Source organism: Nyctereutes procyonoides, unplaced genomic scaffold (genome assembly GCF_905146905.1).
Source record: "Nyctereutes procyonoides isolate TBG_1078 unplaced genomic scaffold, NYPRO_anot_genome, whole genome shotgun sequence".
Lineage (NCBI taxonomy): Eukaryota > Metazoa > Chordata > Mammalia > Carnivora > Canidae > Nyctereutes > Nyctereutes procyonoides.
In genome coordinates this window covers 44,137,876-44,206,853 of record NW_026575131.1, presented here as the reverse complement: position 1 = coordinate 44,206,853, position 68,978 = coordinate 44,137,876, and the positions used below count along the sequence as shown (strand labels likewise).

The 68,978-nt window shown below is 52.5% G+C and overlaps 3 protein-coding genes across 15 annotated transcripts in view; 1 reads left to right on the top strand and 2 right to left on the bottom strand.

Annotated features, from left to right (window-relative positions):
* SLC25A42 (solute carrier family 25 member 42) overlaps positions 1-30,797 on the top strand; it is a 34,697-nt gene extending 3,900 nt beyond the window's left edge. The window contains exons 1-10 of one of the 11 annotated variants that reach the window (XM_055344434.1): positions 5,016-5,075; positions 8,091-8,198; positions 10,972-11,032; positions 15,134-15,248; positions 18,928-19,033; positions 20,838-20,863; positions 21,905-22,071; positions 22,451-22,567; positions 23,148-23,299; positions 28,995-30,797. In XM_055344434.1, the coding sequence (XP_055200409.1) occupies positions 8,099-8,198; positions 10,972-11,032; positions 15,134-15,248; positions 18,928-19,033; positions 20,838-20,863; positions 21,905-22,071; positions 22,451-22,567; positions 23,148-23,299; positions 28,995-29,080 (930 nt within the window). In that variant the 5' untranslated portion in view covers positions 5,016-5,075; positions 8,091-8,098 and the 3' untranslated portion in view covers positions 29,081-30,797. Of the gene's footprint in view, positions 1-5,015; positions 5,076-8,090; positions 8,199-10,971; positions 11,033-12,808; positions 12,885-13,322; positions 13,787-13,856; positions 15,051-15,133; positions 15,249-18,927; positions 19,034-20,837; positions 20,864-21,904; positions 22,072-22,450; positions 22,568-23,147; positions 23,300-24,707; positions 26,914-28,994 lie in introns of those variants that run through there. The other 10 variants (XM_055344424.1, XM_055344425.1, XM_055344430.1 and 7 more) reach the window with 10 other exon arrangements.
* Positions 30,798-32,448: 1,651 nt separating this feature from the next.
* Positions 32,449-47,807, bottom strand: TMEM161A (transmembrane protein 161A). 3 transcript variants are annotated; one of them, XM_055343892.1, is made up of 12 exons: positions 47,752-47,807; positions 44,774-44,877; positions 44,006-44,086; positions 43,540-43,637; positions 43,278-43,434; positions 41,200-41,351; positions 34,285-34,345; positions 34,043-34,186; positions 33,823-33,936; positions 33,502-33,676; positions 33,281-33,377; positions 32,449-33,029 (listed from the first exon to the last, which is right to left on the bottom strand). In XM_055343892.1, exons 1-12 carry the CDS (start codon positions 47,752-47,754, stop codon positions 32,776-32,778), a joined length of 1,440 nt encoding a protein of 479 aa, XP_055199867.1. In that variant the 5' UTR covers positions 47,755-47,807; the 3' UTR covers positions 32,449-32,775. The 3 variants fall into 3 exon arrangements, with proteins under 3 accessions (XP_055199867.1, XP_055199869.1, XP_055199868.1); XM_055343894.1 differs by lacking the exon at positions 34,043-34,186; XM_055343893.1 differs by lacking the exons at positions 44,774-44,877; positions 47,752-47,807 and adding an exon at positions 43,787-43,875.
* Positions 47,808-52,141: 4,334 nt separating this feature from the next.
* On the bottom strand, positions 52,142-68,777 carry MEF2B (myocyte enhancer factor 2B). Its single transcript, XM_055344008.1, has 9 exons — positions 68,749-68,777; positions 56,181-56,263; positions 55,464-55,667; positions 54,325-54,459; positions 53,501-53,648; positions 53,191-53,324; positions 53,006-53,099; positions 52,760-52,871; positions 52,142-52,448 (listed from the first exon to the last, which is right to left on the bottom strand). The coding sequence occupies exons 2-9, from the start codon at positions 56,232-56,234 to the stop codon at positions 52,223-52,225; spliced, it is 1,107 nt and encodes a 368-aa protein (XP_055199983.1). The 5' UTR covers positions 56,235-56,263; positions 68,749-68,777; the 3' UTR covers positions 52,142-52,222.
* Between the last annotated feature and the right edge of the window lie 201 nt (positions 68,778-68,978).

The following is a 68,978-nucleotide window of genomic DNA, read 5'->3' as shown; positions in this document are numbered from 1 at the left end:
CTTGTCAACGTTTGTTTTCTTCACTGAGTACCTTTTGTTGCAGCTGAGTGCTTGGATTCTAGGGTCTCAACAAAGGTCAGCAGAAGCCAGGTTTTTGTTTTTGTTTTAAGATTTTATTTATTTATTCATGAGAGACACAGAGAGGCAGAGACACAAGCAGGCTCCATGCCAGGAGCCCGACGTGGGTCTCAATCCCAGGTCTCCAGGATCAGGCCCTAGGCTGAAGGCGGCGCTCAACCGCTAGGCCACTGGGGCTGCCCAGAAGCCAGAGTTTCTGTCAGAGCTGTGTCAATAGGGTGGCCTGAGAGGTCTAGGGAGGGGGGCAGTGACCTCAGGGCCATGGCCAGGTCATCAGCCGGTACCTGGAGCTTTGGTCTTGGACTCCTGTCATGTTGGCGTCCTGGGGCTGCTGTAACAAATTACCACAAGCTGGGTGGCTTGAGACAAGAGAAAGCTATTCTGTCATAGTTGGTGGAGGTCAGAAGATCAAAATCAAGGTGTTGGCTACAGATGGAATGTTTCTGTCTCGGTAAAATTTATACGTTGAAAGCTAATCCCCAACATGATGGCATCAGGAGGTGGGGCCTTTAGGTCGTGAGGGCGGAGCCCTCCTGAATGGGATTAATGCCCTTATAAAAGAGGCCCTTGCCCCTTTTGCTTTGTGAAGCATGGCAAGAAGCCATCTGTGAACCAGGAAGAGTGCTCTCACCAGCACCCAGTCTGCTGGCACCTTGACCGTGGACTTTCCAGCCTCCAGAACTGTGAGACATACGTTTCTGTTGTCTATAGGCCACTCAGTCTATGGTCTTCTGCCACCAGCCCAAACAGAGTAAGACTGCAGGGTCAGTTCCTACTGGGGGACCTGAGGGAGAATCTTACCAGACCTCTCTCCTGGCTTGGTAGCTGTTGGCAGTCCTTGGGGGTTTTGGCTTGCAGCCATGTCATCCCAATCTCTGCCTCCATCTTCACAGTCTTCTTCCCTGTGTGTTTTTCTTCTTACAAGGACACCCATCATTGGATTTAGGGCCTGTCATAAATTCAGTGTGATCTCATCTCAATATCCTTAACTCATTTCACATGCAGAGGTCCTATTTTCAAATATGGTGACCTTCTGAGGTTCTGGATGGACATGAACTGTAGGGGAACACCATTTAACACCCACAGCTGTGAAGCCAGAATTTCTGTCAGGATATTATCCTAAAGTTCTTATCTAGCTGTCTCTGCTGTTTCAGGCAAAACGGGCTGGTAGGGTTGGAGCACACAGCTCCTCACTCACCTATCTTCCTGTTGGAAGGTAGAGGCATCTGCCAAAAGCTAGCAAGGACCTAGGCAAGTGAACATGTATGTATGTTTTGCTCTTTGCCAGCCCTTGATGTGTGCTTACTGCACTGTGAGCTTGGTCTTAGATCATCCCAGTTTACAGAAGGGTCACCAAGGGGAGAACATAAGGGTAGCAAGATGGACTTAAGTCAGCCCGAATCCAGACCCCTGTCCTTTAAGCAAGTCACAGGTGGCACTCATGCTTTCCGCTATGAGACATGAGCGTCTAAGCTGTACTGAAGGGCCTCCACGTAGCCTGGCCTCCAGGATTGAAACAAACTTGAAGCCTGACCAGACCATTGTTCTACAATCTGTAAATACCTGTGGGACAAGGACAGGTGCAGAGGAGGCAGAAACACTGGGGCTTCAAAGGGTAGGGGACACAAATGTGGATCTGTTCTCACCAAGTGATTAGGGCTCTGTAATTGATCCGTTCTAACAGAGGATTGGGGTGCTAACTCAGGGAGAGGAAAATTCTTGGAGGTCTGAAAGCCAGTAAGGAGTTAGCTAGATGGCAAAGCATTGTGAGCAAAGGGAACAAGCAAGCCTAGATACTATGGGACCCAAGGCACAGAACTTGAGAGAGGATTGAGGGACCTGGTCCATGGAGCCCGTGACAGGCACAAGTGGGACCTCACCTCGCGGCTGCTTCCAGCAAGGTACAGTCACCATGCCTGAGCTCAGAGCCCCTAGCAGCCTGTGCTTCCCCAGCACAGGAGACCAGGAGCTATCTTGTGACCAATTGCAAGCCTTCCCTGATGACGTGTGCCCGTGAAGTACTCCCAGCAGATGTCGTCACTGTTATTCCATCTCCAGATCACATGCCTTTACCTTGGGATGAGTGGAAAAAGAGAATGTATATGTTTCAATTAAGTATTGATTAATTAGCCATGCTGACTGAAGCCCCACCCAGTCTGCAGTATTTGTCCTCACCCTAAATGGCAGACTCCCAGGCCCCACTGTGATAGCCCCAACTTAAGCCTGAGGAGGAGCTCAGGAATCCCTGTGCAAGTGTCCTGACAATTCTAGAACAGGCATTCCTAGAAACCCCTGGTGTGGCAGCTCAGAGCTGGAGGAAGATGCTAGACCCTGCCCCTCCCCTGCTGTGGGCAGGCCCCTATACCCAGAAGAGGGGAGGTAGCAGGGTGGCAGGCCTGGCTTCCAGCATAGGGGGCAGACAGGACCCATTACTTGTCAGGGCTTAGCCAGTGACTAGTCTAGCCTTGAGCTGGCAAGGGGGTATGTAGGAACCAGGCCTTGAAGAAGGGCTAGGTTTGGGGGCTGTGAGCAGCCCCTTTGGCTTGGAGCACCTGGGTCCAAGCCAGGTGTTGGCTAGTCCTGAATGTCAGAGTCAGAGGCTGTACCACCCGTCATGCCAGGCAGTGACACGGAAGAGCACTTGGCAGGAGCATGTGCTCCCCAAACCATTGTCATGTGGTGGGCAGCAGGGCACTGCCATCCAGCACCACCCTGAGAAGATGGGGATGGATGGAAACTGAGGCCTGGGGAGTTTTAGTAACATGGCCAAGGTCACATGCTGGACCCTATCTTCCCATAACACCAGCATATGCTCTTGAGGAATGAAGCAGACAGGATAGAAGAGATACATTTCTGCTGCTACATGAAGGGTGCCCACAGGGCAGGAAGACAGATAGCAAAAGCACCTATTGGCAGGTGCATGCCTCTCTGACTGCTTGCTAAAGAAGGACCCTGAGCATAGCCCAGGCCACTGCCTTCCATGGACCCCCAGTCCAGCATAGCAAGCTAGGGGAAAGTGGCCCCCCTTGTGCTCAATGTAGGGCAGAGCAGGTAAGTATTGGGAAGTAATGCCAAGACATTTAGGAAGGGCTTTGAAGGCTGGGAGGCATTTGTGAGGCACAGGGTGGGGAGAGCAAAGCCAAAGCAAAACTTAGTATGTCCAAAAATTAATTACTTCATCCAGTAAATAATTGAGTAGATATAAGCATTGTGCTAGGCTCCACTTGGTGAAAACACAAGACTTTTGGGATGAAAGCTTTACACAAGTGCACCCTCTTATCAAAGGGATGTGAGTACCATTGAGTGCCTTGGTTTGTTGTGGGTCAATCAAGTGCAGATTGTAGCAGGGGTCAGCAGACCTGTGTTGCAAGTGATTGACAGTAGGATATTCTGTATCTTTCAGGATGTGGGTGCCTGAGTGACCCATAGAGACTGCAGCACAAGGTTGCAGAGACCAATTTGTGTAAAAGGCACAAGGAGAAGGGAATGCAGCCAGGAGAGATGCACAGCAGCTGGTCGGGTCTGGGTTAACAGGGAACAGCCATTATGTAAGATGCTACCGCTCTCTTAGGCAGAAGTTAATGCTCATTAACTGGAAAAGAAAACAGCCTTTATCAACAGGCAGATAGGTTGTTAATTGGGTCCCGTTTACCAAAAGATTACAGGATCTGTGCCATGGCTGCTTGTAAGCTCCATCCACTGAGAGACTGCCCCCCTATTTGTGTAAATATTTCCTTCATCCCGCGGGGTGGAGCACATAGGCACTCACCAACATGAATGGTGACCCTGGTCAGGGAGCTTCTGAGAGAGTCAGGCGTGCGTGCGTGCGTGCGTGCCTGTGTGTGTGTGTGTGTGTGTGTGTGTGTGTGTGTATTCATCACGTGGAGCTGCCACAGCATGGGGTCATAGACTGGGCCTTACCTAAGATCCCAGAACCCTAGGTTCACGTTTCCCACACAGTGCTGTTCAGCATGTTAGACTGCTGAATTGCCCACCATCCTGCTTTGCTTTTTTTTTTTTTTTTTAAGATTTATTTATTCATTCATGAGAGAGGCAGAGACACAGGCAGAGGGAGAAGCAGTCTCCTCGCAGGAAGCCCAATGTGGGACCTGATCCCGGATTCCGGGATCACACCCTGAGCCAAAGGCAGACGCTCAACTGCTGAGCCACCCAGGTGTCCCTGTTTTGTTCTTTGATGAGTGGAAAGATTGCCTGAATAGAAATATGGTATGAAAAAATGAATCTTTGTTAACTGAGGTTGGTCTGTGAATGCTGCCTGCCTGTAGCATGGTGGTGGGCAGAGGGGGGCACGGGGGTGTGTGGTGGCCCTGCTGCACCTGACCCCTCATTCTTAGTCTGCTGCTGGGGAAGACTGGCACCTGAATCCCAGTTCGTGGGTACTTGTTAAAGATAGCTCTAGAGAACACACTGGGGCTGGAAATGCAGCACAGGACTGGGAGAGTGTATGGGAAACACACAGGTCAGGGCTCTGGAAGGGGCAGAGGATAGAAACCCATTCCAAACTAGCTGAACTGGAAGGGGAGCTTTGTGGGCTCCAGGGTGGAAAAGTCTAAGTGCTTCCAGCACCCTCCAGGTTCTTTGGCAGCTCCCAGTTTTTTCTAGCACCACTGGGCCCCAGGACACCCCAAGTCAGCAAACATCAATCTGCCTCCCTCCCTGGCCTTGGCTCTGTGTCAACTGCCCGTTTGCCCTCCTGAGAGAAAGATAACTTCTTCTACTGGCTCAGTGGCTCCCTCAAAAATCCCACTCTTTGTGTGTGGTGCTCCAAACTCAGGATCACCCAGGTCACTCTGGGGTCAAGGGAAGGGTCAGCCCCCACCTTCTCCACAGTGACAGAGGCAAAGTGGGTGGCTGCCTAGTGTGTTCTCCAGAAGGGGCCAGATATCCACCGCACATGTGGCTTTCCTTCTAGGGGCTTAGACATCTCCTCTGGACATCTGGTCATTGCCAAAATCATCAGCAGGTATGCTTCACAGGTGAGGAGGAAGGTGAGCAATAATGAGCAGTGCATGTCATTCCTCTGGTGCCATTAGAGTCCCCTGGTAGTTAAGAACACAGTGCTCAGGTCAGTTGGCCTAGGAGAGGCTGGATACCTTTTTGTTGCAGTATGACTTTCTTATGGTAAAGTGAGTAACCTCTGTGTACAGCCCAAGGAATTTTTACATGTGTGTTCACATGTGAAACCTGATCGAGATACAGAGCATTTCAAGCCCCAGCTGGCCCCTCTGTGACCCTCCCCTGTCCTGTCTCCCAAAGCTAACCCCATTCTGATCTTTATCACCACTGATACTTTTTTGCCTGTGCTGGATTTTTTAAAAATTGTGATAAAAAATATATATATAATGCAAAATGTACTGTCTTCAGCTTTGCTTTGTGTATAACTCATTGACGTTAAGTGCATCCTCATTGGTGTGCAACCATCACCACCATCCCTCTCCAGAACTTTGCCATCTTCCCAAACTAAAACTCTGTCCCCATTAAACCCTAACTCCCCATTCCCCTCCCTCACCCCTGGCACCCGCCGTTCTAGTTTTTGTCTCTGTGAATTTGAGGACTCTAGAGATCTCATATAAATGAAATTAAATATTTGTCCTTTTGTGACTTGTGTATTTTGCCTAGCATGATGTCCTCGAGGTCCATCCACGGTGTAGCATGTGTCAGAATCTTTTTCCTCTTTAAAGCTCAGTAACATTCCACTGTAGACCACTTTGTGTTACTGTGCTTGGATTTTACCTGGATTTATTCAGCACAGTCTTCTACATTCACTTCTCTTTCTTCACCATTACGTCTGATATTTGTCCCTGTTGTAGCATGTGGCAGCAGTTTATCCTTCTCTGTTGTTGTGTGGTTCCCAATTGTATGACTGTACCACCCACGAGACCTTGTTCTCCTGTGGGTGGCTGTCTGGGTTGTGTCCACAGAGGGTGCTCAACATCACTGTGAGATGTAGCGTACCACCATGCAGGTGTGCAGAGTTCCCAAATGCAGCCTCAGGATCCCAAATACCGAGGACAGGCACTGGGGGAAGCATGTGGGGATCATCCTGGCTGGTGTCCAAAGGTGGAAGAACCAACAGGGGTGTTACGGGGTGGGGGTGTTTTGTGCTCTCCCACTAGCAGAGCCTTCAATGGCCCTCATGCACTCAGCCTGCTTTCATTTCCCTCATCAGCCTGAGCTGGCCCCAGCCTTGGGGGTCCCCTTTACTGCTCTGGCTACCCAGGGTGCTCCTTCCCACAACTCCCACCCTGTGCATTCCTCAGGAAGCCTTCCCAGACCCCAAGACAGACGCTGCCCTGTCCCGCATCTCCTAGCACAGAGTCCCACTTACCAGCATCCCTGTGGGTCATCTGCCCATGCCCCCCGCTCCATCTCCCCTGCCCTCCATGGTGCCCTCTCCCCAGAGTGTGTACTCAGCAGGGACATAGTTAAGCAGACACCCAGAGAGGTGTGAATATTGGACCAGAGCAGGAATGTCCTTAAGGCTCCCTTTCTAAGACCATCCATCTCTCCAAGTGGCAGGACAAGAGGATTCTAGAACCTTCAGCCCCCACTCACAGGCTCCCAACCTGGTCAAGCCCTGGCCCTGGCCAGCAGCACCATTCCAACTTGTCTATGCTCCTCCTACTGGGAGCAAAGGAATGAATTCCCTTCGATGCCCACTGCCCAGCCACCGGGTAACCCAGAGTGCCTGTTGGAGGGCTGGGCAGTGACACAAGCCAGAGCAGCACAGTGAGCAAGTGGGGTGGAGGGAAGACATGGAAGCAGCAAGGACCAGGGTGATGAACAGAAAAGCTGGACCTCAGACAGGAGTTAGCACCCTGCCCTGCACCACCTGCCTCAACTCTGCATCTACTGAGTCAGACTTGGAGCCCACGGGCACATATTAACATCTGTCCCTGAAGCACAGGTTATCCAGCTGCTGCAGCTGCTGGGATCTTTTGTTTTTGTTTTTTAATTAATTAATTAATTAATTAATTTATTTATTTATTTATTTATGATAGCTACAGAGAGAGAGAGAGAGAGAGAGAGAGAGAGGCAGAGACACAGGCAGAGGGAGAAGCAGGCTCCATGCACCGGGAGCCCGACGTGGGATTCAATCCTGGGTCTCCAGGATCACGCCCTGGGCCAAAGGCAGGCGCCAAACCGCTGCACCACCCAGGGATCCCCTGCTGGGATCTTTTGAACTACCCTTTGTCACCTGCATGGTGTCAGTCCTCCCACCACCCTTCCTGCCACTCCCCCATTAAGCCTGCCCTTCCACCTCCATTGGGTAGAAGACATCTCACTCAGCCTGCGGCCAGCATTGGAAGATTAGAACAGCAAATAAGTAACAGAGCATCTTGTTTTAACCCTGAGCATAAAGCGATTCATCCACAAGGTCATACTGATCTGAACAAATGACTGAAGAAGTAAATCAGCTGGGGGAGAAGAGAACAGAGTTCTTGTGTAAGAATTCCTAGTCTTGTACTTTGCTTCTCCCCCTCCAGGAGGGGAGCTTAACTCCCCTCACTCCCTCACAGTGTGCTGGTTCCAAAGAAGTCTGGAAAAGGGTCACTCAGCAGAGGGACAGACCTGCTTAAGGCCGACCTCACCTTAACCAAGAGGTCCAAGCCAGTCTCACCTGGATGAAGTCTGTGTGTTCAGCTCTCCTTACCAGTGAAGTCCTCCCCAGACCACAAAACCCCAGGATCGTGGTGAGAAAGCACAGCAGACAAATGGGCTGGGGGCACAAAGGACGGATTCTGGGGCAGAGAAAGGAGATTGGGGGAATAACTGGCCCAATGGAACAAAGCTTTGAGTTCTGTCAACAGTCGTATTAGAACAGGAGTAATAATAGTCTCGCCAACCAGGCCAGCCCAGGTCCCCTAGATGGCTGACACCTCCAGCCAGGCTCCTTCTTCACTGTCTCCCTTCTTGAATCTGCGGGGCCATGACACTTGAGGGTCTCAAGTGTCAAGAAGCCTCTGCTTCTTATTTTTCTGTTTTATCAGATACCACCATGTGTCACTGTCCACTGTCCCTAATCCACCTCTACTGCCAGGGAACCAGAGCCTCGGAGACACTGAGGAGCATTTCATGTGAGGCCCCACATCTGGAAGGTAGGGCAGCCAGAGTCCTTCCCAATCAGACCTTCTATCCATGTTTTCAAGTGTCCGTGTTTCAAAATGTGTTGCAAATCCACAGCCTGCCTATGTGCCTCATTATCTCTTAGGTTGTGTCCAAGATATTAGATTTTTCAAATCATGCAAGGCCCAGCGTATCCACTCCCAGACATGATTTCTGCTGGCTTTTTCCAGGCTTGTGGGAGCCAGCAGACCAGGGCTATCTTCCAAGTTTGACACTGGAAGTTCTCAGGCCTTTAGGCACCAGGCCTTGGTCCCTCAGAAGCCTCCTCCCATACCTTCCTTCTGCCCAGTGCCAGCCCACAGCAGGGAGTACTTACCCAAGGCCACACCTTGGTGATGCAGACTCTACTGCTGTCCCTGCAGAATGCCTCGCCGACCCTTGGTTGCCTCTTCCAGACTCGTCCTAGGGACAGAGACTTGAGCCCCTTGGATTGCAGCCCAGGAACCCATGCTGTCCCTTTAGTTCGGTGACTATTCTGTGAACAGCTTGTTGGTGTTCTGCCTTACAGGTTGGCTTCAGGGGGGTGTTTGAGTGCATCCAGACCGCTGGTTCTGCTGTTCCTTCAGGTTAAGCAAAGTCTTAAGGGGCACGTGGCATTCTTGAAGAATCATTCAGGATGAAATGGTGTTGAGGCTGGTCTGGGGGCCATGGCCATGACTTTGGAATCCTGAGTCAAGGTTGGAGTTCCCTCTGCCCTTGGTCTGACCAAGTTTTGCTGTGTCTCATCAGCAAAGCAGAGAGCTAAAACATCGACCGTGACACCCCTAATGGGTAGTGGCAGTGGTTATCCCCATAGTGGTCTCCAGTGGGGGACTTCCCATCGGTAAAGCAACACCCACGTCGGTAGTGAAGGCTGGCTGGATTAAAGAACGCAGGGGTAAAAGCATTTAATAAAACTGCCATAGTGTCATGGTGTTTAGTGTCTGCCTTCATTCCATTCCCAGCCCATGTGTGGAGCCATTGATGGGCCCTGGGTGAAGGCCTCGGCCTGAGACCCTACAGCTGCTGACCTCCAACACCCTGCTCCAAAGAGATACCAGGTTCAGGCTCTGTCTGCCAAGAGGGCGCTGGTCTCCCCACAAACCAGGAGGCCCAAGCCCTTGCACTGGCCCCCTGTAGCTGCCAGTGCCATTCCCCAGCCCAAAACACTAAGCCCCTGACTTGGAAGCCCCCATTGGACAAGGAGGAGCCAGATCAGCCTGCTGGCCCCTCCACAGCTGCAGACATCTGAAATGTGTTTCTCTAAAACCTCTGGCATATCCAGAAGCTTGTGGTTTTCATAGACATTCTTTTCTTTAGCTTTTTGTTTTGAAATAACTTGAGGCTTACAGAAAAGTGGCAGAAATACTAAGAGTTCCAGCAGATGCTCGGTGCAGCCGCCCCCCCGTGTTAGAACCATACTGGATACAGTCATGTGGGCCAGTAAATATGTACGGCTGCCACGTGGAGCTCACCTCCAGCCAGGCCTCAGGCCTCCCCAGCGCTTCCCCTACTGTTCTCGTTTTGGCTTCCATGTGGCGCTCAAGCATCCTATCTGCCTAGTCTCCCCAGATCAGTGACAGTTCCTCGGGCTTTTCCTCCTCATCCACAACCTTCACACTTGTGCTGAGAACCACTCGGGCAGTTGTTGCAGTGTCCCTCAGTGTCCTGTCTGTCCACTGCTTCCTCATGATTAGCTTGAGACTGTGCGTCTTTGGTAGGAATCCTGCTGAAATGACAACATGTCCTTCCTGGGATGTCATGTCTGGGAGGTGAGCTATCTATAGACCCTGTCATTGGTGGTGTTGACTTTGATCACTTAGTCAAGATGGGGTGTGCTCATTAGGGACAGGCCGAGTGGCTTTCTCCCGTGGGGCTGTGAGTCATGCGTGCCCTCTTGTCCCCCTCTCTCTAAGTAGCTTCCTTTCCGGGCCTTTGCTGGGACCAGCAGCTGGCAGTGGCCTTACTGGCCCACAAGTCCTCATGCCATCGGGGGAGCACACATTCCAAGGCGTTTGCCAGATCACCTGCAGACAGGTGCCACCCCCAAGCCTCCCTCTTTGCCCACCCCCCATCTCACTGTCATAGTACTTGCGCACAGCCCCCCTTCACTGAGCATTGGACCTGCCTTTCTCTGTTAGGAACACAGTCGAGCATCATTCTTTTTCTTTTTTTTTCATATTTAAAGTTATTTGTTTCCTGATGACCTGGCCGTTTCTTTGCCTTTATTTGTTTGTTTGTTTGTCTTGGGTTGTTTTTTTTTTTTTTTTTTTTTTATAATTTTTATTTACTTAGGATAGTCACAGAGAGAGAGAGAGAGGCAGAGACACAGGCAGAGGGAGAAGCAGGCTCCATGCACCGGGAGCCCGATGTGGGATTCGATCCCGGGTCTCCAGGATCGCGCCCTGGGCCAAAGGCAGGCGCCAAACCGCTGCGCCACCCAGGGATCCCGTCTTGGGTTGTTTTTTTGTTTTGTTTACTGATTTGATTTTTTTTAAGATTTTATTTATTCATGAGAGACACACAGAGAAAGAGGCACAGACAAAGGCAGAGGGAGAAGCAGGTTCCATGCAGGGAGCCTGATGTGGGACTTGATCCCCTGTCTCTAGGATCACACCCTGGGCCAAAGGCAGGCTCTAAACTGCTGAGCCACCCAGGCTACCCTTGCTTGCTAATTTGAAAGAGCAAAAGGCTCTTTATTTCTTAGAGAAATTAGCCTTTGGCCTGAGGGACAAATTTTTGAGATCTTTCCCCTTACTCCCCCAGGGCAAGGATCTCCTCTCCACCCTGTGATCTTTGGGAAGCTGCCAAGAGGCACTGAATCCTGGTAAGCCTCTGGCAGCCTGAGACTGCCCAGTCTCCTGGGTTGGGTGGACCCGGGGGTGCCCCCATTCTCTTCCTTTTAAAGGGACATCTGGGTGGCTCAGTGGTTTGGTGCATGCCTTCGGCCCAGGGCATAATCCTGGGGTCCCAGGATCGAGTCCCACATCAGGCTTCCTTCATGGAGCCTGCTTCTCCCTCTGCCTGTGTCTCTGCCTCTCTCTCACTCTCTCTCTCTCTCTCTTTCTCTCTCTCCCTTTCTCTCTGTGTCTCTCATGAATAAATAAATAAAATCTTTAAAAAATAAAAAAATAAAAAATAATAAAAGGGCTCACAGTCTTAGTGTCCTGTGGCTACCATAACAAGTCACCATAGACTGGTGGCTTGAGACAACACAATTCTCATAATTTGGAAGTTAAAAGTTCAAAACTAAGGTGTCTGTGGCTGTGCAATCTCTGAAGGCTCCAGGGCAGGATCTTGTCTCTACCAGCTTCTAGGGACTCCAGGTGCCCCCTGGCATATGGCCACATCACCCTAGTCTCTGCCTCTAGCCACATGGCCTTCCTGTCTGTGTCTCCTTTTCTTTCTTGCTTGCTTGCTTTCTTTTTTTTTTTAAGATTTTATTTATGTATTCATGAGAGATGCAGAGAGAGGGAGAGGCACAGGCAGAGGGAGAAGCAGGCTCCCTGCAGCGAGCCTGATCCGGGACTTAATCTCAGGACCCTGGGATCATGACCTGAGCCAAAGGCAGATGCTCAACCACTGAGCCACCCAGGTGCCCCTGTGTCTCCTTTTCTGTCTTATCAGATCATGTTGGATGGAGGGATGATCTGGGATGCTCTCATGTTGAGATCGCTACCTCAATTACATCTGCAAAGACCCCTTTTCCAGTCACATTGGAATCCAGTCACAAGTTCATAGTGGAGATGTCTCAGCCCTCTGCCAGCATGCTCCCCATGACTTGTTTTGGTTACTCTGTCACCAGCAGTCACACGGTCTTATAGGTCTACAATGGCTCTGTTTGGTGACTTTTTTTCTGTCTGCATCCACCACACCAAGACCCCTTAATGGTCTACGCTGAGTTCCTGCAGCAGCTCCTGGAGCCAGACTACTGAGGGAAGAAAGGTCTGAGCCTGCAGAGTCTTTGCAGAGCACCTCCTGCCTGCCTTGAGCCTGTACCGGCTGTTGCCTCCTGGGGAACTTGGAGCAGGAGTTGGAGGGAGGGTGAGGCCATAGATCAGAGCCACATGAGGCTGGGACCTAAGGTCTGGATCCTTTCCCAGGAAGGCATTTTCACAGAATGTGTCCACATTGAAGGTGCCCATGCCCCTGACACAACCCTAAGAAAGCTGTGCCTTCATCCGCATCCCCAGATGTTGGGGCCATCCCCTGGGATCCATAGCATAGAGGATGTGCTGAGCCATAGTTGTACTCACTGGGCGTGGGGGTGATACGGTCTCTGTGCCCTCCCTCCATCCCCACCAGCTGATAGCCCAGCAGCTAGCTTGAAAAGTTCCCCAGATGCTAGTTTCTCATTGTTGGTTTATGAACAGTTTTGGATTTATATAAAAATTGGCAAAGGTAACAGTTCCCCTATACCCCACACACCTAATTTCCCCTATTAGTGACATCTTATTACTTTGGTAAATTTATCACAACTAATGAGCAATTACTGATTACTATTAATAAAAGGCTATAGTTTATTCAGATTTCCTCAATTTTACCTAATATCCTTCTCTTGTCTCCAAATCTCACCTGATGTCTAACTGTTACATCTCCTTAGGCTCTTCTGGGCTGAGACAGTTTCTTGGACTTTCTTGTTTTCAATGACCTTGACAGCTTTGAGGAGGACTGGTCAGGTATTTTATAAGATGCCCCCTAACTGGGATTTGTTTGGTGTTTTTTCATGGTTGGCCTGGGGGGATGAGTTTAATGAGAACCACAGAGGTGAAGTGCTCATCACACTGTAGCCACAGCACATGCCATCAGAGTGATTCTTTTTTTTTTTTTTTTTGCCTTTATTTATTTATTTATTTTTTAATTTACGGTAGTCATACAGAGAGAGAGAGGCGCAGAGACACAGGCAGATGGAGAAGCAGGCTCCATGCACCGGGAGCCCGACGTGGGATTCGATCCCGGGTCTCCAGGATCCCGCCCTGGGTCAAAGGCAGGCGCCAAACCGCTGCGCCACCCAGGGATCCCTCTTTTTTTTTTTTAACTTTTTTTTTATTTATTTATGATAGTCACAGAGAGAGAGAGAGAGAGAGAGAGGCAGAGACACAGGCAGAGGGAGAAGCAGGCTCCATGCACCGGGAGCCCGACGTGGGATTCGATCCCGGGTCTCCAGGATCGTGCCCTGGGCCAAAGGCAGGCGCCAAACCACTGCGCCACCCAGGGATCCCCAGAGTGATTCTTCATGTGATATTGACCTTGATCATCTGGCTGAGGTGGCATCTGTCAAGTGTCTCCACTGTGAAGTTACCTTTCCCCTTTCTGTGCTGGACTCCTTGGAAGGAAGTTACCATGTGCAACCCACACCCAAGGGAAGGGAATCACACTTACTCCTTCCTCAAAAGCAAAGCAGCTACATAAAGTATCTGGAATTCTTCTGGGAGATTGTCTCTTCCCATTTATTTATGTATTCAAATCATTTCTTCATTTTTTAAGACTTTATTTTTAAGTAATCTCCACACCCAGCATGGGGATCAAACCTGCAACCCTGAGATCAAGAGTCACACTTGCCACCGACTGAGCCAGCCAGGTGTTCCTAATCATTTTCTTTCTTTCTTTCATTCTTTCTTTCTTTTTTTAATTCATGGGAGACATAGAGGGAGAGAGAGAGAGACATAGGCAGAGGGAGAAGCAGGATCCATGCAGGGAGCCCGATGCGGTACTTGATCCCGATCCTGGGATCACACCCTGAGCTGCAGGCAGCTGCTCAACCGCTGAGCCACCAGGTGTCCTCTAATCATTTTATTTCTAACTGTGGACTTGTGGATAGTTATTTTATACCTTGGGTTATAATCTCATACTTGTTGCTCAGAGTGTTCCAGCTTTGGCCCCTGGGAGCTCTTTGATTTACCTCCCTCTCCCATTGTCACACTCCCATTGGTTTGATTGGCACCTAGGGTGCTCTCAGCTTGTTTATGTTTCCTGCCCCATCTTAGAAGCAGTCATTCTTCCTGGAGCCAGGGCACAATTTAGGTAGGAAACAGCAACAGAAGACAAGTGGAGGGGAATCTTGTTTGTGCCTTCTAGGACATTCTGTCCCAGCAGAATGAGGTATCTGGGAGGACCTGGAGGGCGGGAGGGACTTCACAGCCTACTCATGGGAAAGTACATTGATTTATTGGATAATTTTAAAGCACAGGAACTGCGACCCCCCAGCAGCACCAGTGCACAGTTGGCATCTTGGTGACACTAGTCCTTCATCCCTTTTTCTATTTCCCTCACTGTGGTTTGCTGAGGTTTACTGAGCTTTGCATGTACTTCTACCTAGAGGTTAAATGTAGGTTTTCAGGGAGGAATCCTCGGGGATTCAATCCTCAATCCTAAGGAATACTTAATCCTCAAGTATTAGGGCCCTTTACTGTAAGCTTGGCCAGAAATGTCAGACAAACTTGCAGTAGGGAAAAGGTTAATTTTCTGTTTCTGTAGATAGATCTCAAGTCCAAGCTGACAAAAGCCCATTGGGTGCATGGGTCCAGGCAGGTGGGGACCTCAGGCCTCCACAGCCCACAGCTGACCACACCTCTGCCTCCTACTATGTGACCTTGCAGGGGTGGCTTAACTTCTCTGAGCCCGTCTGCCAGGGTGATACTAGGTTTAAAAAAAAAAAAAAAAAGACAACTCAGAGTCCTGTTTGTGATGATCAAATCAAAGAGCCAATGAGAAGGGCTTTTGTCAATGATTAAGCAATCTGTGCTGGGGACTGGCATTCGGATGCAGGTGCCCACGTCCTTTCCCTGCAGGGAGACAGAAGCCAGGCTGGGAAGAGCACCCTGCTAGGGCAGTTCTGGCTTCAGGTGACTCACGGATGAGTCACAGGCCGGAGGCGGGTGGGGGAGGCCCTCCTCTCACCAGGTCTCACCGTGCCTCCCCCTCCTAGGACCAAGTCTCCTGCCGCCCAGAGCTGGCCTGGTATGGGTAATGGTGTGAAGGAGAGTACGGTGCGCGTGCGTGAGGATGCCGAGGCCATCCTGCCCTCACCCGTCAATTCCAAGGCAAGTACCCTGCCTCCCCAATGGGCATTTTCCTGAGGTTCCCCCTTCTGTGTTGCTGTACCCCATGGCAAATCACCACCCCACACCACACACACACACACACACACACACACACGCACGCACGCACCGTGGGCAGAGGTTGGGGTGGGGGCACGTTCTATTCCATTTAACGTCCCATTTGTGACATGGATCCACCCTGCCCAGCCACTTGGTAAGAAGCCAGAACCTCACCCAGATTTGGCTAGGATGTCAAAAGGTGTCCTTGAACTCCTTTCCTTGCTGGGATTTGTGAGCACGAGAGAATTAGTCACAGGCAGGGCCAGCTGTGGGGGAGGGCGCTCGCACGCAGGGTGTGCTGTCAGCTTCCAATTTCTTCTCTGAAGTTCATCTCTGATTCCACCCTTTGCTTGACGAAAAGGTATAGTCCCTTTTAAAGAAATGGGATCAACCCTGTCCTTACTCACCAAAGAAGCCAAAAGAGTTCTTCTGGCTGAACCTGAATCACAGACTGACCCAGCCCCACACAGAAACCCAGTTCTAATGCCCATGGGCCATTCTCAAAGTCCACAGGGTCAAAGGCTGAAGCGGCATCAACCTTTCCTCAAATTCTAGGTTACCCTGGGAAGCCCCAGGTGGATAGGAGGACCGGTTTGTAGGGTCAGCATACAGGGGAGCAAGGCCAAACCCCAGGGCGGACAAATCTATCCCTCAGGGCATAGTGAACTTGCCAGCAGGGCAGGAGGGTGATGTGGCTGGCTGACTGAATCCCACCAGGTGGAGGTGCCCAGCAAAAGGCCTGGCAGCTGTCGTGCTCTGGGACGCACACAGTGCTAGTTTTCCTCCGAGCTGGCCAGCACCACCATAAGTCTTGGCTCACTTGGCCAGCCTCATGTGGGGAACTTACTTTGTCAAGTCACCTTTCTTTGTTAAAGGAACTGAGAGCATCTTCTTGTGGGGTTCACAGCCCATGTGGCTCCTGTCTATGGATGGCCTGCTTTCTCTCTACTAGGCTGTCTGGCTCATTCTTCATTTGCAGCCTCTCCCCATATGACAGGTATGGAAACTGGCAGTTCCATGACGCCTGAGCTGAGCTCTTCAAAGAGCAACTGGCCCTGGTCACTTAAGAGTCACTGGGAGCTTTGGCCAAAGGCAGTGGCAGCCTCATCACCAAGCACAGGAGCTGGGCTCGCGGCACATCCCTTGAGCGCCACATCCTGAGTTAGGGTTTAGGGATGCAAGTGCTGGACGTGCCGACGTAACTTTGTGATCATAGGCTACCCAGGAAGCTGCCTAGTAAAGGCCGTGGAAGGGACACATCGGCTCTGCCTCTGGTACCAGCAGGGCACATGGACTGTCCATGAAGTACCTCCCTCTGCTCACAATGGCCCACTAGGTGAACACTCATCACATGGATTCACAGGGGAGATTGGAAGCCAGTTGGGCCTTGGAGCTGGTGCCAGAAACACCACTGAACCTTCTGGCGTCTGACGTCCACACCTCACAGAGGGCATGGAGCCAGACCTCCAGAGCCTTGCTGTATGATCCAGAAAAAGCAGGGGGTCCCCCAATGACAGGCTTCTGTGAAGCAAGGAGAAGATGGAACCCCACGGTGAAGCTCCACCTCTGAAACATAGAAGGGAAAACACTGCCGTGGGCAATTGTTTCTCCAGGGAGGGGAGGGTTGGGCTACTGGAGGAGGTACTGGGACTGTTAAGGGAAAGGAGCCAAGGCCCTCCAGGGACAGGGCCTGATGGCAGGACATCATGGCCCTGGGGAGCACCCAGACCCAGCTGGGAGACAGCAAGTCAGTGTATCAGAGGCGAGGAAAGTGGGATCAGAGAGGCCATTGGTCATTGCAGGCAATCAGGACAGAGCCCAGATTCAGGCCAGGTTGTGCGGACAGACTCAGAATCCAGCCCTGCACCCCTCATCTACCTGCTGACCTGAGCAGACCTGGGGTGGCCCTGGACCCCACCATGCCCACTCAGACCCAGGCTGCCAATTGTACTCCTGAATGCCCCTTACCCCTCCCCTGGTCCTCGCCCCCATCTCTCCACCCTGAGCTTCTGCAAGCACTGCCTCTTCTCTGGTTACAGTTAAAATGGCATGCCTACCTTCTGTGCATCTCTATGTCTCTTTGGGTAAACATCAGCCTGCTCACTGGGCCCCCAGGCTCCATGGAGCCCAGCCCCCACCTTCCTTTCATCTCTTCTCTCCTCCCTGTGCCCCTTCCCTTTCCCTGTGTCAACCACCCTGCCTTTCTTGTGGTCCCCTGGGACCCCCTGCTTCTCACCAGGGCCCCTGAGTCTTTCATTCCTCCCTCTCTAATACGATCTCTCTCTCTCTCTCTCTCTCTCTCTCTCTCTCTCTCTCTCTCTCTCTCACACACACACACACACACACACACACACACACGCACATCCTGATTAGCTGCACCTCATCCTTCAACCTCAGCCACTCACCCCCTAACCACACTCTCCCAGGACCCTAAGCCCCCTCCTTACAGCCACCCTGGATTGGTGACTCTACATATTTTTATTTATTTGAAAGATAGAGAGCTCGAGCAAGAGGAGGATCAGAGGAAGAGGGACAAGCAGACTGCCCTGAACTTGGAGCCTGACACAGGGCTCGATATCAGCACCCCGAGATTATGACCTGAGCTGAAATTAAGAGTTGGATGCTTAACCAACTGAGCCACCCAGGCGCCCCTCCACATTTGTCTAAAGCTTTAGTTCATGTCTGGCTCTCCCCGTGGACTGTGGCAGAGTGGGGCATTGTATGCATCCCCACCCCCACACAAGTGTGTCCTAAGGCCCCTTAGGGCACCTGGTTCCTATAGGACTCCAGGGATTCCTGGGATCACTGAGTGACCTGCCCTTCACCACCCTTCCTCACTGCGGAGCCAGGAAAGATGGGAGTGCCTCCAGTCCCCAGTGCTCCCCGTGACTGCTTGGTGAGAGTTCCGTGGCCGAGTCAGCTGGGGGAATGGAGACTCCAAACTGATGAGCAGGTGACTTCTTGTGACTCCTCACAGGGAGCCTTGAGAAGACTGGGGAAAGTGCTGGCTCTGAGACTGGCCTCCTGCTGCAGGCTGCCACTGTCACCCTTGTCTTGGCTGGATAAAGAACCACAGATGTTGGCTACTGCCATCCTGATGGGAAGTTGTGGAAAGGGGTCACACTGACATAGTCAGGGTCTGCTTGCCTAACACCACTATCTGATCCCCAGACCACAAGGGCCCTGGTGCCTTTGTTCTGACCACTGCAGTGTAGGGGTCCAGCACACACAGGTGGTGGATGCAGCCAGAATCTGCACTTGGCCAAGCTAGGGTGGGGTGTGTGACTCTTCTGTTTGGGATCAGTCCTATTTATTATAGGCTGTCTCTGAGAAGTTGGAAACTCATGGGACAGCCTAGCCAGTGGGTCACCTCTCATGTGGATGTTCTCTGTCACCCGGAAGGTTTTCACCATGTCCTGCCCAGGCTGTGTGGCTGGTGGACTCATGACAGCCTGCCCTGTGTCCCACTATGCCCAAGACCCACCAAGGCTATGACACTTGGACAGCTGTGCCTTTTACAACCTTCGACCAGGGACAGAAGGGAGATGCTGCTCCTGGGTGAGGTCCCTAGCAGAGCTGACCTCTCTCTTACAGCAGACTGTATTCATGTGTTTTCTTGCAGAGTGATCACAGGCAAGTTCTCAGCTCCCTCCTGTCTGGGGCCCTGGCTGGTGCTCTTGCCAAAACAGCGGTAGCTCCCCTGGACCGAACCAAAATCATCTTCCAAGGTAAATGCATTCTGTTCATCTGTCCTGTATGATAGAGATGCATCCAGACAGTCACCCTCCTCCATAGCCCCACGAACTGCACTGCAGATTGGCTTTAAAAATGTCTTTTTTTTTAAGATTTTATTTATTTGAGAGAGAGAGTGAGCAAGAGAGAGAGAGAGAGAGAGAGCACAAACGTGGGGAGGAACAGAGGGAGAGGGAGAAGAAGACTCCGTACTGAGCACTGAGCAGGGAGCCCAATGTGGGACTTGATCCCAGGACTCTGGAATCATGGCCTGATCCACAGAGACGCTTAACCAACTGAGCCCCCCAGATAACCCTAAAAATGCCTCTTTAAAATCCACTTAAAAACTGTTAGCCTCCTAGAGCAACCATCACAAAGAAGCACAAACCAAGGAGCTTACATTCCAGAGGCCAGAAGTCTGAAATCAAGGTACCATCCAGGTTGGTCTCTTTTGCAGACTCCAGGAAAGGAGCCCTCCTCGCCTTGCCCATCTCCCCGGGCTCCAAGCATCCTTGCCTTGTGGTCGCAACACCCCAGACTCTGCTTTCCCCTCTGCATCTGTGTCCTCTCCTTTTACAAGGACACTTGTTATTGGATTTAGAGCCCACTCCACCCCAGGATGACCTTAATTTAATTATATCTGAAAGACTGTTTTTCCAAATAAAGTCACATTCACTTGTCAGGACTTGAGGACATGGACATATCTTTTGGGGAGGCCCGATTCAAAAGACCATTACCAAAAAAAAAAAAAAAGACCATTACCCTCCATCCTTGGGTTAAGCAGCCACAGAGTCAGTCCCCTGAAGATGAGGCCTTTCTGTCCCAGAGACAGTGACCAGTGCCTGAAATAGCACAGTCACAAGCTGGGACCCCTGCCCCTCAACTGTTTGGGAGGAAGGGGCTGCAGATTCAAGCCAGGCTCTCCCCGCTTGCATGAGCTGGTCTCTTAGCCTCTCTATGCCTCAGTTTCCTCATCCATAAAACAGGACATTAATATCAACGTCCCGAAGAAGTGAGCTTGCATGGGAAAGGGCGTGCAGCTGAGCATGCACCTCCCTGTGCGTCGGTAGTGTTGTTACCTGGAGTGAATGCAGTGTAGTGCCCTGCAGGGAGCTGGGTTTAGTTCTGAAGGTATAGGTGTGAACACACGGCCGCACGGATAGGAGTGCGGGGGTGTCCTGGCAACACAGCAGACACTGGAGACATGAGGAGAGGGAGTTTATAAGACCAGCACCCCTTGTGACCACAGTGGCTCAGGCCCTCATCAGCAGAGTGCACTGTCACATCGGGGAGCAAGGTGGCAGCCATCAGGGGTGGGAGAAGGTGCTCAGGGGTGCCACACCGGCACCTCTAGGCAGAGAACATGCCTAGGCCTTGTTCTGAGAAGGCCAGGCCCCTTGGTTGCTCTGCACAACTAGTGGCTAGAAGGCTCCCCCCAAAGGAGTTTGGTTGAATTGGAGTCCAGTTGGGTTGAAGGGTGCTGAGTTCCCCAGGCCTCTGCAGAGATCCTTGCTTTCCTGGGGAACAAGGTGGCAGCTCAGCTCCCCTTCCTGGGGATAAGCTGACACACAGGTAGGGCCAGGGCCCGGGGTGGGGGCAAACGCAGCAGGTGAGGAGGTTCCCTGGAGGAGGGCCACCCTGCCTGGGATGACCCAGCACATCAGCCCCTGGTGGGAGAGCGTCCTCACTGGCTGTTCTCTCTCCCAGTGCTCAGACCTGACCCCCATATTGGGGGTCCCACAGGCTGAGGTCGTCCTTTATTCCTAATGGTCTCTGTTGTGTTTTTGTTTTTTTTTCCAGTGTCTTCAAAAAGATTTTCTGCCAAGGTGAGTCACTAGGTCACCAACTCCTGGCTCTGGGGCCTTCACCGTCTGCTCTGCTGGGCTGGCGGGAGGTGGCCGTGGCACATGGCTCAGGGGTGGAGGGAGATGCTTTTCAGAGTGTTTTTTCCCTTTGGTTCTCCCACAAGCCAATTTCCAGGCTGCCGGGTGACCGGGGCCTCCCCCACCAGGCCTTTGGGCAGGGGCTGCCTGTCCTGGCACCCCAAGCTCTGCCTGGATGTAGCCCACTCTGGCAGCTAACAGGAGACCCTCATGCTTGGGACAGTGGGAAGAGGACTTAAAGTTCTAAACCTATGATTTCACATTTGATTCATTTTTTAAAATATTTTATTAATTTATTTGAGAGAGAGAATGCACAAGGGGATGGGGAGGGCAGAGGGAGAGGGAGAAGCAGACTCCCCACTGAGCAGGGAGCCTGACGTGGGACTCCATCCCAGGACCCCGAGATCATGACCTGAGCCCAAGGCAGACGCTAAACCAACCGAGCCACCCAGGTACCCCATATCTGATTCATTTTTATTTTATTTTATTTTATTTTTTTATTTATGATAGTCACAGAGAGAGAGAGAGAGAGAGGCAGAGACACAGGCAGAGGGAGAAGCAGGCTCCATGCACCAGGAGCCCGACGTGGGACTCGATCCCGGGTCTCCAGGATCGCACCCTGGGCCAAAGGCAGGCGCCAAACTGCTGCGCCACCCAGGGATCCCCTCTGATTCGTTTTTAAATGGAGAGCAGGCATTACCTTCTTGGGAAAAGAGAAAGAATATAATTAAAATCTAGACTACTAGACAAACCAAACATCTTCTGTGTGGGGCTCTCACCTGCAAACCTGGTTTGCCCTGGCTCGCTTTACTATTCCTACTCCTAAGGTCAGGGGAGTAGAGACAGAGGGGTCCCTATGCAGGACCCAGAGAATGTGGGGGGATAAGGCAGCCCCCAGTCACAGTGCTGGACAAAAGAGGTGTTGAGCTGGGCGGGGGGTGGAGCAGGGCAGGCAAGGGTGCTAACCATGCCCGTCTCCCGCAGGAGGCCTTCCGGCTCCTCTACTTCACCTACCTCAACGAGGGCTTCTTCAGCCTGTGGCGCGGGAACTCGGCCACTATGGTGCGCGTGGTGCCCTACGCCGCCATCCAGTTCAGCGCCCATGAGGAGTACAAGCGCATCCTGGGCCGCTACTATGGCTTCCGCGGGGAGTGAGTGCCTGCCCCCCAACTGCCCCCCAAAACCCTCTCAGCTCTGTCCCATCGTCCTGCCCTCCTGCCTTCCGCACGACCACCATGGCAGCAGCCCTGTCGTTTGCCCTGTCTTCCCTGAGATCCCGAATCTCAGCAAGGCTTGTGATCCCAACTGTGCCCCCGTGTCTGAAGGGAAGGAACACTTCATGAGTCCACACAAGCAGATGGGAAGGAAGGGCAACCGTGGAAACCTCAGAATGACCTCCACCCAAGAGACTCAGTCGCTTGGCCCCGGGGAAGCCAACCCCTGCCTGTTCCTGGGTTCTCCCTGCTGGCCGAGACCTGTGGGCACCTCCAGCTTGGGGGGGTCTCACTTTCTCTCCTCCTTCTCTTTCAGAGCCCTGCCCCCCTGGCCCCGCCTCCTTGCAGGTGCACTGGCTGGGACGACAGCTGCTTCTCTGACCTACCCCCTGGACCTAGTCAGAGCGAGGATGGCCGTGACCCCAAAGGAAATGTGAGTTCCCAGGCCGGGCATGCCGTTCTGCAGCTGCTCCAGAAAGGCAGCAATTGTTTCTCTTACCCTAGGGGTCAGCCTCTACTTATAGCAAACCAAAAGTCTTCATTTTTTTAAAAAGATTTATTCATCTATTTTGAAAGAGAGAGAGTGGGGGCGGGGGAGTACAGAGAGAGAGGGAGAGAGAATCTCAAGCAGACTCTGTGCCAAGCATGGAGCCCAATGTGGGGCTGGATCCCACGACCCTGAGATCTTGACCAGAGCTGAAACAAGAGTCAGATGCTTAACTGACTGCAGCCCCCAGGTGGCCCCCAAAAGTCTTCATTTTGAATTAGCACAGATAAGTTACAAGACAAGGGCTACTCCCAGCAGTGATTAGGACAGTGAAGGTGGGATATGGCCTGAAGCACGCATTTCCCCCTCCAGCACCAAAGCATTGCAAGGTGGTTGTGTTCCTTAAAGAAAGCAAGCATGGCATCCAGATCCTGGCCCACCCCACTCCGGGGTTGCTGACATTAGTCGAGGCCAGCAGCTCCTCTTCATGCCCATAACCCACCCACTCTGTCCCTCTGTCCTGCAGGTACAGCAACATCTTTCACGTTTTCATCCGCATCTCCCGAGAAGAGGGCCTGAAGACCCTCTACCATGGGTTCACGCCTACCGTGCTGGGGGTCATTCCCTACGCGGGGCTCAGCTTCTTCACCTATGAGACACTCAAGAGCCTGCACAGAGGTAAGAAGCCGGGGGTGAGGGGGGGCACATGCTACACCTCCCTGGGCTCACACAGACTCAGAGGCTGGACACTGAGGCCCCTGCCCTAGGAGGGACGGGCTCCCGGCTGAGGTCCGAATCAGAACAAGACAGGCACAGGCCACCATGGAGGCAGCTAGGCCAAGTTAGTTGTCAGACCAGTTTTGTGAAGTGCCACCAAGAGCAGTGGCTGCTGCTGGGGCCCAAAGCATCGGGTACAACCTAGATATAAGGGGAAGTGCCTTCTGGTGTTGTAATTTTGAGAAATTCCAAAAGTTCCGAAAAGTGCAGAGGCAAGTATACCACTCCTGAACCTGCTACCCTGGGCCGAACAGGTGTCAACAGTGTTCCAAGACGATATTTGTGAAAGAAAGCAAATGTACCAGGTGAAACTGAGGTTCCCTTGTTCCCCGCCCTCAGCCCCCTCCCTCCTGAGGGCTCCTTATAAAAACTGCGTCCCCCAGGCAGTTGGAAATATTTCTACATATGTGTGTGTGTGTACGTGTACACATACCAGGAACAATACGTGGTCCTGTTTCCTGGTTAGAAGCAATAGCCACGGTGGAGCTACCTCCTGCACTTCCGATTAGCGCCTCTGAGCCCCAGGCGCCCCTGAGTCCACCCTGCCATATCCGAGCCTCTGTCCCATCATCCTTTCAGCAGTGAGGTGGGCCTGCCCTGCTGGGGGCCGTTGGGTGCTTCCAAGTTTTTAGTGATCAGGAGACACCCCTGAGCACTGCACAGCGTGTTGAGTGTGAGCCCCTGGTTTTGGGATTTGCTCTGGCTGCTGCTCTTTCCAGCAGCTCTGCTTGCCCCCCAGCCCTGTCCCCATGTCCTTACCCACCTTGGGTGCTGGCGGAGTCCTTCGAGTCTGCCCAGTGTGCTGGGCGAACCGCGCTGTCTCACTGGTTTGAATTCCTAGTGTTAAATTTACAACCACACGTTTTTAAGAACCCCGCTGTTTGCTGCCTCCTCCTCCATCCCACTTATGTCCTGTCCTGGCACCTGCTCGCCTCACCAGCCCCTGCATCCCTGCAGAGGGTGCCCACAGAACAGGCTGTGGAGTGGAGAGTGGCAGACACTGTATTGGTTTCCTTCTTTGCTTGACAGGAAAACAAGAGTGATTAGATGTGAGCTCATTCTGCATGGTGGGACTTGATTAAATGATGGCACATTTCTGCCTTTTTCAAAACTTTTTAAATTTGATTTAAAAGGAGTGGCCAGGAGGTGAGGAGGCCGGGGCGGGAAGGCCCAGGGGAGCCAGGGGGTCCTGCGCCACCGCAGTGACGGAGCATGAGCCTGTGTGAGCGCCAGGCATGGGGTGCAGTGACAGCTGGGTGCGTGCCCCCTGGCAACACCCTTACACGGTCCCTCTGTCCCTCGCCCACAGAGTACAGCGGCCGCCCACAGCCCTACCCCTTTGAGCGCATGATATTTGGGGCGTGTGCCGGCCTCATCGGGCAGTCAGCCTCGTACCCGCTGGACGTGGTGCGGCGGCGCATGCAGACAGCTGGGGTCACGGGTCACCCACACGCCTCCATCATGCACACGCTGCGTGCCATCGTGCGAGAGGAGGGCGCCGTGCGTGGCCTCTACAAGGGTCTGAGCATGAACTGGCTCAAGGGCCCCATCGCTGTGGGCATCAGCTTCACCACCTTTGACCTCATGCAGATCCTGCTGCGGCACCTGCAGAGCTAGGGATCCTGCAGGCCAGCTGCTCTCGAGACAGGGAGCCAAGCTTCAGCGTGCAGTGGACCACTGACCCCTTTTGTCTCTGAGCCTGTGGAGCGAGGGTGCGCTTGGTTCCACCCTGGGAGCCACGTCGGAGCACCTTGTAGAACAAGCTGGGGGGCCTGGCCTCGGTCCCAAAAGCCAGCAACCCTGGAAGTGCAATGTTGGGACTGGTGGGCAGGGGCTCTCACGCTCTCCCCATCCCTCCTCCCCAGGGCTGGCCCTGTCTTCTGGAGGCATTGTCCTCAATGCCCTGAGCTGGGAGTGACCAGTGCCACCTCTCGGCGCTCTGTGACCTGGGACATGCTCCTGATTCTAGTGACCGCATGCCACAGGGCGCAGAGCCAGACTCTCTGTCTGCCCCTGTGCTCACAGATGGGAGGGAGCCCCAGAGTGTACACAGATGCCTGGCCTTCCGAGCCCAGCCAGCTCAGCTGGGGTGATACATACAGCCTTTAGTCCCCCTTCCCATCCTCCCCCCAACCTGTCCTGCCTTTGCCATTACTTCCCAGGTGACATGACTCCTCTGTCACCAGAGCCTCCTGCTCGGGAACAGCCTTCTCCCAAGAGTATTATTTGGATCCTGGACTCTGTGGCCAAAGTAGGACCCTAGGAGTGGGTTCTCCCCTCTGTTGCCTGCTCACCTGGTTTGTAATGTTCCCGGGAGGGTCGCACCTCCTCCAGGCAGCAGGGTTTGAGCAATTGCCATGGGTTTGCGTCTGAGTCCTAATCTGGAGGCATCTGCTGAAAATTGGGGACCCAGGTCACCTCCTCTGGGCCAGGAAGCTTCTACCCCTGTCCCCCAGGCCACACCAACAGAGGTGAGGCCTCAGGCCCCAATCCTCGGACCCTGGGCACAGTGGCTCCTGGGGGGGGGACCTGTGGCGTTTGGCATGTCCCTGGCTCCCCACCTGAGTGGGCGCTTGGCCAGGACATGGGGCGGTTTCTGGTGCATGGGGTTATCTGATTTCTGTGAACAGAATGCATGGAGGCAACTGGCAGCCTTTGTCTTCCCCACATAGGAGCCCCTGAACAGCGTGTGGCCTGAGGGTAGGAAGCCCGGGGGGGTGGAGGCCCTGGGGTCTGCCAGGTGTCACAGGGACGCAGAAACACCCGTTTCCAAATGATATTTGGAGTTTCTTGATTTCTTTTGGTTTTGCTTTTCAATCCGGCTGGTGCTGGGTCTAGTCACCATAAACCCTGACCGGCGCAATCCGGTTCCCAGGTGGAGTAACCAGAGGGTGACCAGATAGCTCTGCAGCCACGTGGCGTGTTTGCACCACGCACATTTCCAGTTGTGACTTTCATCTCTCCCTTGTGTTCTGTCTCATTTGTGTTCTTGACCTGGACCTGCAGGTGTGTAGACCCTTCTCTCTGTCCTTCCTTGCATGTGTCCACCTGCCAGCCTGAGTCTCATCCCCTGGGTCCCACGGCTGTTCTGTTGGGTGGGCTTCCCACCTCCTCTCCCTGCCTTGCCCAGAAGAGGCAGGAGAGGCAGGGACCCCTCACAGAGAGACGGTGTGGGGACCTGGGGGCCCACCCCAGGCAAGTGAAACCAGATGAATGGTTGGGTGGCACCCCCTCTGAGCCGCAGGCTGGGTCACCGAGGGGAGGGCCCCAGGTCCTGCCGGCCCCCCGTGTGCCCCCCGACGGTGGCTGTCAGCCGGGTGGGCCTCGGGGCTCCTCCCACCCCCAGCCCCGCACACAGCTGGGTTTGTGCCCGCTGCGGCCACACCCCTCCCACTGGTGTCCACCCTGATTTGGAGTTACATTTTGATGCCATGAAGACACTTTGTTTATATATAATGTTTATATATTTTAAAGATTTGTGCCAAGAGAGTATATTTAATAAAAATTAAAATGACTTTTTTTTTTCTGACCACGTCCTTCTCTTCTTCAGCTCTCACCCCCAAGCCCTACCCACTGCAAACCAAAAACAGGGTCAGGGTTGAGGTTATTTTGAGATTTTAAACATATTAAATAAACCGGTTTTTTTTTTTTTTTTTTTTTTTTTTTTTTTTTTTTAAGTAGGCTCCACACCCAATGTGGGGCTTAAACCCAAGACCTTGAGATCAAGAGTTGCACACTCAGGGCACCTGGGAGGCTCAGTGGGTTAAGCACCTGGCTCTTGATTTCGGCTCAGGTCATGATCTCAAGGTCATAGGATCCAATCCGAGTCAGGCCCTGTGCAGGGCATGGAAACTGCTTGGGGTTTGCTCTCTGCCCCTCCCACCTCTCCCTCTAAAAAAAAAAAAAAAAAAAAAAAAAAAAAGTAAAAGAGTCATGTGCTCTACCAACTAAGCTAGCCAGGCACCCCTTGAATAAACCTTTTTAATGTATTTATTGTTTGAATTATTAATACATACTGTGGTCTTCTAGAAAACTCAAACTGTACAAAAGGGTTATGGTGAGAAGTAGGTCAGCCTTCCAGTTCCCTCCACCAAGGTGTCTTCTGTTCCCAGTTTTTCATGTGTCCTTGGGGAGACATCCTGGGCATAAACACTTGTCCCTTTTGAGTACATACATGGTGACCCACGTCATCAGTCAGAACGGGTTGCATCCTGCTGCAGCGACATGGCCTTCAAGTCCTGTTTCTTTCCCGTGCCCTGCCTGTCTGTCATGTGCTGGGGGCTCCGCTCCTCAGCTGAGGCTTTAGCAGCGAGCATGGCTGTCTTCAGGGGCCTGAGGACAAGGCCACCAGACGTCTCACAGTGGCCATTGAGACTTGCTTCAGGACAGCCCAGGTGGCCCAGGGGTTTAGCGCCACGTTCGGCCCAGGGCGTGATCCTGGGGTCCCAGGATCGAGTCCCACGTCGGGCTCCCTGCAGGGAGCCTGCTTCTCCCTCTACCTGTGTCTCTGCCTTTTTATCTCTCTCTCTCTCTCTCTCTCTCTCTGTCTCTCTCTCTGTCTCTCATGAATATAAAAATAAAATCTTTAAAAAGAGAGAGAGAGGTATCCCTGGGTGGCGCAGGGGTTTGGCGCCTACCTTTGGCCCAGGGCGCGATCCTGGAGACCCGGGATCGAGTCCCACATCGGGCTCTCGGTGCATGGAGCCTGCTTCTCCCTCCTCCTGTGTCTCTGCCTCTCTCTCTCTCTCTCTCTCTCTCTCTCTCTCTCTCTCTCTGACTGTCATAAATAAATAAAAAAAAATTTTTTTTAAAATAAAAAAATAAAAAGAGAGAGAGAGACTTGCTTCTGCGGCAGACCATTTCCTGGACCAACCTGGGGTGTGCTCACCCAACCAGAGGTGGGAAGTGGGAGCCTCCACATGCCGGGGGGAGGGGCGACTGGGGGAGCATGTGTGCCTGTGTGTGCACACTGGGGAGGTGAGTGGTTCAAGTATATTCTGCCTTGCTGGCCCCAAGCCACTCTGATGCTTTCATTGAACCAGGTTTCATTTTGTTTTATTTTGTTTTTTAAGATTTTATTTATTTAAGAGAGAAACAGCACAAGCAAGGGGAGCAAGAGGGAGAGGGAGAAGCAGACTCCCCACTGACATGGGGCTCGATCCCTGTACCCTGAGATCATGACCTGAGCTGAAGGCAGCCGCTTTGCCAACTGAGCCCCCCAGATGCCCCTCAACCCGATTTCGTACACAGTGGTCCCTATTACATACAGTTTGTCTTACTGTTAAGCCACAGTTTGGTGTTTCCCTGGGGTGGTGGCCTGTGATGCCGTCTACCAATCCTTTATTGATGGCCATCGGGGTTGTTAGTGCTCTATTGTCATGAGAGCTTGGTAGTGGCCCCTGGAGCCTGCTGAGCTTGCCTCTCACATCCTACTGATTTCTGGTCATTCCCACCTCACATCCCAGCCCCTGAGCCTGGGAGGAAGGGGTCAACTCCCCATTTCCTTCCAACCACTTGGCATCCCCTAAAATATAGAGGTAGGCAGGTGACCCCATCTGGGCCCATGACAGAAGAGATGTTTATTAACCATTTCCAGGGAGAACTTCTGGAAGCACCCTCCCTCTCCCACTGGCCCCAAGAGAAGGAACATCAGTGCAGACAATTATTGGGACTATCTTGTGATTACAAGATAGGATGCAATCCCAGGGTGAAGCGGACACTGCCGAAAATGGAGCAGAGATGAAGAAAGGAGTTGGATAATGGTGACATTGGGCTGCTGGATCCAGCTTTGCCTGAAGCTCTCAACTTCTGGCAATAGGAGCGGCTTTATCCTGTTTACTGAAGACAGTTAGGGTTGAGCTTCCTGACACTCTCTGAAACAAACATCGTATGTACCTCTTTGCACTCATGTACTAGTGTGTCTGGGTTTCCAGGGACAAAATTGCTAAGTAAAGATCAAGGGTTATGTTAACTGATGCAGCCAGTGCCCCTCCCTAAGTCCAGCATTCATGGTTGCCACCAACTGCTTTTGGCTGGAAGCCACTGCAGCCCGGTCTGGGGGCTTCCCCACCAGAGCATGACCTGACAGCCCAGGAGCAGCCCTCTCAGCCAATGATTGTAGACAGTCCCTCCCCAGTGGGTGGGTCACTCAAGTGAGATCCACACTGTCCCCCGAGGTCCCCAACAGGACCAAGCCTAGGTGCCCCACTTTGTCACCTGTTCATCAACACCTCCTCCCTCCCTGTTTCATGTCTCTGGCCCCAAGGAGTCTCCCTGGGGTGACCTCCCAGGTAAACCATGGGTCCTGAGTCCTCGTGACAGGGTCATCTTTGGGGGGAATCTATCCAGAAATAAATAGAAATGCCAGATAATCCTGCAAGCAGATGGTAGCATGCTCTTTAAAAAGAGATTTATTCATTTATTTGAGAGATAATGTGTGCAGGAGGAAGGGAGAGGGAGGATTCTTAGTGGACTCCCCGCTGAGTGGAGCCACATAGCAGGATCCTGAGACCATGACCTGTGCTGAAACCAAGGTTGGCCACTTAGCCGACTGAGCCACCAGGTGCCCGACGGTAGCATTTATACCACATCCTCTCACTGGAGTTTCCTGCGGCCGCCATAACTAAGTGCCCTGGACCCGCTTGAAACAGATTTATTCTCTTAAACTTCTGAAGACCAGAGGTCCAAAATCAAGGCGTCAGCAGGTTTGATTCCTTCCAAGGTCATGAGGGTCTGTTCAGGCCTCTCGGCTTGCTGCTGGCCAGATGGCTATCTTCACAGCACATCTGTGTCTAAATTTTCTTACAATGAAAAAAGAAAATTTTCTCATATAAGGACGCCAGTCCGGTTGAATCAGGGCCCATCTTAATGACCTCATTTTAACATAATCACCTCTTTAAAGACCCAGTATCCAAATACAGTCATATCCTGAAGTCCTAGGGGTTAGGACCTCAACATAGACGTTTGAGAGAACGTAATTCAGTGCCTGCCCTCACCAACAGCCAGCCGCCAGCCTTGTAGGTCTTCACTGTTCCGACAGGGGAGCAGTAGGGCATCCAGGGGCTGGGTGGTGACCAGGCAGTGACAGGAAGAGAGCGAGGTCATGAGGCCTGGGACTTGACCAGGTGGAGGTCCAGGGACCCAGACGAGAGTCATCTGGAGGTGTGTGGGTACATCTTGGGTTCCATCTTGGTCTGTTATATCTTTTCTTCCCACTGTTTTTTTCCTTTGCTCACTTCTCTTGAGTTGAAAGTTTGACTTGTGGGACGCCTGGGTGGTTGAGCAACTGCCTTCGGCTCAGGGGGTGATCCCAGGTCCGGGGATCGAGTCCCACATCAGGCTCCCCCCAGGGAGCCTGCTTCTCCCTCTGCCTATGTCTCTGCCTCTTTCTCTGTCTCTCATGAATAAATAAATAAAATCTTAAAAAAAAAAGTTTGACTTGTTACTGGGTTTTCTTTTTTTTTTTAAGATTTTATTTGTTGATTTGAGAGAGAACGAACAGGAGCAGGGGTGGAGGGGAGGGGCAGGGGCAGAGGCAGAGGGAGAAGCAGACTCCTCCCACTGAGCAGAGAGCCCCCCTCAGGGCTTGATCCCATGACCCCGGGATCATGACCTGATCCAGGCACCCCAGTACATTCCGTTTCTTGTACTAACAGGCTTCTCAGCCTGGGCACCACTAGCATCTGAGCTGGGGTCATCCTGGGCACATCCTGGGCACCCCGATGGCCTCCACCCCCCCAGATGCACTGGTGTCTCTGTCCCCTCAATTGTGACAACCCAAACTGTCTCCAGAAGACTGTCTCCAGACATGGACTATTGTCTGCTCCTGTGAGAAGCACTGATGTGTGGTGATTACCACTGCTGTGTCCGTTAACAAAAGTCATACTTCTAAAAACACAGGATCTTGACCACCCCCTTTCTATCTTCCCTATTTTTCTCTGATGTGGTTCCACTTAATTTCCTTAATTCTTATGACTTTTCTTTTTAATTGTGCAATGTATCCCAGAAGGAGTGTGTAAGACATCTGTGGCTTAACGCCCGGCAGTGAGAGCCTGTGACCATCATGGATTCTTCGTGCCTTGGCCTCCTCCCACGTGGGGCCACACCCCACTGTACCTGCTGTGCCTCACGCGTGTGCCAGTCACGCTCTTGCTTTTCTTTAGGCGTTTCCACCTTCCTGCATGTCCCTAGACCACAAGGCGTTGAGCTCTGAGAGCAGAGAGCACGCATAGCCCTGGCTGAGCAAGCCTAGGGCCAGGTGGCCAGAGGCATCACTGCTGCCACTCCCTGTCGCCGCAGCAGGGTGGGGGGGTGGCTGTGCCAGTGGGCTGGGTGGGGTTTCAGGGTCTCCTGGGGTGCCAGCCATAGTGTGGGACCAGCAGAACTAGGGACAACACTCCATCCTCTCTGATTCCTGACCCAGTAGGTATGACCTGTTCTGTCCCGGCTGGGAGCTGGGCTTCCTGGCTTCCTTCCTTCTGGGAACTTCCTAGACACGTCCCTTGGGATGAAGCTCTTGTCCCGCAGCACCTGGAGACTTGCGGTCCCGGGAATTCGCATGGCCTGGTTCCATCAGGGCCTCCCTCTGCTCCGGTGTGTCTTCCCAGAACTCTCTGGCTTTGGAAGATTCTTCTGGGCCAGTTCTCTGATTTCCTTTGCTCCCTAGTGCCCCCCTGACCCCGCCCACCCATCGGTTTTCCATCTTTTATCTTCTTATTCCTCCTGCAAGATTCCTACTTTATCTGTCATCTCCATCTCCCTGCCTTCTCATCCCCCAGTCCCCTCCCAGGGCTCTCCCCCACCCTCCCCTCCCTCTTGCCACCACCCCAGCCTCCGCCCCCCCTCCCCCAGTCTTCTTTCTCTACTGATTTGTGGCCTCTCCTCTCAACATTGTTGCATTTCTTCTCTCCCCACCCCCTCCCTTCACTTCTTGCTCCCAGGCCTTTGCTCACAGTCTGGGTGGCCCTGTGCTCTCCTTGGTCATTCCTTTCACCCAGCACCCAACGCCAACAAGCAGAAAGCTGCCTCCCAAACCACTCCAATCCTGATAGTAAAAATCAGCCTGTTCTTTTATTTGTTCAGAAGAATGACCCTCCAACCTGTGCGTCAAATAGCGGGGCGCGGGGGCATGCCATCCAGGGACAATGGCCCTGGGATCCTCTGGCACGGGGCCCAGGGCAAGAGTTTTGAGGCAGAAACATGGGACCCAAGGGGCCCAGGGCTCAGGCACTGCGGTGAAGTGGGCGGGCACAGCAGGCGCTGTGGGGCCCCCCAGGCCCACCTGGCACCCGAGGATACTGAGGCACACGCGGAGGAAGCGGCCCTTACACCGCTGGCTCAGGCCCGGGCCTCGGGGCCCCAGGAGTGTCTGCAGGCGGCTAGGAGCCCGCCAGGTGCCGCTGGAAGTAGAGGCCGAAGAGGCTGGAGAGCAGCTGGCAGGCGGCTGTCCACCAGATGAGGAAGGTGAGGATGGCGCGGAGGAAGAGGGGCGTGAGCAGGCTGCCCAGGGCCCCAGCGATCAGCGCCGCGGTCTGCTGGGCCTCGTCGTCCCCGAGGCCCCCCAGGCGATCGTGGGTGGAGGACGGGGTCGGGGACGGCACGGGGACTAGGCCCGGGCCCCAGGAGTAGCCGCCTGCGAGAAGAGGAGGGTGGAGACGGGACGAGTAGAGGTACAGGCGGGTTAGACCTCTGGGACCCCCAATCGTGCTGACCCCCCCCCACCAGCCTTCGGGTCCACCTCCCAGCCCCGCCTCCACCCTCCAACCCCCCCCCCCGCCCGCCTCCTGCCCCCCACCCCAACCTCGGGGGGGGGCCCCCCTCCTACTCTCCCCTCCCCCGGGGCCATCCAGGCTCCGCCCCCAGCCCACCCCACCCACTTCTCACCCAGTGTCTTGAGCAGCAGGGTGCAACTGAGGGTGAAGATCAGCGGCGTCAGGTACTGCAGACTCACCACCGTCACGTAGCAATAGACTCGCACCACCTAGGGGGCAGGTAGCAGTGGCTACGTGGGAGGGGTGAGCGGGGCAGCCTTCCGGGCTGCGGGTGACCCCCTTCAGACCCCTGCCCTGAGCCCTGAGTTCCCTCCCAACCTTCGGTGCCCATACCCGCCTCTGGATCTCGCGGGCCTCTATGCGGCCGGCCTCCCGGCGCAGCTGCTCCACGCGGGCCTTGGCCAAGCACAGGTAGGCCTGCAGGTGGGGCCTGGTCACTGCCAGCCTTAGCAGGCACAGTGCCACAAGCACCCAGAGGCGCAGGGAGTCGAAGGCTGAGTCCGACAGCCTGTGGGGAGGGGAGTGAGGGGCTAGGGAGGCCGCCCCTGCTCCAGGATCTTCCCCCAGCATCCAAGGCTCCTCCCTGAGCCTCAGAGACGGGAGTACACAGAAGGGCCCCCACTGTCCTCCCTCCCAGCCCCACCAGATGCGCACAGGGAGAAGGGCATCTCCCCAGGTGGTGCCTGGTGCAGGAAGTCTCGTGCAATGGGCTTGGTCCAGAGCCACAGGATGATCAGAGGGGACAGGAAGCTGATATGAAGAAAGAACCTAGGGGCAAGGGCACAGAGGAGTGAGGCCTGGGCACCCAGCATCCCCTTAGCCTCTTCTTTAGATTCTCCACCTCCACTCCCACCCATCTGGCACTCTACATAACTGCAGTGTGGGCCGGTCTTCCGACATGGTCAGTGCATCCAGGTGTGTCTGGGCCAGCCGCAGGCCCGGAAAGGTGAGGAAGGCACCTAGCATGGACCCCACGAATGCCAGCCCTATGCGGATGGCCAGCTTGGCCAGTGGGAGCCTGGGGAGAAGAGAAGGGTCAAGAGGCCCCAAAGCCCATCAGCACCCCACCTGCAAGTTACAGCCTGCTCTTGTACCACCTCACTTCCCAGGACTCACGCCCAGTCCCAGCCCTGCGTCTTCAGAAGTGGCTCCAAGTTCTGGGTCATACTGGCCAGGCCTGGGGAAGACAAGGAGAGGGCAGTGTCTAATAGACCCCTGGAGGGGTGCCAGGTGGCTCAGTCAGTTAAGTGTCTGGTTTCAGCTCAGGTCATGATCCCAGGGTTCTGGGATTGAGCCCTACACTGGGCTCCTTGCTCAGTGGGGAGCCTCCTTCTCTCTCTCCCTCTGCCTGCTGCTCCCCCTACTTGTGCTCCCTCGCTGTCAAATAAATTTTAAAAATCTTTAAAAAAATAATAGACCCCTGGAGCCTTCAGTGTCTGCTCTGACCCCCTCCCACACAGACTTTTGCTCCCCAGGTAGGAATGCACCAGTGGAGCCAGGCCCTGTGCCAGGCAAAAGGATAACATTGTGCCCTGGTTATGTGCATTTTTTTTTTAAGAATAGGAAAATGTAACAGGCAGACACCCTTGAGTGGACTGGGGGACATGGTTGGGGAGAGCAGTGGACCACTGAGTCTGAGCTTCCTGGATTATACCAGGAATCCAGAGGGGCATGAAGGACTCCCATAGAAGAAAACCAAAGGCCTGGAAAGAATCCTCAGCTCAGGTCCTCAGATTTTCCACAGAGTAAAAAGCAAATAAAAATGAGCTCACAACCCAATTCACCAAACACACCAGGGAACAAATCACCAAAAAGGAGAATAAGCAGGGGGAAAAAGACAAATTTAAACCCTTCAGACTACAGAAAAATTTCAGGTGTTATTATGTGAAATTATTGAGGAAAATAAAAGGTGAAATCACAGAACAGGCAACATGAGGCTGCCTCAGATGACCAGGTATATTTGCAAAGGGACCAGGTAAGCTCTTCCAAAGGGAAAATATAATTATTGAAATGACAGGTTGTTGTTACATGGCATATTCAAAACAGCAAAAGGAGGAATGAGTGAATTGGATCTGAAGAAATCACTCAGATTCCAACTCAGAAAGATGAAAAGGTAGAAAATATGAAGGGAGATTAAGGGATAAGGGGGACAGAATAGAAAATCCAGCATAAGTCAATTAAGAGCCCCAGAGAGAGAAGGGAAGAGAGAATGAAGGAGAGAACATGTTGGAAGAGAATAGTTGAAAAGACTGCAGAATGAATGACACACACAAAATATATCAAATCTGAATAATACAAAGAAATCCATACCTAGACACTGTAGTAAACTGGAATACCAAAAACAAAGAGACCGCAAAGCAGCCAGGTATTTAAGACAGATCACCTATAGAGGAAAGACAATTAGACTGGCAGCCAATGTCAACAGCAATCACAGAAAAAGAACAAAAAGAAGGTGAAACGGTGAGATGTAGAAACAATGCCAAATAGGTCAGTAATCATAATAAATGTAAGCAGGTTAAAACTTTGAAGTTAAATGACACAGACTTAATTGAAAATATCCAGCTGTGTGTTTCTTAAGGAGACATACCTCAACATAAGGTCCCTATACGGTTGAAAGAAAAGGGATGTTAAAAAGATACGACAAATACAAAAGAAAAGTGGTATTGTATATTTGAGAGTTGCTAAGACAGTAGATCTTAAAAGTTTTCATCATAAGAAAAAAAAAGTTGTATCTGTATGGTGATGGATGTTAGGCAGATTTATTGTGGTGATTGTTTCGTAATACATACAAATATCGAGTCATTATATTGTATACCTGAAACTAGCAATAGTATATGTCAAGTGTATCTCAACTTAAAAAAAGAAGCCAAAAAGGCTATATTATTACCAGATAAACTAGATTAAGACAAATATTATTAGAATCAGAAGTGGTCAATATATCATAAGATGGTTGATTCACTAGGTATATATATAGCAATTCTAAACTTGTAAACACCTTGTCAATTAGCCACAAAACATATAAAGAAAACACTGACTAGGGCACCTGAGTGGCTCAATCAGTTAAGTGTCCAACTCAATTTCTGCTCAGGTCATTATCTTGGGGTTGTGAGGTTGAGCCCCACACGGGGCTCAGCACTGGTCATGAAGCTTGCTTAGTATTCTCTCTCTCCCCCTCCCTCTGCCCCTTCCCTCCTCTAAAAAAAACAAAACAAAAAAAAAAAACAAAAACAAAAAACAAAAAAAGAGAGATAAAGAAGAAGAAAGAAAAGAAATTGCAATGAAAACTTTAAATTACCCAGAACTGCCTGAAGATGTAAATTACAAGTCAAAACTTAAGGAATAGACAAAAGTGGGACTTAGTCAAATATTTATAGCCTTACATGCTAGAAATGCTAGCATAGAAATAGAAGAAGCTGAAAATTAATGAGCTAAGTAGCCAACTAAGAAATTGGAAACAAGAAAAAGAAGCCTACCAGAGTAGTGCTATAAAAGCCAGAGGTCCTAGCCACGCAAAAGGGAAAGATCGAAAAAAGATGAAAGAAAATGAAAAGAACCCACAATTCACTAAAAATACAATTGTACACCAAGGTTATTCCATGGAAAACACTCGGTTTGATCCCTACCTCATAAGACGGTAGTGAATGACCAGGAGTTTAAGGGTTTACATGAAAAGCAAAATCGAAATATTGTGTTGGAAAATACAAAATGTCTTTCTGATTGTAGGGAAGGGAAGGGAATATATTCAAGACAAAAATCAACTAAAATAATGAACTGCTATTCATCAAAAGAGGTGAGGGGTGCAACTATAGTCAACAACTCAGCCCAAAAAATGTGGCGTGTGCATACACAGAGAATAAATAATGCAAAAATGGCCAAATGAATCTAGATCAAGGGCATATGGGAGTTCATTAGAAGATTCTTCCAACCATTATGATGGTTTGAAATTTTTCAAAATAAAATATATAAGATTTTATTTTTAAGCAATCTCTACACCCAACATGGGGCTCAAACTACAACCTCGAGATCAAGAGTCACATATTCTACTGACTGAGCCAGACAGGTGCCCTACAATTCTTTTTAAGAGAAAAAAAAAACAAAACCCACAAAGAAAGTACAAAGCCATGCCACAAATTTGAAGATACACTCCCTACCACCACCACATTTTAACTTCTTTAAATTTGGGATACAGGGATGCCTGGGTGGCTCAGTGGTTGAGCATCTGCCTTTGGCTCAGGGCATGAACCCAAGGTTTGGGATCAGGTCCCACATCAGGCTCCTCGTGGGGAGCCTGACTCTCCCTCTGCCTATGTCTTTGTCTGTGTCTCTCTGAATAAATAATTTTTAAATAATAAAATAAAATCTTTGAAAAAGAAAAAAAATAGGCAAAGGACTTGAATAGACAATTCCTCCAAAGAAAATATACAGATGACCAACAAACATGAAGATGTGCTCAACATCACTCATCATTAGGCAAATACAAATAAAAACCACAATGAGATAGGGTGGTCACTCTTAAGAAAAAAGTAAAGGGAAATAAATGTTGGTGAGGGGCACATGAGTGGCTCAGCCAGTTAGACATCTGCCTTCGGTGCAGATTAGGATCCCAGCATCCTGGGATTGAGCCCCGCATCGGGCTCCCTGCTTAGTGGAGTGTCTGCTTTTCCCTTTGCTTGCCTCCCTCCCTGCTTTCTCTCTTTCTCATGCTTGTCCTCTCTCTCTCTCTCTCTCAAATAAATAAATGAAATCTTAAAAAACAACAACAAAAAAATGTTGGCAAGGATGTGGGGAAGCTGGAACCTTCGTGCACAGCTGGTAGGAATGTAGAATGGTGCAGCCACTCAAGGAAACAGTTTGTCGATTCCTCAAAAAAAATTAAACATAGAATTACTACATAACCCGGCACTTCCACCTCTGGATCTGTATCCAAAAGAATTAAAAAGCAGGGACTTGTACATCCATGTTCATAGCAACACTGTTTGCAATAGTGAAAACATAGAAGCAACATAAATGCCCATTGATACATGAATGGATGAGCCAAATGGGATGTATTATGCAAAGGAATATTATTCAGCCTTAAAAAGAAAGGAAATTTGGACCCAGGCTACAGCATGGATGAACCTTAATGATATTATGCCCAGTGGAAGAAGCCAGTCACTAAAAGACAGATACTGCAAGATTCCCCTCATATAAAGCATCTAGGGTGGTCAGACTCGTAGAGACGAAAGGTAGGATGGCTGGTGCCAGGGGCTGGCGGGGGGGTGGGGAGGAATAGAGATTCAGTGTTCAGTGGGGACAGAGTTTCAGATTTGCAAGGCGAAAGGTGGGGGTGAAATGGATGGTAGCGATGGTCGCACGACAATGTGGATGTGCTTCATGCCACTGAAGTGTACACTTAAAAATGATGAAAGTGGGGACGCCTGGGTGGCTCAGTGGTTGAGTGTCTACCTTGGGCTCGGGTCGTGATCCTCGGGTCCTGGGATGGAGTCCCTCATTGGGGTCCCCGTGGGAGACCTGCTTTTCTCTCTGCCTATGTCTCTGCCTCTCTCTCTGTGTCTCTCATGAATCAATAATAAAATCTTAAAAGAAAAAAAAAAGACCACTAAAGGCATTGTTTTCCACCATTAGACTGGGAAAAATCAAGCACTTTCCATAGATCTCAAGTCATTTGCACTGGACTATGTCCCTAGAAGGTTGGTGCACTCACCACCCCACCTCACAAGCAGGGAGGAGAGGCAGGAGGCTGTTGCAATCTCACCCATGCTTGCCCGGGGTGACTGGGACTCAGTGGGTGGCCTGTATGCAGTGTCCTCACTCTGAACCCTGGGCTGCGTGGCTGGCGGGAGTGCTACGAGAACAGCTCTGAAAAAACGCTGAGGCACCATCTTAGGAAGGTGAACACATCCCCATCATCCCCAAATCCTGTGCCCAAAGAAATGCCTGTGTATGCGTACAAGGAAACATGTACAAGAATGTTCCCTATAGCAACCGTGAAAAAGCTCAAATCTCAAAACCACCTAAATCTCCCAGCACAGAAGAATGGACAAATGAAGACAAGTGGCCCCACAAGAGAATGTCATTCATCCGTGAGAAGAGGTGAACAAAAGCTGCTCAGACTGACATGTCCTCGTTTTGTAAACAATATTAAAAAGACAGAAAGCACCAGTTGGCAGATCACATACTGGCTAACACCATCCACAACAGCGAGCAAACTGTATGATGAATTCTTTAGGGACAGAGACATATGTAATGAAACTATTTTTTACAAAGGCAAAGGAATGGGGTGGCTCAGTGGCTCAGTCGAACCAAGAATCCGACTCTTGGTCTCAGCTCAGATCTTGATCTCAGGGTTGAGTTTAAGCCTTGTGTTGGCTTAAACTTATTTATTTAAAAAAAAGAAAAAAGCAAATGAATGATAAACACAAAATTTGGGAGACCAGTTGGGGCTGTGAGTAGGGGAGGAAGGTAGTGGGACTGGAAAGGAACACCAAAGACATGCAAGAAGGTTGAGAATGTTCTGGTGCTCATTGAACAAGAGAGTTTGTTACATTATTTTGCTTTGTAATTTACATATACATGTTCTATATGTGTGTGTGCGCATGTGTATGTATACATATATATGTCAAACATTATGTAATTTTAAAAACTGAAAAGCAGGGAGAATTGGTGAAGATAAAGCTCAAGAAGCACAGCAAAACTGCATGCCATGGTGAATATTTTGATCTTTATTCAAAGACCACTAGGGTCTGGTATCAGGCAGAGAAGTGATATGATCCAAATGGTATTTTTAAAAGCTCACCCAAAAAATAGAGAAAGACAAAAGAAAAATGGGAAACTAAGAAAAAATATTTTCACCTACTATCACACATAAAGGTTAATGTCTCTAAAATATAAAGAGCTCCTACAAATCAATAAAAGGGTCAACAACTCAATAGAAAACTGGGCAAAAGAACAGATTTTTTTCTGGAAGGCAGAGAGAAATTACTTTTCCACATAGGAAAAGATGCTCAACCTCACTTATATTTTCACCTATCAGATTTCCCAAGACAAAAGAAAAAAAAGAAAAAAAGAAAGTCTGAGGAAACACATTGAAGAGGATATGGGGAAATAAGCACTTCATTCTTTTCCTAAATGGGAATTTACAACATCATCAAAATTAAAAATGCACTTCCGGGCAGCCCCGTGGCACAGCAGTTTAGCGCCACCTGCGGCCGGGGGTGTGATCCTGGAGACTCGAGATCGAGTCCCGCGTCGGGCTCCCTGCATGGAGCCTGCTTCTCCCTCTGCCTGTGTCTCTCTGCCTCTCTCTGTGTGTGTGTGTCTCTATGAATAAATTTTTTTAAAAAATGCACTTCCTTGCACAGGACCACATGTGCAAGGGTATTCCTATACGACACTTGTAAAACAACATGGTTGTGAACAACAATGTTTACTAGTGAAAGATTTAGATATCCAGAAGTAGGGGACTGGTTAAATAATCATAGAACATCCATAAAATGAAATACTATGTGGGCATTAAAAAAAAAACACACTGTATGTACAGTTAAGGGACAACCTCCAAAGTAATGTTTTTAAGGGGAAAAGAGCCATAAACACTACTGTTTTATGGGGGAAAAAGAAAGTGATCCCCCAGTTTTCCTCTTGGAAGGAGAGTTGGCATGGGTGATTTTTTACTCTATGTATATCCTCTTGTACTTTATGAATTTTGTGCCATTTATCCATTTCCATCACCAAATTAGAATAAGTAGATAGGAAATCATTATGGCTGCTGGGGAGAGGGAAGATAAGGGCAGCAGAAATACCCTGCAAAGAACTATAGCTGCAGGCTGCCATCAGAGACAGTGAGTCAGGATATCCTTTTGCCCCAAAGCCCCAGGAGATGCCCAGGGTAGCAAGCGGCCATAGAGACTACTCAGGCCCAAGCAGTACCCTGCCCCTTCACCTAGTATGTGCTGGTGGAACAAGCCACTCAAACCCCACTTCCACAAGGGAGTGGCGGCCGTGGTGACCCCATGCCTCAGAGACTGAACATACCTGGCGCCAGCCCCAGCTCGAGAGTGTCCTCCTGGACCACCTGCACCAGCATGGCCAGGAGCAGAAAGAGGAAGGCAAAGGTGAGGCAGACAGAGCGTTCGCCCCCTTCCTCGGTGCTGAAGTACAAGCGGGTCACCATCAGGAACATCTTGCTGGGGATGAGGCTAAGGAAGCCTGGAGCAGCTGCAGTGCCCCCTCCCCACTCCCCCACTCCCAGCCAAATTATCCCCCCAACCCCAGAGCTCAAAACACCAGAGCTGGGGTTTGGAGTCTTGGGGAGCAGGGCAGTGATCCGGGAGAGGAGTGAGCTACCCAACAAGCCCAGAACACAAGGTCCATGTTGCTCATGCCTGTGTCAGCAGGCTTGGGGTGTGTGGGTGGCAGGCATGCCTGGGCTTCCAGCTCGGCCTCATCATACCACCTATAGCCATTCCTCTTTTTGTTTTTTCTTTTTTAAAATATTTATTTGTTTGTTTGTTTATTTAGAGCTTGAGTTTTAGAGCTTGTTGGGAGGAGCAGAGCAGAGAGGGGGAAAGAATCTCAGGTCAACTCCATGCTGAGCAAGGAGCCCAGTTCAGGGCTCGATCCCATGATACCACGGAGATCATGACCCCAGCTGAAATCAAGAGTTGGAGGCTCAACCAACCCGTACCTGTGGCCATTTCTGACTAAAATAGCCAGCAAGGGACACCTGGGTGGTTCAGTGCTTGAGCGGCTGTCTGCCTTTGGTTCGGGTGGAGTCTCACATCAGGCTCACTGCAGGAAGCCTGCTTCTCCCTCTGCCTGTGTCTCTGCCCCTCTTTCTCTGTGTCTCCTATGAATAAATAAATAAAATATTGAAAGACAGGGCAGCCCAGGTGGCTCAGCGGTTTAGCGCCGCCTACAGCCCAGGGCATCCTGAAGACCTGGGATGGATCCCAAGTCGGGCTCCCTGCATGGAGCCTGTTTCTCCCTTTGCCTGTGTCTGCCTCTCTCTCTCTCTCCTCTCTGTGTATTCTCATGAATAAATAAATAAAACCTTAAAAAGAATAAAATCTTTAAAAAAATCTAGAAGAAAGAAAGAAAGAAAGAAAAGAAGAAAGAAAAGAAAAGAAAAGAAAAGAAAAGAAAGAAAGAAAAGAAAGAAGAGAGGATCCCCGGGTGGCTCAGCGGTTTAGCACCTGCCTTTGGCCCAGAGCCTGATCCTGGAGTCCTGGGATCGAGTCCCACATCGGGCTCCCTGCATGGAGCCTGCTTCTCCCTCTGCCTGTGTCTCTGCCTCTCTCTCTGGGTCTCTCATGAATAAATAAATAAATTATTAGAAATATTATTATTAGAAAGAAAGAAAGAAGAAAGAGAAAGAAAGAAAGAAAGAAAGAAAGAAAGAAAGAAAGAAAGAAAGAAAGAAAGAAAGAAAGAAAGAACCAGCAAGTCTGTCTCTTCGGGAGGTCTGGCCTCCCTGACCCACCTAGCCTGGCTGCATTCATGGCAAGAAAATCTCCCATTCCTCAGAGAAACTATCAGAGATACAAGGGCTGTATCTCTAATCTGCCCTGAAAGAGACCCACGGGGCTTTCCAGAACCAGTGTGGGCTTCCAGACGGACTCTTCTTCACAAGCCCATCCCACAAGGGCCTTTCTCAGACTTGGGCCTTCAATGTACAGGTTTGCCTCTGTTCCCCAGGCAGCTTAATAAAAAAACATGCCAGAGGGAGCATGCCCCTGCATCTGGGCTGGTGACTTGCTCTGACCAAGAGAATGGACGGGGTGGGGTGGGACAACTTCCTGCAAAGCCTCAGGAGGCTCTCAGCACCCCTTCTTCCTTGCTGATGTTTCTGGTACTTGGAGGAACCTCGGCCTCACCTGCTGGAAGATGGGACCCCTTAGAGCAGGGATAAGGAGGCCCGGCTGAGCCTAGCCCAGGAGGAGAGCAAATAAAACAGTGACCATTTTACACCACCCAGTTTGGGGGAGTTTTGGGGGGTGGCAGCCGATAACTGATAGGCCAATCTGGGGGTGAGGGGGGTGGAGGAAAGCTCGAGGCCCGCTCCCACCTGCCTCCCTCCTCCCGCACCCACTCGGCAGCCTGAGGAAGGATACATGGAGAAGGCAATGGTGAGCAGGCACCAGAACACTGCGATGTTGGTCTCCTTGGCCGGGCCCAGCACGTAGTAGTAGGCCTCTGTGAAGACGTACACGCCGCCCGAGTACACGGCGAAGTCCACGAACCACTGGTACTCCAGGAAGAAGCGCAGGACTGCGGGGAGCAGCAGCTCAGCGCACAGGCCAGCGCTGGACCCTGCGCCAATCCCCCAGGGTGTGGGCTGAGGCTGGGGTGCTGGGGACCCAGCTGGGCTGTTACCGAGGGCATCAACCGCTGTGAGGGGGCAGGTCTCCAGCTGGAAAGGGGCGTCTCGGGGCACAGACAGGGGCTTTTCTTCACTATAGCCATTGGCCCACCTGGGGAATGGGGTACGGGGAAGGAGTGTCAGAGCACCATCCTCAGTTCTCTCCTCCTCGCCAGACGTGGCCACCCACCACCCCAGGCTAGCCTGAGAGGTCCCACCGGGCCACCATCAGAGCACAGGAGGAGCTGGCTTGGGAGGTACCTTCTCCCCAGGCCTGGGTTTCTGCACACCAGGGTGCCACGCCACCCGCTCACAGGGCTGGCCCAGAGCAAACTTCCAATAAGCATTAGCTGTCAACGGGAAGCAACCAATGAATGACAGTGCCATCTTCTCAGCCTGGGGGGTGTCCACCACTCTCCTCGGTGCCCAGATCTGCACCTGGAAGGGGAGCTGCTCCCCTGAGGCTGGGGGCTCACTCACCGCTCCTTCCTGCCTCTGGGCCTCGGCTTTCCCTCCAGGGCCCGAAGCTCTTCCTCAGTAGGATGCTTGTATCGGAAGAGACTGAGGGCAAAGATGGGGAAGTCAGGAAAGCTCAGGCATAGAGGGTTCAAGGCAGTGAATCCTCAGTCCCAGGGCTGGAGTCAGGAGAGCTGGACCCGAAACGCATGGGGACAGGCTAGCAGGGGCCATGCAAGGCCAGGGGAAGGCTCAGGAGGTGGGTTAGGGGTTTGCTGGGGGAGTGCAGCGAGAAGTTCTCCGGAAAGCCAGGGTGGCGGGGCATCCCGGACACCCCTGAATCTGCTGGCTATCTCTTCTGGTGGAGCAGGCATGTGCATTGTTCTGGAAAGTTCATGGTTTCCACCAGATCTCAGAAAGGGTCCAAGATCCAAACAGGGACGAAAAGCATTGCAGGAAACAGGTCTCAGCGAGACTAGCGTGGAACAGGGGGTTAGGATCCAGGAAGGCAGGGAGTGGAGGAAGTAACTGTTCTTCCCAGTGTGGAAATGTGGTCTCACGGGTGTGTACAGCTGTCAAAACTGCCCCAACTGCGTGTTTCAAATATTTGCAGTCTATTGTACGTCAATTATATCTCAATAAAGTTTTTTAAAAACCAAAACCAAAAAACTAAAAAATAAAAATAATAAAAAACCAAAACCACTTCGTAGGGCTGCGGCAGGGTTTGAAGGAGGCAGAGGGGGCGGGCCTGGTGGGGCTCCTCCCACCGCCCGGGGCGGGGATGTGGCTCACCTGCCGTTGCAGAGCAGCCAGCGTGCGAAGGAGCAGTGAGGAGCCAGCCTATGCATGAGGGTGGCGGTGAGCAGGGTCACCACCAGCTGCACTCCCAGGACCGCCTGGGGAGAGGGGACATGAAGGGCAGCGTCTGCCAGAAGGTCACAAGCTCCCTCCCTGGGAACTCAGGCTATTTATAGAGAGGCTGGGGCCAGGTTGGGGAGGGTGGATCTCCCAGGTTCCAGCAGCATCTTGAAGGAGGGGCCTGGGGTGGGGTCAGACTCAACCCAGGGAGCCCCTGCTGTGTGTGGATTTCCTCCACTCCCTACCACCACCACCTAGCTGGGGTGTGGGGTGGCGGTGAGCACCCGCCGGAGCAGAGACTAGGGTTCGTTTCTGGCCTCCGCTATGGTTTTCAGGTATTCATCTCCCTCAGGCCTCGGTTTCCCCATCTGGAGATGGGGTGCTATTTTGTTTCGTGTGCTGTCAAGACCACTTTCCGGACCTTAGAGGAGCATACCCTGTGAAAGAGGCACCCCTCCCACGGTCCCACCCGCACAATGTGGTGCACCCTGGCAGCTTCCCCCTGTCTTTCCCACCAGAGATTATCCTGATGAATCCATAGCCCTCTCCTCCTTCTCCCTCCCTTTGTAATCGACTTCCTTGGAAAGCCTATTTCTGGCCACTATCAGTGTCAGGACACGTTTGGGTGGGATGACTTTTTAAATTAGGAATTTCTCACTAAGTTCTACATAACAAACTATTTAACAATTCATAACACGTTTTCCTATATTAATTTTAAAACGTTTTAGAAGAAATGCTTTGGGTAATCAGTCTGAAGCTCAGTTTTCCTGCTTGAATGCAGTAAATACCAATTTGGTATCAGTAATTATGTAATTATACAAAATTATGTGCTCAGGAGTGCTGTCGACTAGTATTATGATATTATAATTAACAACTAAAAGTGAAATAAAGATTACTTTAATATTAAAATTAATTATTAAAATGATTCTTTAATCGGGCAAAAATATGCTAACTTTAATAGGAAAAGCTCCAGCGTGATGCGTATCCGGCCAACACAGTAATTCAGAATGACTGCTGAGAAATCCATCATTACGATAACTAACAGGATATTTTCTCTATGCCCGTAACTCATAAACCAGAAACATTTTTTCAGTACTGAGGTCGGGGCACCATCTTTCTGGTCTCTAAATCTCACAAATCTCCTATTCTCACTACTCACCCTCCCTAACCCTAAAATGCAGACTGGCGAGTAGTCAATAAAGAACATGGGCATGGTCAGTCAGGGGGCCCCCTTTCAAGCCCAGTGAGGCAGGCCTCTCCTCCTCCTAGGATCCTCTTCTCCCCTCCCCATGCCCCCAGAGCCTTCCACCTGTGCCTCTACAGATATCAGATCCTGGGGCTCCCCTGCCAACTTTCCTTTTTCCCTCTTTGGCTTCCACGCTGTGACTCAATCTCCTGCTAGGTTTTTAACCACTGTTGGCCCAGCACAACCCCAGCACAGAGGCACCTCTAGCCTGGACTTCCATGCCGCCGAGCTCGAGCTTGCGGATCAACTCTGTCTCGGAGGCCCCAGGACCCATCCATCACTCCCACGGACACAGCCCTCAGCCCTTCCCAGTGAGTCAGCATGTCAGTCAACATCCAACTCCTTTTCACAGCCTGCAAGGCCTGGTGGGCCCAACTCTAGACACTCTGCCCAACTGCTCGGCTCTCTTGGTAGCCCTCTCTGTGTCGAACCCCTGGGTTCTCCATCGCAGACCCCTATCACCCTCTGACACCTCCCAGGGCGGGGACCGTTGTTCAGACCTTTCGGTTCCAGCACCTAGGACAGGCAGGATAGAAGGAAGGAAGGAGAGAGGGAGGGAAGAAGGAGCAAGGAAGGAGGGCAGGAGCAGGGAAGGAGGGAAGAAAGACAGGCATCCCTCCGCCTGAGGCTCCTGAGGTCGGTCCAGGGGCGTTTCTCAAGCCCCGCCCCCCAGCAGCCTCTGTCTTGAGGTCCTGGCTCTGCAGGTTTCCAAAGATATCTGGAGCCCCGCATCGGCCCACGTCCCTCTCCTCCTCAAAGCCTTTCCCTGAACCTACAATCCAAGAATGTGAGGATTTTGCTACCTGCGAACACCAATGAGATATTTCTCCATCCTGTTCTCGAGAACCCTTCCGCCCAGCTCCCACTGCTTCCCGCAGCCCGCGCCGGCCTGGAACCGCGTCGGCTTTTCGGGGCTTTTCAGTTCGGGCGCCTCCCAACGCCCCTCCTCGGGCATTCCCCCAGGCAGGGCCGGGTGGTCTTCTAGGGCCCCTCCCTCCGCCCAGTCCGAACATTTAGGGGTTGGGAGCTCCTGCTCTCGCCCCGCTTCAGCCTGACCCACCCAAGTGGCCGGGCTAAGTGTGAAGAATAACCCCAATAGACTGGACCCAAAGCCGCGTGAGACCTGAGGGTTTCAACTGTGCTGTCTCTAATTCTGGGACGCTCGCCCGCCCGGAGGCCACCCAGATCCCCTTGGCCGGGCTCCTCCTCTCGGGGCTCTCCCTGGCCCTTCTACAGGCCTCCATCCACGCAGTGGCCCCCCATCCATCCGCAGGACCCACGTCGCCAAGCGTGGGCTCCGGGGGGAACCCCAACCTCCCCAGCGACGATCTGTACGTTCCCGGGGCCCCGGGCACCTCTGCAGCGCTGCGACCCCTCGGCAGGACCCCAGGCCCTTAGAGGGCCCCCAGGGATTTTTCCAGAATTCCCGAGCGCTCGGGGGCCTCCAGTCCCCTACCTAGGCAGAACCCTCAACCCCCACATAGGTCCCACAGGGAGACTGGATGGACCCAGAGAGGGACACATGGCCCTCTGCGCGACCCAGAGTCCCTCAGAGCTCCCAATCCCCACAAAGGGATCCCCGCCCCCTCGGTGTCTCCCCGGACCCCCTCAGTGGGATCCCTGGGCCCTCCATCAAGGCCCCCCGGACGGCGGGCGGCCGGCTCACCATGTCGCCGGCGGGAGCGAGGTCCGCTGACCCGAGGCTCCGTCCCCTCGAGGGAATCTAACCAATCAGAGCCAAATCTGTTCTGACAAACAGCCCGAAAGGCCAATAGCTGGAGCAAACCACGGGGGCCACGAGGTCGCTCGAGTTGCATGCCGGAGGTTGTAGTTCAAAGACGCTCGGCACGTTCAGGCCTCGGCGGAGTCAGGACTCTCTCTGGGACCCTGTGGCCGTCCTCTCTGAGACTCAGTCTCCTGGCATCTGCACCTATCTCGCAGGTCTGAGGCAAATGCATTCATTTATCCACGCACTGCCTCCCACTGGAGAGTTCTGAACGTGGAACTTCCCTGATCAAGAACATTCGGGTGCTCCCACTGACTAGACTCTCAAGTGCTCAGACTGAATTCTTATACCTGTACCTGACTTCAGTCAGCTGCCAGCACTACACACTATAATACAGCTTGCCACTGGCCATGCTACCCCATACCTCCAGGCCCCTCTAAATGCTATCTTTCATCTTGGACTACCTCCTTTCTCAGTGCTTTTTGTTTGGCAAAGCCTTATTCATCTCTATCAGCCAGGACTCTGATTGCACACACACACATGTACTCACACACACCCCAACTTAAATGGGCTCCAGCAAAAAAAGGGGAAAATTTTGTGACAAAAAGCTCTAAAAGTACAGTGAGCTTCAGGCATGGCTGGATCAAGGACAAAAAAAAATAGTCTCAAGAATCTGATGTTTTGTGTTTCAAGGCTTGGAGGAAAGGGCTTCTAGCTTGGGTATCTAAGTTTTGCCACCTGTATTTTTATAGATAAGTGCATCTGCCTGAATGTAGAACATAACATGTGAGTGCGAATAGATGTCTGAGAGGTTTTATGTGGCCTGTGAGTGGGGCCTGTATAGCTGATTGCCTTGTTTCTGTAGGTGTTTTTGTCTTTATGAGCACATGTGAATGTCTGTTTGCAGGGGATTCACTGTGGCTTTTGACCTTTGGACTCAGAGTGTCCCCTGGAGAGAGGATGGGTGACAGAGGTGGTGGTCCTGGGATTTCCCTGGACCAACATGGGGGCCATGAGATGATCTATGAATCCATGAGGGACCCAGGGAAGCTGGGATTTGGGGAAGGTGTCAGAGAAGGGGGACCAAGAAAGAAAGGAGGGGCATTTGCTGCAGGTCCACTGCACATCAGGCTGGGGAGGTGGGGTGCCTAACTCATGGGCTCCTTCTAGTAGGCTGAGGTGTCAGGACAATTGTCTCCATTTCACTGATGAGGACACCAAGGCTCTGGATGTCCCCAAATCTCTACTTCACACCTTGACCTCTCCTCCTAGACCAAGGGCTTATGAGTTTAGGTGTCACAGAGAAGCCCAGGAGGTGAACCACAGGGAACTCACACTTCTTGAGCCCTAAGGAGGTCCTCATCTTCCCTGCCCCAACTCCCCAGCCTCCAGGTTATCCAGAAGCTCTGGAGTTGGCCCTGACTCCTCTCTTCCCTCTCCTGATCTGTCAGCCCCTCCTGGTGGTTCCTCTTCCAAGTGAAGCCAGTCTCACCAGCCCCACAACCTCCAGGCAGTCAGCTTCCCTCATCAGCTTCCACTACAGTCCCCTGCTCCCCAATCTCTGGCTTCCACCCCCTACACCCCACTCCACTGCCCACAGTCTATTTTTCTCTGGAGCAGCATGAGGACACCTCTTGACACCGAGCCAACAATGTCCCTCCTCCATTCTAAAATGGACACTCCTAAAAAAAAAAAAAAGGACATTCCTCACTCCCTATTCTACACTAGATGAGCAAGCTATCTGTTCCACATGAACATTCCTTGTTCTCTGTTCTCCACTGGGTGAACCCACATTCTCTGTCCTGCATTGGGTAGTCCATGTTCCCTGATCCTCACTAGACACCCTCTCTGTCTGTCTGCATTAACAGCCCACCTTCTCTGACTACACTGAAGTCCACACTCTTGTTCCATACCCACAATTCCACTATCTCTGTTTATGGTGCTCTTGAAAATGCAACTCTCAGGACAGCTGGGTGGCTCAGTGGTTGAGTGTCTCTGCCTTTGGCTCAGGTCATGACCACAGGGTCCTGGGATCCAGTCCTACATCAGGATCCCTACTCTGCGACGAACCTGCTCCTCATTCTCCCTCTGCCTGCCACTCCCCCTGCTTGTGACCTTGCCTGCTCTCTCTCTGTCAGATAAACAAAATCTTTAAAAAAAGAAAGAAAGAAAAAAGAAAGAGAGAAAGAGAAAGAGAGAGAGAGAAAGAAAGAAGAAAGAAAGAAAGAAAGAAAGAAAAGAAAAGAAAAGAAAAGAAAAGAAAAGAAAAGAAAAGAAAAGAAAAGAAAATGCATTTCTCAGGTTTCTGATTTCCATGACTACGTTCATGCCATAATTCCCATGATACTTTCAACCAGTGACTGAGCTCCTGGGAGACTCAGGGCCCCTCTGATGGTGATCATGGCCCTGACTGACATCACCACCGTGTCTTTAGAAAGGCTGGCAGAGGACACTTTCACACAAACCTCCCTGAGCCCTCTCCCACAGAGCCAGCAGGTGCAGAGCTAGAGTCTGGACCAAAGGTGTTTCCAGAAGCCAGCCTCCTACTCACTGAGTTCTCATGACCCAGGACACCCCAACCTGTACTTATATAATTATACATGTGTAGGCAACATGTGACAGCCCTTTCTTTTTTTAAGATTTTATTTATTTATTTATTTATTTATTTATTTATTTATTTATAAAGATTTTATTTACTTATTCATGAGAGACACACACAGAGAGAGGCAGAGACATAGGCAGAGAGAGAAGCAGGCTCCATGCAGGCAGCCAGATGTGGGACTCGATCCAGGCACTCTAGGATCACTCCCTGAGCTGAAGGCAGATGCCCAACCGCTGAACCACCCACGCGTCCCAGATTTTATTTATTTATTCATGAGAGACACGGGGAGAGAGGCAGAGACAGGCAGAGGGAGAATCAGGCTCCCTGTGGAGAGCAGATGTGGGATTTGATTCCAGGACCTCGGGATCACGACCTGAGCCAAAGGCAGACGCTCAACCACCTGAGCCACCCAAGCGTTCTGACACAGCCCTTTCTGAGTCCCCAGGCTCAGAGCCTGAAAACATGAGGTGAAGCCCTTGGAAGCCAGGAGGGATTTTATTTTTTAATTACTATTTCTATTTTATTTTTCACTTGTGAGCGGGGAGTGCAGAAGCCAAAGCGTACTATTGGGCGCCACCTAATGGAAGATGGCGAAAGTGCAGTCTCCCGGGATGGGCACGCTGAACCTCACCCACCCGCCGGTGCCCCCACCTCCCAATCTCTGAAAGCAGCCCACATTTTTAGGAACCTGCCACGGGGCACTTAACCTGTGGGCACTGACTTCAGGGACTGAACTGGCTTTTTGTCCCCCGTGAGGGTGAGATCCAAAGGCTAAGAAGGGATCCTCTCCAACCTTACCTCCGTTTCACCCAACCAAATCTTGGGACTAGAAGTATCTGGGGGGGGGGGGGGGCTCAGGACAGGGGACATGGTGGCGCCAGTCGCATGCGGAGTAGAGGGGTGAGCAGCTCAGGATCCCAGAAAGGTCAGGGATCGGATCTGAGTGTTAGAAACATCCCACGAGACCGCCTCGGGGGTGCCTGGAGGAGAGAAGCAGATGGAGCTCCCTGCGCTCCTGGACACCCAAGGCTGCCCTCAGGGTACTGGCCAGAGTGGGAGAGTTTGAGCCCCCCGGAGTTGGTAGATAAACTCGGGCTCCCTCCTGCCTTTGGTGGATCGCAATTGCTGGGTCCAGGGATCAAGGGCTATGCCCATTAAAAGATGAATCGTGTAGTGACCGCCCCCAGCCGGCGGGTAGGTAGCGCAACATTCAAGATTCCCAACTGCTCCTTGCTGCAAGCGATCGCGACCCAGCCTGGGAGCTTCCCCCGGAGCACAGGACCCGACGTCCTCAGGAGGTGGTAGCCCAGCCTCTGGCCCCCCGAGTGGAACCACTTTAGGTGCGCTCTCTAAGCGCCCCCCAGGGTCCCCAGGGGCGGAGGAGGTGGGCCGCGCTGCCTACGGAGTCGCCCGCTCGCTGCGCCCCCTGCAGGGCTCTTCCCGGTCACGTCCCTACCCCTCAACGTCCTTCCTCCGGGATCCCTCCCGCGTACCCTTGTCTCCCCACCCCAAACCCAGACAAGGCAAGACTGAGACATCTTGGAAAGAGATGGGAGGATCCGGACATGGTGGTGGCTCTGAGCAGCGACAGTTTCGTCCGTGGACACCACGCGTGTTTTATTGGTGGATACACACACAGGAGAGGGAGAAAGGAGCCCCCCCCCCCCACCGTGGATCCGAACTCCAGGCCCTCACTTTGGAGGGTCGTAACTTCTCCATCTTCTCTAAGGACGCGGGGGAGGGAGGTTGGGACCCACGTGCCCTCGCCCAGCCCCGCGTGGGAAGAAGGACCGTGCCATCCGGGGTCCACTACCGGGCCCAGCCGTCCGCAGTGGGCAGTCGGCGCAGGGGCGGCCCGGGCCGTAGCGGCTCCGCCAGGGGCCGGGACAGGAGCAAGGGGTAGGGGAAAGTCTTGGGAAAGTCTCCGGGGCCCCCGGGGGCCGGCGAGAGGCGCTCGGACTTGATGCTGACTGGGGGGGTCGGCGGGGAGGCACCGCGGGCGGGGGGCCCCTCCTCACTCAGGCTTCGGCCCCCACTGCAGGGAGAGAGAGAGAGAGGAGGAGGAGGAGGGCTGTGAGCTCAGCGAGGAAGGGAGGGAAGCCGGGGAGGTGGCATGGCTTGGGCAAAGGCTCGGCAGGAGGACCTTGGGAAAGGAGGGGGTGGCGGTCCCTCCTGGGGCTTCCAAAATAGCCACCCATCCCATGGAGGAGGGTCGGGAGAGGCTGCGTGTCGAACCAGGAGTGGCCGCCAGGGGTCAGCAGTGGCTAGGGGCTTCGGAAGACGGGGGACCCCACAAAAATGACCGCATTAGGGAGGGGAGAGAGGAAGGGCAGTTGGGGCACTTACCTGGGCTGGGGAGGGGCGGCTGGGGGCCCATCGCCCCTCGAGTGCTGCCAGGGGGCCAGGGTAGGGGGCTGCAGCAGGCCAGGGGGTGGAGGAGGGTCTCCTAGGCTATATTCTGGGAGGTAGGAGGAATAAACTGAGGCCCTGACCTTAGAGAGCCCCTTGCCCAAGCCTGACCATTCCACCCCTCACCCCCAACAGGCAGTTGTATGGATGTCTCCCTGGGCAGGGCACATAGGGGGTGCATACCTGGGGGGCCTGCAGGGAGGAAGGGGAAACTACCCAGTGGGGGTCCTGGAGCTGTGGCAGAGCACGGACTCTGTAGGCTACCATAGAGGCCTCGCTGTGGGAAGACGATAAAGGGAAAATTGAGGCCCACACCCAGGCCATCCTGCCTTGCCCCATCAGCCCTGCCACGCCTTCCCCTCACTCACCGAGGTGCTCAGTCCCCCTCGGGCCCCTGCCAGGCTACCAGGCAGGTCCGGCCTCCGCCCATCTGCTGCCAAGTACAGGGGTGGTGGTGTCTTGCTGGCAAGGTGGCTCGGTGAAAAGAGAGGGTGTGCCAGGCCTGAATTGCAGGAAACCCCCAGAGAGAGAGGACATGTGGCCATGTCATCTAATGAAGTCTGAGGTCCAGAGGTAATAAACAGATAAGCAGTGCCTGAGCCACCTTCCCCACTATGACCCCCCCACCCCGTTGGATCTCCACCCCCTTTTGCCCCAGGGCCTATGGCCCATCCTTACCTTGGGGTCCAGCTTTGGGGGCCGCTGGCCGGAAAGGGGATGGGCGGCTCTGGGCAGGAAGGGCCTCCCCAAGCCCACTGGGGTCGCAGCCTGGTGGGGGCAGGGCCCCATATACCATGTCTGGGCTAGGCATTGTAGGGGCTGCTGGCTGAGGGCAGAGAGGACAGGATTGGTTGGAGGAACATGTTGATGAGGACATCCAATCCAGCACAGAAAGTCAGGGGCCAGCATCCACTTCTGGAAGCCCTTGCTACTCCTCCCACTGGCCTAACCCCACATGACTGAAGGAGCCTGTGTTCGGTCCTGTCACTCACTGGCAGCTAGGCCCAGGGCTGAGGCTTCTTATTCAATATGGGGTTGGCACTGAGGGGGTTTCCCAGAGTGACTGATGAATCAAAGAAATAAAGAAGGAAGGGAATGGCTGTCCAATGAACTCTTATTCATCCTTCAAAGCCCCAATGATAGGGATCCCTGGGTGGTGCAGCGGTTTGGCGTCTGCCTTTGGCTCAGGGCGCGATCCTGGAGACCTGGGATCGAATCCCATATCGGGATCCTGGTGCATGGAGCCTGCTTCTCCCTCTGCCTGTGTCTCTGCCTCTCTCTCTCTCTCTGTGACTATCATAAATAAATAAATTAAAAAAAAATTCAAAGCCCCAATGATAATGCCCACTCCTCTAGGAAGCCTTCCCTTTCCACCTAGGCAGAGACGTGTTCCCAAACTCTAGGTTTCTTGGCCTTAGTTCTCTGTCTTAGTCTCAGCCTTGGCCACTTAGGCCTAGGAGGTGAGGGAGGACCCCTTCCCAGTGGTGCAGGAAGTCACTTACATAGAGCCGGGGCCGGGGCAAGGCTGGGTCACCCCCGTCACCTGCCAACCTCCGCAGCTTCTCTCCTGGCCCCTCGGGCCCTTCATCTGGCTCCAGCTCTGGTCCATCGAGGCCCACACCCCTCCGCTTCAGTGTCTGTGAGGAGGGGAAACAATAGGGTGACCCTCCCACCATCCTAGCCAGGGAACCTGGTTCTATGGGAGAGGGAAGAGACCTACCCCACCCAGCTCTGAGGGTGGATCAGAGTGCAGGCACAGCCTGTTCCAGACAAATCCCATTGACCAAAAACTCTAGTGAGTTACATCTAGTAAATTCCAAATGCCTGTGAGAGAGGGACTGTCCTGCCCTGGGACCAGAGAGGCCCAGGTCACACAGTAGGGGTGGAGATCCACCTGGACCTGCTGGCACTGTCCTAACGCTCCTCCTGAATATAACCCTGATATCTCCATCCTGCTTTTGCGTGCAGCCTCCAAGGCTGGAGTGTAATAGGTATTTAAAAGATGTTGGAGGACAACATTACAGGCTTTCCTGAGCTGCTCCCCCCGGACCTGCATATTCCTGGACCCCGGTTCTCCTGGACCCCCGCTTCTTCCCACCCTCCTGAAACATTGGGGGTCGCCACGTGCAGTCCTAGGCCTGCTGGTCTCTCCATCTCTGTGGCTTTAGCTTCCCACCTTGGGTAAAGATTCCCATTTCCAAAGGGAAGTGATCTTGCCCATCCTGGGTGGTAGGTGTGGGGGGCAAATCAGCTAGCGCAGGGGTGTTTCTGCTTCTTTCTCCTGGGGACAGGGCAGCTCAGACAAAACCACTCTCGACTTCAGTGAGGTCTGCTTTCTTTCAGGTGCCCTTTATTCTGTTTCTGCACTCACCAAACAGGTGACAGGATTAAATGAGATGAGGTGTGCGAGGGACAAAGAGGGCAGCCCTTGATGCACAGAGGCTGATGTTTTTCTTCCTGCTATGGGGGCAGTTGCTCCTGAGAGGAATCCCACATTACCTCAAACCTGCTTTTAAACCACTCAGACCAGCAGTAAAGCCAGATTACAACACTCATCTTTTGTGCCAACCAAGACTCCCTAGGCTCTGAGCAAGCGCAGTGAGCTAGACTTCGGGCGCTGGGGTGGAGGGCCCCAGGGTACCTCGAGGATGTCGGTGTTGGTGCGGCTCTCGTGGGGCTCACTGTACTCCGTGTACTTCAGGAGCACGCGGTCCATGTCCGTGCTGGCATACTGGAAGAGGCGATTGGCGCTGTTGAAGATGATGAGGGCAATCTCACAGTCGCAGAGCACGCTCAGCTCATAGGCCTTCTTCATCAGCCCGAACTTCCGCTTGGTAAACGTCACCTGGACCCAGGACCCACAGGCAGGGTGGGAGAAGACATGGATTTGGGGTGGCGAGGAGGAGATGGAGGGGCCTCCTGACTCTATGCCTTGGGCACGGTGTCCTTCCTGGCTGTATTGCTCCTTCCTTCTCCCTTCTCAACCTGGCAAACTCCTATTGGTGCTTCAAAACCTAGCCCAAATGTCCTCTCCTTGGGGAAGTTTTCTTTGGTCTCCAGGATAGAGCCCACATTGCCTCTCTGAGCTTCCTCAGGTCCGTGCCTCCCTCTGGACCAGCCTTGGATTGGGTGTGTTTGTGTCAAGCTCCATCTCTCCTACTGGGGCTCCAGTCATCAGGGAGAGTAAATGAATAAATCATCATGAAAATGAGCAAATGCTACATTTCAAACTCTGGACACCGCATCAAGGCTCCCCATTCCCTTGCAGTCCCCCCCAAATGGACAGGCCTTCACCCAGGCTGCATCTGCTGCCAAGAACACCCTTCCCCCAACTGCTCTTCCAACCAGTGAAACTCACCTGCCGATTCCTTTGGTCCAGAATGCGCGAGATCTGGATTTTTTTCCTCCCCATTGTCCCAGGCTGGATGGAAAGACCTTGGCCTTGGGGGGGAAGGAAGAGAGGAGAGTGGGCTGATGGAAAGTGAGACCAGGCACCCAGCTTCCCTTCTTGTCTTCCGCCTGCCCCCTGCCAAGCACTGAGGGGGGAGATAATGGGGAAATCAAGGCAGGCCAGGTCACCCCCACAACCCCCATCCTCAACCAGCCCAGGATGCAGTAGATGCTCAGTAAACACCTTTGGACCAATTCCACATGAAGAGAAGGCTAACCAGGCAAAGGATTGGGGTATGGCCCCGCCCCTGCCTCTAAAACAAAACAAGCTGGTAATTGTGGGGCCTCGGGGGAGCCTGACCTCCCTAGCCCCTCTGTGTGTGTCATGCACAGTCCACTGTTGTCGGGAGATAAAATGAGCTAACCCATGGGAAGCATTCAGATCCTCCAGGCACACAGTAAGTGCCACATATGCGCCGGTATTATGAGTACTGGCAACAGCCTAAAAGTCCTTGACGGGCCAGGTTGGATGGACATCTGATGCCGATACCTGGCAGCGTTCAGGAAACATTGCTCACTGAATCACTAATCTTGAGCCACTGGAAAAAAAAAAAAAAGCCTGGTCCGCACATTGGACACCTTTAAGTCATTCAATCCTGTAACAGCTGCCCAACAAGCAGGATGGAGGACTGTGGTTACAAGAAAACATATATTTAAAAATTGCATTGAGAGTAGAAAAAGAACTAGAAAGAAATGAGCAAGATAGGAGTCACTGCTGGGTGGAAATTTATGGGTGAAATTTTTCCCCCTTTTAAAAAAAATTTAGATGCAATTCACACAACCTAAAATTAGCCATTTTAAAGTGTGAAATTCAGCGGCATTTAGTGCGTACACAGTGTTGTACAACCACCACGTCTAGATAGTTCCAGAAAGTTTTCATCCCCCCAAAAGGAGACCCTATGAGTATTAGCAGTCCCTCTCTACCCTCCTTCCCCCAGCCCCTGGCAACCACAGATCTGTCTCTATGAACTTGTGCCTTCTAGACATTTCATGTAAATAGAACCATACAATGTGTGACCTTCGGTGTCCTTTCTTTCCCCCTTCCCTTTTTGATTATCTGAATTTTCTAACTTTCCCGCTTTAGTGATTATATATTATATCCATTTAAAAAGAATAACAGGGGGGACCTGGGCAGCTTAGTCATCTGAGCATCTGACTCTTGATTTCAGCTTGGGTTGTGATCTCAGGGTCCTGGGATAGAGCCCCGTGTCAGGCTTCCTGCTCAGCGGAGAGTCTGCTCACCTCTCTCCTTCTGTACCTCCCTGTGCTCCTGCATGCTCTCTTTCTCAAATAAATAAATGAAAGCTTTTTAAAAAATAAATACAATAAAATGGATAAATTAATCTTTAAAAAAGGAAAAAAAGTTATAGGTGGGAGTAGGTCGAGACACCCTGAAAAGACCTCAAGCTTAGAGCCCACACTGGGGTTTTGGCCTGAGGTCTGCTTGAAAGAAACCCTGAACCCTTCTCATGAGGACTCTGGATCTCCCTGGAAGGGTACTCAGGAGTGAGAATGGACAACTCGTGAAGGGCAGCACGTCTCTAAGTTATGCAGCATGTTGGGATCCAGGCTTTCCCCAGCTCTCCCCATGCAGAGCTCCTTGGAATGAAGGAGTCATGTAGCCCATCGTGTAGCATTCATGCCACCATACAGACAGCCACTCCAAGACATCCAAGGCATCTAAGACCCCCTCCACCAACTCTATGACCACATGATCTCCCAGCCCCCCCACCCCCATCTCATAGGTGACTGAGGTTTCAGGTGAGGCTGAGGCTTCCAGGGTCAGGCAGGCCTGAGGTCAGGTCCCAGACAGCCTCCAACCCACTGGGCAGTCCTCAGCAAGGGAGGCCTCTCCTCAGGCCTCAGTGGGCTGTTCTGTGGAAGGGCTAGGGATGAAATGCAGAGCACCTAACACAAGGCTTGGGAATGAACTCTTGAGAAGTATAGGAAAATGCGACTCCATCTCCAGGAGCAACCATACCTGCTTCCCAGACTCCAGCTCCAGAGGTTTGGGTGGGACTCTCCATCCCACTGTCCCAGAGTCTCAGGGCCCAGACGTGTTAGACAACCATTGTATTTGGCCTGCTGTGTGACCCTACGTGTGCCCTCCACTCTCTCTGGTCTGGGTCTCTGAGCAGTCACAATGATGCAGAGCCAGGACCCACGGGAGCCCTAGCCCTGGCCCCCCAGTTCCAGCTTGACTTGCTAAATTTAACTTCCCAGGCTAATTTTAATTCCTGGCCGGAATCGGGTGATGTTCCCACGGCTGGGACGTGTTGCCCCAGCCCTGACAAGTCCCTGGGGACAGAAGAGGGGCACTGGTCCGGAGGTCCTGGTGCCAAGGTGACTCCGGAAATGCCCCCGTGCCTAGGGTCCCATGGGAACGTGGGACTCAGACATGAATCTGGGCCTGGAAGATCTCAATCTGTCCCCAGTTTAGATGAGCACATCCTGGACAGGGCAGGGTTCGCATAATGAGGGAGCCCCACAAACCAGAAGGCCCAGGGGTGAGGGTGGTCTCTTGGAGCCAAGACAGGAAGTGAGTTCCAAGTAGAAGGAGGAGCAGGTACCAAGGCTCGGAAGAAGGATGAGACACAGTAATGAAGCTGGGGCAAGGAAGCCAGGAGTAGAGGTCACAGGGGCAAGGTCACTTCGGTCCTCTGAGCTGTGCGGAGGACTGTGGGTTTCGGTGTAAGAGTGACAGAGAGCCATGAGAGGGTTTTGAGCATGGGATGGAGCTTGATATATCATTTATAAATTTAGCCACAGTTGCCACGAGGAGCAGCAGGCAGGAGACTTGAGGGGAGACCAGGGCTGTGTCCATCTGGGCAGAGACTAGGGGCGAGCCACCTCTCCTCCAGTTCTAGACCCACATCATACACTTTAAGTCAGTATACTCCAGGGGTCTTTGGTTCCTCCAAAAACCACCAGATCCTCTGTCATCTCTGGGGCCAGGCCAGATGCAGATGGGCTCATGCTGGGGTTTGACTCTTCTGACTCTCAGTGACCTCGAAGCCCCCAATCCTCACCTGAGAACCAAAGCCATCTCCTATTCTGGCCCTTGAGGGATCCACCCAGCACACAGCTCTGATCACACCCCTGCCTGCTCACATACTCTCCATGGGTCCTCTCTGCCCTCAGGAGAAATTTCTAGTTTCCAACTGGGCATTTGAAGTCCTGCCCCAATCAGCCCCTGCCCATCTTAATCTTCCCATAACAAAATGACTCTGCCTGGAAAGCCCTTTTTTCACTTGGCCAACTCCTATCCACACTTCAAAACACAGCTTAAAAATTCATTCCTCCAGGAAGTCCTCCCTGCCCTCACTCTGGACTCCTACAGCTCCCGAAGTTCCTCTCCAGTTTTGACCCCATGGGGTTAGGGGTGGGTATATCCAGCTCTGTCCCCCTCAGACTGGAAGACCCGCAGGACCAGATTTAGTGAATGGATCAGGTCAAAAGAGACTCTGAACTCCCCCCAGCTTCCCTCAACAACTTCCTCTCAGACTCCCCCAGCTGACTCCCTACCCAGAAATACATGGGCATGCAAATCCAGTCACTCAGCGTTGACCTGTCTCAAGCCCAGGTGTGAAGGGCCAGCCAAGGAATGCGGAGGCGGAAGGCCCAGAGTGTGCATGTATATTTGTACTCACATGCAAATCCCCACTGAGCCGCAGACAGACCCGGTGGCCTGTTCTCCAGATGTTGGCGTGATCGGAACTGCTGGGGGGAGGTAGCAGCACATGCTGAGTGTGCCAGGCACGAGGGGGGGAGGCCTCTTCTGTGCACACATTCCCCCCCCATACACACGATATCCAGCCAGAAAGTAGAGAGCTTGTGGCATCTGCTCAGCAGAGAAGCAGAGAAATGGACCCATTGACCCAAGAATGGAACAGGGACAGGAGAAATCCAAGAGGGCATCTCAGAGGATGAAGCATGTGGTTGGAGTTTCCTTGATGGACAGGTTGGGTGGGGGCCTGAGCAAATGAGCAGGGAGCAGGCATTTGAAGCCAGGAGTCCAGCACTTCCCTACCTTTTTCTTCATAGCCTCATGCTTAGCATGTAGTATCAACCATGTGCCAACCACTGCAATAAGCTGACCACAAAAGAAGTAGAAAGTTTAAGTAGATCAAAGACCAGAGAAAATTAGAAAAGTGACTCAAGACCCACCATTAAAAGGACAGCAGGCCCAGATGGTTTTACAGCTTTTATCAAACCTCAAAGGAGAGGGAAATGCAACGTTATTAAAACTAACTCAGGGGACGCCTGGGTGGCTCAGCGGTTGAGCATCTGCCTTTGACTCAGGTAGTGATCCCGGGGTCCCAGGATTGAGTTCCACATCGGATTCCCCACAGGGAACCTGCTTCTCCCTTTGCTTATGTCTCTGCCTTTCTCTGTGTGTCTCTCATGAATATATAAATAAAATCTTAAAAAAAAACTCAGATCTTTGCAAACAATGAAAATTGTCCAAGTCATTTTTATGAAAACTCCTATATGTCAGAACCCAAATGGGATGCCTGGGTGGCTCAGCAGTTGAGCATCTGCCTTTGCCTCCAGAATTCCAGGATCTCTGTTTCTCCTCCTTCTGCCGTGTCTCTGCCCACTCTCTGTGTCTCTCATGAATAAATTTTAAAAATCTTTAAAAAAGAACCTGAGTAAGTCCAAAAAGTGAGGTGTATTGACCACAAAAGGGGCCATGTGAACCCATGTGAATTCTCAGGGATTCTAGGGAAGACATCTTTGAAGAGGTGAGATTGGAGCTGAAACCTGAAGCACGAGAAAGAGCAACCAAGCAAGGGAAGGGCCAGTCATGGGAGAATGGCAGGGAAGGGTGTTCCTGGCAGGGGCATCTCCAAGGGCAAAGGTCTGGAGCCATCAAGAGTTTGATATTTTAAAGGAATCACAGATGGCTATATAGTTGGACAGCATGACAGTGGGGAGATGGGGGAGGGATGGAGGATGGTGTAGGGATGATTGTGGGGATCTGATCACATAAGGCCACAGCAAAGACTTTGCTCTGAGGTCAGTGAGGAGCCATGGAGAGTTTGGGGGCAGGGGCATCGGGACATAATTTTACAGTTTAAAAAATCCCCTTGCACTCTCTTACATTGCTGGTGGGAGGGGAAAGAGGTGGAGCCACTCTGGAAAACTACCTGGTGTCTACTAAAGGGGAATATATGTCTTCCCTATAACCCAGAGATCTCTCTTCTCAGTATTCACCCAAGAGAAACGGATCCACATTTTACCAAAGGACACCGGCAAGAGTATTTTCAATAGCTTCATTCATCGTTGCCCCCAAGCTAGAACCCACCCAAAGGGCCCCCATGGGAGAATTAGCTAATACTCTCTGCTAGATTCTGTGATGGATTACTACACAACACAGTAAAAGGATGCACGCCAGCTCCATGCAACCATACATGTAAACCTCCCAGACCGCGGACCGATTCCACGATGCTGGACTCAACAGAGGGGACACACTGGGATGCCTGGGTGGCTCAGCAGTTGAGTGTCTGCCTTTGGCTCAGGATGTGATTCCCAGGTCCTGGGATCAAGTCCCACATTGGGCTCCCTGCAGCCTGCATCTCCCTCTGCCTCTTTCTCTGTGTGTCTCTCATGAATAAATAAATAAAATCTTAAAAAAAAAAAAGAGGGGACACACTCCGTAATCCCATTCACATGAAGTTCCAGAAGAGGCAAAATTCCCTTATAGTGATGAGGATCGGCACAGTGGCCACCCTGGGCAGGCGCTGTGACAGGGCAGCGGGAGCCTCAGGAGGCTGCTCACCGGTCCAGAGTCCAGGCACTCAGGCATGTTTCATTTGTGTAAATGTGTTAGCCCCATTCTGATGATTTGTGCATCTTTCTCTCTATGATTTATCTCAACTAAACTAAAAGGGTTTTGTTTTTTTTTTTTAAAGCTTCTCCTGCTCATGGCCGCCAAGGAGGTAGCATCTAAGAAGGAGGAAAGTGACAGGGAGAGGCTGGGGCAGGTGTCCAGGCAGGAGACATGAGGCCTGAACTGGTGGCATACTCGGCAGGGGGGAGAAGAGCTGGACATCCCAGGCCTGAGCGCTGCGCAGAGAAAGAACTGAGAGGACAAAGGAAGATTTCCTGAGGGCCCGGAGATCATAAACTCTCTGTACCTGTGGTCGCTAAGTCAATCAACAAACACCTTTGGTCCATAAACTATCACCTTCTTGACCTGGTGGGTCCTTTTACCACCTTGGTGATAGAGATATGGGAGCTGGAAAGGAAGCCACCCTCCCACTGACCCTTCACCACTGCACCCTCCCCATCTGAGGACTCCATTTTCTCACCTGTAAATGGGGGTGAGAATCTTTCTCCCAGCAGTTGGGGAGAAGAGGGTAGTGGATGGCTCTGCTGTCCTTGTCCTCCGGCCTTCCAGAAGCCAGGAGGAAGATGGGCAGGGCCTTGGAACTGGGGGTGCTGAGTCAGCATGTCATCCCGCAAGATCACAGCGACACGCTGGGTGACATCGAACCCCCACTTCCTCCCCCATTAAATGGGTCACAAAATTCTGACCTCAAAGGCCTTGTGGTGAGGCTTTGAGAGAAAAGACCAGGAGCCAGTCAAGTTCCCCTTCTTGGCTCCCAGTGGGGCTTAAATGGGGGACGAGTGGCACAGTCACGCTGCCAGAGCCCTGAGCCCGGAGGCCACAGATTGCCGGGGCACCCGAACCGGGAAAGGAGGGGAGGAAAGGAGAAGTGAGAGGCAGGTGGGTGGCCGTGGGGGAGGGGAGGGCCCACGGGGACGCGGCGAAGCGGGGAGGGGGCGCCGCTCCTGGGCGGCTGCAGCGAATCAGGCCTGCAGCCCCGCCTCACGCAACCCAGGAGGTGGTTTCATCACCTGTTCCCCAAGTACCTCATTACAGGCGACAGGAAGAGCCCCTTGGAAAGCTGGGACCCCCCCCTCCCCTCTCTTGAGGGCTCAAGCTGCTCCGACCCCAGCTGCCAGCGACCCTCCCCTCCCCAGCAGGGGCCTGGGCCTGTCTCCTACCCTGGGGGCCTGGGGAGATGGTGCCCCAAGTGAGGGGCCTCTGTGGGTGACTTAGGGGCTGGCTCAGCCCACAGCGGTCCCAGAGGGCAGGTGGGCTCTGTCAGTGACTCTGGTGGGGCCAAGCTTCTGTGGGCCTCAGTTTCATCCACCAGGAAATGGGGAGAGTCAGGGCTGCCTTGTTGAGCTGAGGAGCAAGTCTTCACAGCAGGTGCTCTGCAGTTGCTAGGAGCTTTCATGGTCATATGGTCAGCTCTGCTCAGCCCCGGGAGGGGCCCAGATCAGAGCAGGGGACCTAGGCAGACTAGGCAGCGGGGGTTGAGGAAGCTCATTCCTCAGATGGACAGATGAGGGTAGGGAGATGCCCCACACAAGGAGTCCCCCAAACACAGGCAGAGCCCTTCAAAATCCACAGATGCTTAAAATATACATAGATACCTTGGGCACATGCATCACCCCCAAACACATGTGAATCCCTCCGACAAAAGTCCCCAAAAGATGTGCAGTCCAAAATACAGACACCTCCAAACCCATACAACTTTCCAAACACACGTATCCTCAAAACACACTCAGCTCATCCTGCATATGCAGACCCCCAAATACACACAGACCTCTCCAGACACACACCGGGCCCCTAACACATTCCAATTCCCCAATTGCACACAAACTCCCAAATACATGCGGGCGCCCCCAAACATACCATGCCCCCCAAACACACGCATGTTTTTTGTCCATTTCCCGTAGATCCCTGGACACAGGTAGGGCTCCTAGATCTGCAGTGGCAATGCCCAACCCTCTGGCTCCTTAAGGCAGAGTGGTCTGCAGCTCCAGGGGAGAATCGGGGGCTGGGGAGTCTGTGGGAAGTGAGCATTTGGAGGGGGCCACATATTTGGATGCTTCATGGGAGTCACAGGCCACAGTGGAGCAGGTGGCAGGGGATTGTAGAGATCTTTGTGGTGATCCTGAGAACTCTAGGGGTCTGAGAGTGGGATGTGTCACCCACACACAGTTGGAATCCCAGAAACAGAATGTTCCAGTTGGAGAATGCCCCTAGGGGTTCCTTGTCCATGGGTCCCTCTGGCTCCCATGGGGAAACTGAGGCCTAGTGGAGTCCCTCGGATCTCCTCTCCCCAGGTATGCTCCTTGGAGGGCCCACTGTGGCCATGTGCTGAGAGACCAGGGCTGTGACTGTGGGCCTGGCCAGGCCAGGGTCAATTCCCGGCTCCACCGCACATTCACTGCCTGACATGCTCTGAGGCTTAGTTTCCCCGTTTGTACCACGAGTCCCTGGGAGCTCCCCAGGAGCCTACCCACCTGTCCCTCCTCTTTAGAAAGGCCTCACCTACCAGCAAATTCCTAGTACACCTTCTGCCCCTTTTCGGGCATCTGACATAGCAGCCCCACACATTCCGGTCACCTGGCTTTGCCTAGGCTGGGGGGCCTTTCCCCTGGAACCCCCCTTGCCCAGATCACCCAGGTCTGAGAAACTGCTCCATGTCCTCTGAGGCCAGGCAGAAATTCCTTTTTCTGGAGGAACCAATTTCCCAGGGGAGATTCGTCTCTCCCTGAGGCACTCAGTCCTACCGGAAACTTTTTGTGTTTCTTTGTTACTTTCTTGGACAATCGCATTGCCCCATCAGGAGCCTCCCCAGTGCCCAGCACACAGTAGGCCCCTGATCACCCTTCCTTGAGGAAAGGAGCAAACTGCTTTTTTTATAAATGGAAGAAATGGGACCCTTGGATGCCTCAGTGGTTGAGCATGTGCCTTTAGCTCAGGGCATGATCCCAGGGTCCTGGGATCGAATTGAGCCTTGCAATGGGCTCCTTGCAGGGAGCCTGCTTCTCCCTCTGCCTATGTCTCTGCCTTTCTCTCAGTCTCTCATGAATAAATAAATAAAAATTTAAAAATAAATATATGGAAGAAACATTGACCACCTGTTCAGTTTTCTTTTAAGTGCCCTGTGGCCCATAAAACAAATTTGAGTCCCGTCCCCTTCTGGTCTGAGACCCCTGCTCTAAACGGTCACCAGCATAATGACCAACTGGATGGTGCTCATCTTCCTCTCAAGCCCAGGGACTGACTCTCTGTAGATCCCACCGTCCATCTGGGAAGGAAATCATGTCTCTCATCTGCCAAAAAGGTCAGTTTCTCTGACATGGCCACTGCAAACAGAAGCCTGCTACCCCATCCCACCTCCCTGAAGGATTTGGGACCCTGACCCCTGGAGTTGGGAGAGACTCCACATCCAGAACCCAACCCTGCTGCCCTAAGTTGGAGCCCAGAACCACCCAAGGCACCCAGTGATGTTCCCCGAGCCATAGGGGCAACTGCAGAGACGGCCCAATATTTCCCTCTCTTTGTTCCAGAGAAAGATCTCCCCATGGGACCCCAGAAATTCATCCCCAGAGGCCAGGGCCTCCCTGCTTGGGAAATTAGCACATCTGTCAGCGCTGGGCAGAAGGGACTCAGCCCACAGCCCAGCAAACCCAAGACATAGTCATCCAAAGATGGGATCTTTGGGCAGCCCTGGTCCCCATACTCTTCCCCAGAAGTGTCTGGGAGCACACCAGGTACAGGGGACACGGGGGCAGGGAGTGGACAGACCCAGCCCTGTGGGAGAGGTGACAACAGACACATAATCGTGGAAGACACAGAGGCCTTCAAGGAAGAAATTCAACAGGGGAAAGCAGGAGGGGTGGCTGGCAGGCGGGGGAGCTGCTTTGGACAGAGGGGTCAGAAGGGCCTTTCTGAAAATGGGGTCCTCATGGATGAGAGGACAGCCATGTGGGGGAGGGACAACCTGGTGAAAGAAATGGCAGGTGAGAAGGACCTGAGGTGTGAACATGCTGGCCAGCTTCCTGGTGCAGGGGGAGCCAATGTGACCAAAGCAGGGGGAGTAGGAGCCGACGAAGATAGAGGAGGGCAGGGGGGCCACATGGGGCCTCAGGGGTGGGGATGAGAGGGTGACTGCAGAGCACTGGGGAGCCATGGTAGGTGCATGAGTAGATGAGAGCTGCGGTCTGACTCAGGATTTTCAAAAGACCCCTTGGCTCTCTCATGAGGAAAAGCCCTATTGGGACAGGGGGCCAGGACAGCATCTTGTGGGAAACATGAGGGCTGTGAGTATGGAAAGTGGAGAGGGGCAGGCCTGTGCCCATGGCCTATGACTCCTCATGCCAAGTGGCCTCAACCGCTCCCTTCTGAGGGATCCTCAGTTGAGGGATCCTCAACTGCTCCCTTCTGACCTCGCCTTGATCTCGGGTGAACTGAACCTGGAGATCAGGCCAGGAAAGCGGACAGCCCTGAGGCCTCCTTGGCTCTGGTAGAGGGTGGGGTGGGGATGGGCCTAGATGGGGCTCACAGGCACTTCCACTCGGTCACAGTTCGGATGGCACCTCTTTTATTGAGTGCCTACTGTCTGCCCAGGCCCACATGCCACCTCATTTACACAGAACCTGCCTGACCCACAAACAGCCCAGTGAAGCGGAGATCACTGTCCCTATTTTACACAAGAGGAAGCAGTCTTCTCTGGGCCACACAGCAAGACCCCCAGATCTCACCCTAGCCTGGGCTTGTACCCCAGGGCCATCCTGCTGCATCCCAAAGTCACCATTCTGGGAAGTGAGCCTGGGACATTGTTGGGGTTCAAGACACTCATTCCTGGACCTGGAAGTGACAGGGCAGCCTCACAGCTCCCAAGATGCAGGCACAGGGAGACCCCTTTTGGGGAGTTGAGAAATGGGATCCAACCTCTGTGTTCACCCCACAGGGATTCAAGGGCCAGGGCTGGTGATCTCTCTGACCTCGAATGGGATCCCAGTGTATGATAAATCCTCCCTGAAAAATGACATGTCTTCAGGTGCATATGTTCCTCAAATCTTCTAGAAGGCCAGACCCCTAACATTTATACACTCATTGCATCTAAGTTGGGGTGACAGATGATTTTAATTCCCTTTCCCCTCTTACTTTGCATTTTCCAGATATCTGCCCAGTTGGGTAATGATTTAACAAAATCAATCATTAGTCAGAGGTTGGATGCAAGACCGAGTTCAACTTGCTCAGGTCACAGGGGCAGCTGCAGAGCTCAGAGAGGGGCAGCGAGCTGTCTGAAGTCACACAGAGAAGAGAGAAGACTAGGCCCCTTGTCCCAGGCTTTGTTCTCTCCGGATGGCAGAGGGGCAGCCTTGAGCCCACACTTTCTCTGAGGGTCCTGGATAGCTCCATCTGGGCTCAGTCTTCCCTCCCTGCAAAATGGGAGCTTGAGACCAGATAAACACCTTCCAGTTCTTGTAGGTGAGACACCCTGCACCCTAAATGTTCTAAAATTCCATTCTCTGGAAGCCAAGATTCACTTCTTGACTCAGGCAGCAGGAGGCAGGCATGGGGACCAGATGGAGGAAGGCTGACTTCTCCCAAAGCCCCTTTGACCTTTGCAATCAAACCCCACATGCTTGTCCTTCAAAGTCTAAATACTGTTTTGAACCCAGTTTCCATCACCCCAATAATCAGAGTTCTAGTCATTGGATGCCAAATGTCCAGAGATCCTGACCTTCCTGCATGAGGATTTTCAGCCAGGCCAGGCGTAAGGTCTTAGCTGTTTCCGACTTCTCAAGCCTGCAACAAAGGGACTGAGGATACCAGGTAGATCAGTCCGCTATGTCTGCAGCCCTTGACCCTGAGAGAAGTGGGGGGGGGGGCAGGGTGAGCATGACTGTGAAAGTAATGCAGCCACCACCTTGTCATGTGCTGACAATCTCAGAGGGCTGTGACTATGTTCCTGTACCCATCTCTCATATGGGTAAACTGAGGCACAGGGAAGGGGGTGACCCAGGCAGCTGTGCCCCCTCCACCCAGGGCTCCATGCCTCCTATTTTGCCCCCAAGCCTCACCCCAAGGGATCCCATGGACCAAGCTGAGGCCCCACATTTGCTGCCTGAAGCCCAAACTCCACAGGACAGGTAAGGGTTATGGCAGTCACAGGCACACATGGATAGTCATGCCACATGCAGGTGTGGGACAGTGACACACAAGGGCAAAGCCATAGCAGGAAGGCACTGGGTTGTGTACAAGGGACTAGAGGATGTGCAAAGGGGTACATCCCAGGAGAGGGGGACACTCCAGCTCACAGACTCAACACACAACTCACAGACACACAAATGGGGTCCATGGCCCCACAATTTTGGACACTCAGTTCCCCAAATGACATCAAAACCCTTAGACACACAACGTCTCAGAAACACAAGCCTTGGGCTTGCAACTCTTTGGACACATCCTCCCCCTCGAACACACCCCTCGGATTCACACCCTTTGGACACAGCCTCTCAGGCTCACGTCCTAGGACGCACATCTCTTAGACACACAACTCTCCACAGCGCAGCAGCACACTTGGACTTCCAAACCCAACCCTACCCACAGGTGCAGTTCAAAGGACACCACACAAACCTCGGCCGGACGCGACACGCACCTGCTGGGCCTGGGCCCCTTGCACGCTCACGTACCAGTCTGGCAGCAGCAGCAGCAGCAGCAGCAGCAGCAGCGCAGAGCTCGGAGCGCCCCGCGGCCACAGGTGTCTTCAGCATGGGCGGCCCCGCCCCCACGGGAGCTGATTGGGCGGGGCGGGGCTCATTTGCATATGGGCCGTGGTGGGCAGGCACTTGGGCGTGGCCCCGCCCCGGGAGTTCTGGGGACCCGGAC

What these genes read in the sequence shown, in the direction of transcription:
- MEF2B (XM_055344008.1), bottom strand. Translation starts at nt 56,234, where the DNA reads ATGGGGAGGAAAAAAATCCAGATCTCGCGCATTCTGGACCAAAGGAAT. An exon ending in CCAACACCGACATCCTCGAG is followed by an intron (nt 54,460 to 55,463) that starts GTACCCTGGGGC and finishes CCCTCCTCACAG; the next exon opens with ACACTGAAGCGGAGGGGTGT. An exon ending in TGCCCCGGCCCCGGCTCTAT is followed by an intron (nt 53,649 to 54,324) that starts GTAAGTGACTTC and finishes CTCTGCCCTCAG; the next exon opens with CCAGCAGCCCCTACAATGCC.
- TMEM161A (XM_055343892.1), bottom strand. An exon ending in CGAGCTGGGGCTGGCGCCAG is followed by an intron (nt 34,346 to 41,199) that starts GTATGTTCAGTC and finishes TGTCTTCCCCAG; the next exon opens with GCCTGGCCAGTATGACCCAG. An exon ending in ACGCAGGGCTGGGACTGGGC is followed by an intron (nt 34,187 to 34,284) that starts GTGAGTCCTGGG and finishes TCTTCTCCCCAG; the next exon opens with GCTCCCACTGGCCAAGCTGG.